The sequence below is a fragment of the Myodes glareolus genome, chromosome 2, assembly GCF_982192425.1.
Source record: "Myodes glareolus chromosome 2, mMyoGla1.1, whole genome shotgun sequence".
NCBI lineage: Eukaryota > Metazoa > Chordata > Mammalia > Rodentia > Cricetidae > Myodes > Myodes glareolus.
The window spans coordinates 34,079,345-34,146,109 of record NC_142027.1 but is presented as its reverse complement, the minus strand read 5'-3'; the positions used below and the strand labels follow the sequence as shown (position 1 = coordinate 34,146,109).

Genomic DNA, 66,765 nt, shown 5'->3' with positions numbered 1-66,765 from the left:
GAATGTGGCTGGCCTGCAGTCTTTCCGAGAAGCCATTGACAATGACACTGGGACTTGTTTCCTCTGCATATACTGGATTTTTGGGATCCAGTCTGTTTGGATACTCACCTTCCTGGACCTGGAGGGAGGGGGGACGAACTTGAACTTCCCACAGGGCTGGAAACCCTGACTGCCCTTAGGGACAAAGAGGGAGGAGGAGAGGGAGGGGAGGTAGTGGGAGGGTGTTGGGAAGAGGGGCGTAAATGGAAACTTTTATAATTTAATAAAATTACTTTCAAAAAAAAGATTTATTTATCACATATATAGAGTTCAGGCTGCATGTATGCCTGCACGCCAGAAGAGGGCACCAGATCTCATTATAGATGGTTGTGAGCCACTATGTGTTCACTGGGAATTGAGCTTTGGACCTCTAAAACAGCAGGCAGAGATATTAACCCACCCCTCTATTCCTTTTTTTTCTTAATTTTAACATTTTATTTATTCTTTGTGACTTTCACAACACACATCTCAATTCCATTCATCTCCCTTTCCTTTGTATCATTTGTCCATTCATCTCTCTGTCCTTGCTATCCCACCCACCAAAAAGTAAAATAAAATAAAACGAAAGTGAAAAGAAAAAATAAAGAAAAATAAAAATCTCTGTTTGCGGAAGCTGTAGTGTGACACAGTGAGTCACACAGTTTAGCCTTTAGTCTATACATCTTTTCTTTCAAGTGTTCATTCTAAAGAGTCATTGATCTGGTTTGTGGCCTCTGATTCCTGTTACATTATGGATACTGGGCGCTCATTGGGCTCTTGCTGGATACCCTGATGTTGACCTAAGTCACGGAGATCCTGTAGCTTTGGATCTGCAAAACCAGTTCCTTTAAATGTCCCAGCAGATCAGAGATGGGACAGACATTAGGATGGGTGAATTCATAGCCCTGGGTCTGGGCATGGGTGAGCCCAGCTCTGCCACTCTCAGGCACTGAGAACTGGCTCACCTGTGTCCCTTTTGCTCTCTATCAACAGCGTCCGCTCTACTGTGTTCCACAGGTGGGGTTCAGGGACTGCAGCTGGTGAAGGGCATAAACTCTCTCACTCTCATGATCTCTGGGCCAGGCCTCCCACCTGCCACAGGTGGCAAGGACTTGAAGGGGGGCCAGCTCACTGATTGCCCTGCCAACAAGGTCCGCTCTACTGTGTTGCCCATACTAGGTGCATGGCCGGTGAGTACTGTAGCTGGTAAGGGTCTGGGTGAACTTCTTCATTTGTTGCAGGCGACAGAGAAGAGGGGACGAGGAGAAGAGGGCTTCTTTCCTTTACCATGCCATCACATGGCAGACAAGGTGGGGGGGGGGGACCAGTTCTTCCCCCGTTCATGCCCTCAGCGCGAATCTGCACATTTCCCCATCTTCCCACCCCACAAACAGGATCAACTCTATTGTGTTCGCCAGGCTGAAAGTGTAGGACCTCCTACCCAGAATACTGCAGTGAGAGGGCAGGGCCAGTTCTCCTGAGTGGTGTAGCCAGTGAGGCACAGAGCCTACTCAAAACAGCCCTATTCTTTGCCTTTGGTGAGAAGTCAGGGCTGCAGCATGGCCATAAACACAAACATGTGCGTTGACAGAAGCCCAGACCCAAATATCATCATGACCCTAGGTGGCAAGCAGGTCACCACCTCGGCCAGCTTCTTACCAACCTTCACCTCTTCAAATCTGTCTCTCTTCACAGTACATGAACCATTCTGTCTCTGTCTCTCCCATACCCCACCAATATTTGCTCACCATAATAGTGCCTGACCAGCTAGCACCATAAAGTGCAGGACAAGACGCTTATTTTCTCCTGTCTGCCAAGGGCAAGCAATCCTGGGCAGGCAAATAAATCTCCTTCTCCCACTCCATCATAATCCCTCATCTCTATTCTTAAAGTATCTCCTGGCCATAACAAAATGCTGGAAGAATGGAAGAGGTGCTTGTTTTGCCTTGAGGTTGGAGAGAAGTTACCATCCATCAAGGTGGGGAAGTCATGGCAGAAAGGAGTGGAAGCTAGTTGTTCACATTACATCAAAAATGCAGAAAATCAGCAGGAAGTAGATAGATAGATAGATAGATAGATAGATAGACAGACAGACAGACAGACAGAGAGTGAGTGAAAGAGAGATGTAACATATGTGTTTGTATAATGTCTTTCCTCTAGAACACTTTAATAAGCTTCATATTTTCTTCCTTCTTTTAATATTCAGAATACCTTTCTTCCATTTTATGAAACATTTGGTTTTCTAGATCTTACTTTCAAATTCAGCCCCAGATATATCTTAAAGTCAGACAAGTTTTGTCCTTATCAATGCAAAGATCTTAGAATACTTAATATCATTGCATGTCTATTATTGAATCTAAAACCATTACAGCATATTTGTTCATCATTAGAACAATAGCCTAGAATAAATACTGTAAATTTTAATTTTTTTAGATTTCCAAATTTATTTATCTTCACAGTCATGTTTTGTAGGATAAAAGGTGGCTATCATAGATTATATTTTGTACTATTCCACCTAATATTTTAAGCTTTATCAACTGTCAAATTGTTACTTAATAGCGACTTCTAGTATGTTAATCAGGAACACAGTAAACTAGCAACTGTTTTCAAAATGTAATTAGCATCAAGACAACAACATATAAACAAGTCTTCAGGTTTAACATAAAATAATCAAGAGTTTAAAAACACAAATAAATATTTTGATTAAATTCATTCAGCACAAGCTATATATTTAGAATAGATAAATATAGCATATTTCTTCAAAGAAGATTAAGCACTTGTTGTTTGTTAACAGCAAATAGACTATAAAAGTGCAGAAATTTAAATAATAGTTTGATCTTTTATTCCAACCACTTTGGAAAGCATCCTGAGTATCTTAGTTTTGTTTTATAGTCTATAGGTCACTAATATTATACAAGAGTGAAACTGTATGGGGCTGAAGTTGTTTGGGAGATATGATGAAACAAAGCACCATGATGGATTTAGATGAGGAAGATGAAGAAGACTTATGGGTTTCTCTTTTCTAGATGTATACATATTTAAGACATCATTGTAGTAATGAGACACAGGATGCTCAGAACTTCTCCAGATGATTTTTTTTTCTAGAACAGGAGACTGTGCTATAATAGGAGTCATGTTGGGTTACTGTAGCATGAAACACAGTTTCCCTTCACAGATTCTCAAGGCTAAAATCTACTACCAAGTGTTAAATGGCCTGCTTTCTAATAAGAAAGCTTTTTTTTTCCTTGATCACTGATGCCTTTCACTTAGTGAATTCAGAAGGAAATGGGAGTATGAGGTTTTTTCTATTTAAAAACAGTTAAACCCATTTTTTTTTCTCACAATGTGACCTAAGTCTAAGCACTTTCCAAAGATACCACCTCTGATACATTCACACTGAGTTTGCAACTTCAACACATGACCAGAGGTGGATTAATAAGAATGAGCAGTTGATAAGGAAGGTGAAGATCTAAAATAGCAATTGTAGGAAGTAAGAAGAAAAATTAGTTTATGAAAAATTAGATGGATCACAGAACCTTAAAAAGGGAGGCATTGGGACTGGAGAGATGGCTCAGTGATTAAAAGCACTGATTTCTTTTCTAGAGGTCCTGTGTTAATTCTTAGCAACCACATGGTGGCTCACAACGATCTATAATGAGATTTGGTGCCTTCCTCTGATATGCAGGCAGAACACTGTATGCATAATAAATCAATCTCTCTTTTAAAGGGTGGGGGACTAAAGATAGAATTGAAAACAATAGCTCATGTTGCAAGAGGGCCAGATTTCAGCTCCCACCACCCACATGGAAGTTTACTTCAGTTCTGGGGATCCAACTCCCTCTTAAAAAAAGTGAACCATTGGAATAAGAGAGAGATTTCTCAATAGCAATAGTTAAAATTATTAAGGTTTTCTCCATCGTTGCACATAACATAAAGATATGTAAGCCTGTATGAGAGGTTTTGAGGATTAATATGATGAACAAGTAAAAAAGAATAGTGAGGAGAAGTCAAAGTAATAAGATTTGAGGAGGAAAATATAAACTTAGTATGGGTTTGCAAGACTCCAAGAGCAACAAAAGCTAAGAGAAAATGGGAAATGTTTCCTTCTAAACTGTGAAGCCAAGAATTGTACGATCTAGCTACAATCTCATCTATCTGGAAGACAAAAGAGAATATTTATATGCAACTTTTCATATGAGAATATAGATTATTTACTTAAACAGAAGTCTTAGCATTGATCTTATTGAAGGGCTGAATGATAAACACCTGGTCCCTGCTACAGTGGAACACTGAAATTATAAATCTTAGAAGTTACACCGACTAGCTGGCACATTTGTCCCTCTTCTCAGAAAAAAGAGATAAAGAGAAATGACATGAATGACAATGACCTTTTTTATAGGATGAAATGTAAAAATCACCCTTCACTTTTCAAGGGCAATGAGATAAAAGCCCAATGTGTACTTTCTTTAGAAGTCTAACTAAATTAATGGAAAAATGAGAGGAGCCCTTAAGTTTTTGTTTTATTATTAGGAGATAAATTCTCACTTATGTACCCCAAGATATGCTTCAATCTTTCTACTTCAGTCTCAAAAATACTAGGATTAGAGGCATAATGCTGTCTCTTAAATTTATGGAAAGTATTTCCCTTTAATTGCTATATCGTTCTCTAATCAAAGATCATTTAGCCAAGACGCCAGTAACCATTGCTCCAATCTTTAAAGGAGAAATCAACAGAAACAGATTCTCAAGACTTTGTTTCCTGGTATTTCAAAAGTAATGTGGTTTTTACACCAGAAGTCACACAGTTTATGAATTAGATTCTCTAAGTAGTAGGTAAATGCCAACTGAATCCAGCAAAATGAGAATGGAAGAAGAAACCAAGTGGATCCACACGTTTGGTTGCAATACAGTAGACATTTAGTTTGACAACATCTCAGGCAGCGCCTATGTGTCTGCTGCACCTGCAGAGCTCTGTGAGAAGGTTTGATTCAGAAGGCAGAGCCCAGAGAATTGGGAGAGAGGGGGTCATTGAGAGTCTTAAAACTTTAGCAGGATAAAAGCAGCTAGGAGAGACAGCTCCCCTTTTACTTTTCCTCCCTTATCTTTAGCTTCTTGTGATTCCTCCTTCCCTTCACCATACTGTTTTCATCACCATTCCCATTCCCTTTTCTCTTGTCTTTTTCTGTCCTTTCAACTTCCTTTTTATTCATTTCTGTAGCTTTCTTTTTCTATAACCTTCCTCCTTTCTTATTTTATCCTTGATTAATCTATTTCCTATTCTCTTCTCTTCAGTCTCTTCTAGATACCATTGTTCCCCTTACACAAGTGCAGAGAATGGTGTTCTATGTTTTCAGTCTGCTTTGTTCCAATGAAATTAAAACAAAGGTAAAGCAAATAACACTGAGACAGTACAGGAGCCTTACTTGAATATGAATGTAAAGATGTTTGAGGAGTTAGGAGGTCTCAGGATTATACAACTATGAAAAACCTACTTTTGACTATCCACTCTCTGTCGATAATGTGAAACCTTAAACTATTCCCCATTTCATTAGTATTCATGTCTTTGGCCCAGTTACAGAATGGGAAACTACATATTCACTCAGGTTATTCAACATTCCCTCCTAAACAGTACTGTCATGATGTGGGACGTCTCTCTGTATGTTGTGAATATGTTTTATTATCATTCATTAATAAGGAAGTTGATTTGACTAATAGCCAGGCAGAATAGATCTGTGTGCGAGATCCAAACAGAGATACAAAAAGAAAAGGGACAGAGTAGTTGGGGACACACTAGCAGCCACCAGAGAAGCAATATGTGAGGTAACAAGTCACAAGCCTCATGGCAAAATATAAAGAAATGGGTTAAATTAATTTGTAAGGACTAGTTAACAATAAGTTTGAACTAAAAGGCCAAACAGTTTGTAATTAATATTAAACCTCAGAGTGGTTATTTGGGAACTGGCATGAAGGAAAGAAGCCTCTAGCTACACTATCATGATCACAGAAATAGGAAGTAACCCACCTGTATAGTGGCATGCTATAAAATAACTAGTGCTATCAAGATTCTTTCTCAAAAACAATGCTGAAATCACATATAATTTTTTATTCTGTTGTTTAATTAAAGACTTTGTATATTTAGTCAAAACAAAAATACAAGAATGTCAAGGTAAGTTTACTTAGGATAGAACCTATTTTTAATCAATTTTGGACTAGAAATGTGGGTTCTCAGTATTTGGTGTGTGTGTCCTTTAATAGTTGTGTACTCAGTGATTAATTTTTTAGACTCTTTCTACTTATATTAATCAAATTATAAAATGTTTCACAGTTTTTCTTTTTTAAAACAGAGCATGTGAAATTAGCTGGAAGTAAAAGAAGTTAAACAAACTGCATAAATTTCTTTTAAGGTTTGGAGCCAATGGAAATGGGTCGTTTCAGTTCAAGCTTTGGGCAAAGATCCAAGACGATTACTATTTTGTCCAAACTGCTGCAGCCCTACTCACAATGCCAGTGGCCAGCTGTGTTGATACACTTGTATTTAATACATGTTTTATTGTGCTGCAGAGGGAGTGAGCTTGATTTCATTTTGTGCTCAAAGATTTTTTTTATCACAAACAGCATAAAACCATTCTGAGTTTTGTCACTAAATGTGATAGTTATGAATGATGACACTATATATAATACATATATGTATAATTAGTCTACAACTGATTGAAATACATATTTTACCTTACTTAGTTATAAAAATAGATATATTTCATCTAGGATTTATTATGCAATCATTTATCATATTAATCACTTTTATATTAAGTCATCAATTACTTGAATATGCTGAAGGATTCCAAATTACATTACATACTGATATGATGTCATTTGTTATTTTATATTTATGTAAAAGTAAAGGTAATAAAAATGTGACAGAGAGTGCCTATCCATATATATTAGCATTTATAAACATGCATTCATTACTTTATTGAGCACATAAAATTCAGAATCATTTTACTTCCATTTTATGGCCACATTATTATATGAATATGCTGCTTTCAATTATTTTGAAAACCAAATTCAACTGACTTTGATTTGCTCATCAAGAATAAAATATTTTGAGCCTAATAATTTATAATATCTTAGAATGTGTTGCCTTATCACATTAAGAATCAATTGTTAAATGGGTGCTGCCACTTATAAATTGCTTGCTCAATTAGGTCCTCCAGAGAAAGTCATTCTGGATTCAACTGCGGTTAAATGCAACAAAATTATATTATATTCCAAGACTGAAATTAAGTATACTATTTATTAAAATTAATGAAAATGTGTTTGTTGGTAGTCCAATCCATGGCAGACTCTAAGTGATCTGGAAAATCCATACAGTTACTACATTTAATTTGAAGTGTTCCCAAATTCTTCTGTAATATTGTTTTAATCATCACGGTATGTAGTGCTATGAATCAAAATTTGACAGTGTCAGTCTTCAATTCTTTTACATGAACATAATTCTGCAACCTCAGAGAACCTAGATCATATCTCCATTTCATTTTTATGACAACAAACCCATTCAGGGCTTCTCAGTACATAAATGATACATGATTTAAGTAAGGTACACATAGAGTATAGCATCATACTGTCCGTTTAGCACTGCACATGATGTGATTGTACCTCAGAAACTGAGAATATAACATAGAGTACTGGGCTCACTAGAGAATAATATCTATATAAACTCCCAAAATTTACTTGTTTCATCTCAAATTTTAAGCCTATTAAATAAGCCAATATGGTATTAATTCTAATTCCTTTTCATCTGTCATTTTTAACATCTCTCTGTCCTCAAACTCTGGTCAGAGAAGGGCAATTCCAGTAGGTGGAGTAATCGTAAAGCAAATACTCTCTGTGGTTCTAACTTTCTGCTTCTGTTGTTATGTTGGGTAAAAAAAAAAAAAAAGCATTAATCAGATGTGGTTACTATAGAATAGAAGTTAAAAATAAGTATAGAGGAAGTACTTCTTACTTAATAAATGCGTTGCTTGATAACAACAGCAAAAGACTTGCATTCTGTAGTCTTCAGTTTTCTTTATTTTGCACTATACTTTGAAATGTTTTATTAAGAACTTATATTTAGAACAAAAACACAAGCAAGCAGCTCATTATCAACAGACCAAATTTGACAGACAATTCCCAGAAAAGTGCAAAGGAAAATCAAAGAAGACAGACCCCTAACAAATTCAACTTTGGTTTCTGCTGGTTAAAACTTCAAGGAAGAACCTTATCTAATAAGGTCATGTGGCCTTGCTAACCAACACTTCTTGCAGGACTGTCACTGTCCTATGCAGAAACTCAGAGAGCTCTTTGGAAGTCGTGAAAGAGCATATGAAAATGTGGAAGGAGTGGTTGCACTTTATCCTTCTTACTGTTTCTCCTGGAAGTCAATTCACCATTTGCCAGTATTTTATTTACTGCATGTATACACACAGATAGATGATATTTAAACATATAGATAAATGATAGAGAGAAAGGTGGCAGCTATAGGAGACAGATATATGGATAAATAATTCAGTTGGCATTCTTAAAACTGAAGAAAGTGAATGTGAGCTCTATATTAGAACATTCTAATTAGAGCTCTACAGTTTCTACGGTCAGTCTCCACCACGAAACTTTATCAACGTGTACCTGGTACCCAAAGAAAATACCAGAGATTACTGGGTGGCAATTTATAGATGTGCCTGCTGCGGGCTTTCTATCTATTGTGCATTAAAGCAAGCAGCAAATGAGTACACCCAGATGTTCCATCTGGGACTCAGAAGAAGACTCTGAGGCTGTTTGCATGATTCTACTCTAGGCTACTGTGTGAAATATGTGAATTATATGACCAAAAACTCAAATTTGTACTCTCTCTCTCTCTCTGTTTCTCTCTCTCTATATATATATATATATGCGTGTGTGTGTGTGTGTGTGTGTGTATACACACACATTTGCAGTGAGGTAGAGAAATATATATTACCTCAAATTCTGGTCCAAGTTTAAAAGTATTCCAAAGAATTTTGTGTCTTAATGTTATGTATATTTCTTTCCCATAACTTCCTGAATATAGGCACTGTATTTTTGTTTACATAAGTAAAAAAGTATTGTTTTCAACTATTATCTTTATGCTTTATATTCATTGTCTCCTGCCAAATATTACCCGTAAAATAGTTTAACATTATAATTATGTCCCATCAGATGAATAAAAAATTAAAATATTCTACTAGTAATATCAAAATAACTTAATGTAAAGCAAAAATATTTATATTAATTCTCTCATATTTTTTCTTTTTAATTTTTGTATATGGTCTCAGTCATTTTGGTGGGAAGGTATACAGGATGTGAATTGTACACGTCTATATTCCATCTGACTTTACTTTAGGGACAATCAGTGGATAATCGAGCTACAGATTCCTTAATCCAAAAACACCTCTGAATGGGCATTTTCATTAGCATAATTGAATAGCTCAGAAGTTAGCAAAAATGCTTGAAGATGTAAACAAAAGTGAGTATTTAATCAAGACTACTCTTGATTCTCATTATAAATGTTTAAACAGAGAGAAAAATCAGTGCTTTCTTGTAAATATTTTACACCTCATAATCATCTTAATTTTTTTACTAATTTCTCATCTCTGTAACTCTACATTCCTCATAGAGACATACTGTCTTTTCTATTTTCTTTTTTAAAATGACAGCAAATTACAGAATTCCTAGAGAACCCATAGATATTTATTTCTTCATTTGGAAACACAAATAAATAGATATGCGTTAGTATTCAGGCATCTGTACTGGGCTGCCCTGGGAGTTCTGACAGGATACATCCTCAAAGAGTCACAGGGTTTCTCTGTAGCCTTGAAGCCTGTCCTGGAACTAGCTCTTGAGACCAGGCTAGCCTTGAACTCACAGAGCTCCACCTGCCCCTGCCTCTCTTTTAAAAGGGCCCTGCTCATATCCCCTCCCCCTTCTTCTCTTCTGCCACCCCTGTCATCATCAGAGATTGGTCTTCCCCTTCCTCCCCCCTTTTTTCCATTCCCTTCCCCCCAGTAAATACCCTCCATGTGAGCCCTATTGCAACAGTTTAAAAACATGCCGGATTTTGAAACTGCAACCTTGGTTCCCTTACTGAGAAAGGCTCTCCTACAAGCAGTTTGAGGCACATCAGGATCCTGGAACCCAACATACATGCAGTAGCCTTGCTTCCCCAACTAAGGGATCATTGGGCCCCTCCATCTAACACTGGCATGATTGATAGTCCCCTCCCCTTTCCCCACCTTTGGCACCTTTCTCACGAGTGGGGGTTCATTTCTTAAACATAGTTTCTCTCCTTTGACCTCACTAATTCCTGCTAGTAGACAACCATAACTCTCTCAGGCCCCAGCCCTTTGCATGAGGACTAGGGTGGCCTGCGCCTTTCTCGTTTCTTGAACCCTTCTGGCTTTGTTCTTCAGTTCTTCTTGATTGAGGAATCACCGAATGGCTTGTGCCTTTCTTGTGATTCTTGATTGAAAACAAAAAATGTATCTTGTTCTGCCTTACTAAAGGGAAATGAGCCTACCAAAAATCTGCTTCCCGGCACTTTATATCTTGATATTTTCTGGACTTTTGCAACATTCTGCCAGCGATCCTGATAGAAGGAGGCATCACCTTTACACTCTTCTGTTTTCCCCTTTTCCCAAATAAGCATCTCACATTAACTCTGTTGCATGTGACATGTTTGCTTAGTGGCAGAGCCCAGTGCTTGGACCCTACCTTGACATGGATAGTGAGTGTCGCTGTGAGCTATAGACAGGTGTATGTCTTCTAGAGCACAGAACAGCCCCTATGTAAGTATAGCAACAAGACCAGAATTTTAGTTCTCTAAAACTGCATCTTCATACTCCAGGTGGAAACAAAGAGTGCTTCTACTTAATTTTACTTAAAACTTTGAATCAAATTCATATGACTCTCTTGGAAAGTACAGAGATTTCTGCTGAGGCAGTATCTACAGTTATGCTTCTCATCCCAAGATCTCGGCCTTGATGGGCATGTGCCTTTATGTTCTCTGAGGGAAGAAGAGGAAATCAAATTCTGCTTTTAACTTTAGGACTTTTAGATATTCAAAATCTTTTATTCTGCCAGCATAAACAAATGCCACCCTTATCATTTCTGGTTCTGAAGCAGTAAGTACATTGGTCTCTAATGAAAATCTTCACCAACCAAGATGTCTTTGTATTTTACAAGACTCCCTGTGTGGAGTCCCTGACTTTGGTATTATTACTCATTCGCATATTTGAGGCTCATTTCCTGAAGTTAGTATTCTAAGAATAAGCATAGCTAACGTTCTTGTGTCTCTGTGGCCTGTGGGATTCTACTGACGCAAAATGACGCTTTGCAGTAAATCCAGAGAAAACTATGAAGTCTACAAACAATACACAGCTCCCTCAGAGCCTGCAGGTACTTCAAACATGTCCAGCTTTCAAAGGGTTAAATGCACTGAGTGACTGAAAAGAGTTTGGGGACCTCACCAAAAGTCAGGAATGTCTTTTCTTTTGGTGAGTGCTAGTCTTGCATTAGTTAGGAGAATCTTTAACGTGTATGAAATAGGTCTAATTTCAAAAAGAACACTTCTCATCATAAAATACACAACCGGTGTTGAAAACCATTGTAAATTATAGTTATATGAAAGAAGCAACTCAAGGTGAATGCATTTTCTTTAACAATAACCATTTCTCCATCATCACTCTCTAATCCACTTTAAAGCTTTCCAAATGATTGCAATCACTATCAAATGTATACAGGTTTCCAAAACCTTTTGTCATCTTCATCTTTTATGAAAATCTAATCAAAACAAAAACATCAATTTCCATAAATCTGAATTATGCCTCTAAAATGTGAATTCAAATGTTTTCCTGTGGTGTGAACTTTTATTCGTCTGATTGGTAACATGATCTGTTGAAATCAAAATTGTCAGTGTACTTTAAGTATGATTTCTATTTGTATTTCTCAACATGCATTAAGGTTACAATTTATGTACATTTCAAAATTATCTTCATAATGGTGTGACATTAATATGTTTAAAACGTTTCAACTTGGAATGACATAAAAATAATTTTAGAACCCCATGAGATGGCTCAGCAGATAAAGAACACTGCAGCCAATCTTGATGTTCAGCTTTTCATTAATTTCAAGGACTGAAATGATGGCATAAGAGATCTGACATCGCAAATTGTCCTCTGGCTTCCGTGTTCTTCTTTACCTGCCCACAGGTGCACAAGATAAATAATCACACCATTTTAAAAAAATGAGGAAAGCCTTGTTTGTTTGGAAGATTTGAGGTATACAAAGAAAAAAAAATCAGATAGCCAGAACAATAATTTCTCCAGATAAGTAGTAGGAAATTCAGCATTAAATGCTGAAGGTATCCAACATATAGAAAATAATTTGTCTTTATCTGTCATGCATAGTAAATTACAAAGTGTATATTTTTAAACCTCAATTGTCAGACTGGCTTTTTTTATCCCTCCTTTTGTCTTTTAGTTCTGTGCCTTAAACAGTTTATTTAAGAACCTGCATTTACATTTCTCTGACTTCCTTTATTCTCTCTTCCTATAAACAGAGGCAAATTGTCTACATTAAGTTATACTGCAGACAGAAAGCATTAAAACAGGTAAGTGTAGTGAGTGTTCTGTAGCTTCAATCTTTATTATCCTGTAGGTCCCACTTGCTACAAATTATAAGTTGTCTTCAAACATAGATAATGAAACAATGAATGATGTATAGAATAAGAATGTATCTTATTATTAGCCATCAAAAATAGCTGTTTTCATCTCTGTAATATATATTGATATTTTATTTTACAAAAAAACTACACTAAAAATGAAAACAAACTATTCAAAATTGGTTCTGATTTTATGTTTCTAAGAAATATGAATATAAGTATATCAAAGAGATCTACTTATCAATTAAAAGTAAAAAATATGCTAATATAAAATATGTACATTATTTCTTTAATTGAAGTAATCAAGTACAGACAATAAATATTTCAATGAAAGAAGAATTAACTTTGTTCCAGAGTTTTTCTCATTTTATTCAATATCAGGTATGATAGTGCTATTTATGAGGAGGGTAAGTGTTCCTGGATCAGTTAAATCTCACAAAGAAACATCTCCTAGATTATTGTACAACCTGGCTCTTGACAGTCTCACCACATGTCAAGTGGACAACCAAACAGATCACTTTGAAACCCTAATGTACCTCACCAATTCCCCAAAGGTACCAAGCCATGACCTAAAGCAACATGTATTTAATATACCTCTTAAAGTTTCCTAGATCTAAAATTTCTAACATTAATAAAAATAAATATATGTCCAAAGTCTGGTCTAGCCTCAAAGTAACCTATTAAAGTGTGATTGTGTTAGGTCCAAAGTTATACTCCAAAATGGCAGTGCTGATGACATTGTCCTAAGACTGAAGGACTTTGGACAGCTAAACAAAAGAATTACTCTGGCTAAACAGAGACTTAAGAAAGATTTCTTTTACCAGGAACTTCCCTTAAACCATAAGGAATCTCCCTTAATCCTGTCCTGGAAGGTCAACTATCTTGGGCAAGAGCATCTAGTTTCCAGTCAACACAAACACCCTGTGTCAGTTCAAACACTCCAACATGTTGACTCATATAAAGCACATTTACTTTTCATCCATTTTGTTTGTCTGTCTGCAACCCTTCTTGTGCCTTCAGGAGACAGCCTTGTTAGTTTGTTACCCAGTACACCTTTCTTCCTGTCCATGCAGCATTCTAATGTGGTAGTTTCTGTGCAATCTCACTTACTTACAGCTGCTGTAACATCAAAACACCAAGTGGGATGCTTCAAATGTACACTGTCACAGAGTAAATATTCTTTTTTAAAGAAAGAAAGAACCAGGACGAAAACTAGGAAAGATCAGTGACAAATGAGACATTAATTAATTAAAATAAGTACTAGGCATTTAAGACTTTCTGTCCATCATTTCAGTTTTTGGAACAGCCTCATGGTACGAAGAGGCTTAGTACTGCCAGCTGTGGCAAATGTTACCCCTTTCTTGGACTTATATCTTTATTCAGGGAATCAACATTTCTGGAATTTCTAATAGCCTGAAAAATCTACTGCATCTTGGGCTTTACTTTCACAGTTCTGTGCAATGCTTTCCCTGGGCTTCTTTTAGGAAGGAAACCATGCTTCATAATATTGAACCTTGGTGATTTTCTAGAACATAAATCAGTGTATTACTTCTTCACGTTTGACAATCCCATGCCTATGAATTCAGTACTACATGGAAGAAGCCAAGGTCAGCTGATGATCCAAGATGTTAGATCATATCTACAGCAACTCCTATGTATTTTCATGGTGACCCATGTGTGTGTATGTGTGTGTGTGTGTGTGTGTGCACCTGCATGTATATGTATAGAGGAGGGATTGAAAAGAAGTACCTAGACAGCTATTTTGTGTCAATGTACCTTGAAGTTTCTAGCTTTTCAGCTTTTTCCTTTCAAATATGTTAGTAGTATGCAAGAGTTCCACAATAGCCCAGAATGGAATAAAACAAACTTTCATTTATTTGGGGATAAACTCACAGTAAGATGTTGTAAGAAGAGACCACTTGTTTGTTTACCAGCCGCCCAGCAGTTCAGAACCAAAATGATCACAACAAAACCATATTATTTTCAATACTGTTTGGACAACAGCTTAAGCATACTTCTGACTAACTCGTATCCTAAACTAACCCATCTCTATTAATCTGTGTATCACCCCATGGCAGTAGCTTACTGGTAAAATTCCAGCATCTGTTTCCAGCGGGCCTACATGGCTTCCTTCTCACTCCACCTTCTTTCTCCCAGCATTCAGTTTGGTTTTCCCCACCTACCTCTATTATTTTGCCCTATCACAGCCCCAAAACAGCTTCTGTATTAGCCAATGGTATTCACAGCACACAGAGGGTAAACCCATTTCAGTAAAGGTAGTGATTTGTAGTCTTCTCGGAGTGCTGGGAACTGAAACTGAATCGAGCAGAAAAGAGTGCTGTGCCAGCTTTTTGTCTGCACTTGTAGTACATCAAATCATGTCCAAAGTCGGTCAGTATCTTCAAGGTTATGGAAGTTCCCACAACACCTCCCCATTTTGTCTAAATGAGAGAGTGGTAAGCCTAATACAGAACTATATATAATAATATCAAAAATCAAGTATTGTTCAGGAAAAAAGAAGAGGCAAAAACATTCATAAAAATAGAATTATAGCCATCATGAACAGCATCAAACAAGAAACATATGCTAAATGTTTCAATAGCTATTCTATCCTAAGGAGTCTAAGTCTTTTATATTTAAAATGGCTAGGCTAAGTCATGAGAGAAAAGTAACTATGACTATCTAGTCTTCAACCCTATCAAAAACTTGAGAAGAGAAAAAGTATTACCTGAGTTAACAGGAAGTACAATCAGGCAACTTCCAAAAGATGCAATAAATTACATAGAAATTACATAGCTACCTGGGCAATCACCCAAATTCTCATTTGCAATGTTGGGGCAACCAACTTTGACTAAGGTCTAGTTTTTCAGAAGCAGGCGATTTTTAAGAACTGTTTTACCCTATCTTGATGAAGTTTGGCAGTCTTTTTGCTTGTATTCTGCTAGTCCAGTCTGGACAGTATTATTTTGTGAGTAGTTGAGGCATGAGCAGTTTCCTGTTCACAGGCCAGTATTTCCAAGAAGAAACAAGCTCCAAATGGAGTGTCTTACGTACCCAATATTCTCTTGGGAATAGATTGGTACTGCCAGGAGCAATTGTATCTCACATCAACAGAATCCTAAGTTATTTAAATGCTTATTTAAATCTTTCAAGTCTTTGAAGGTTACCTATCTATGTGGAATGCAATCTCTATGCATCTAAAGCATCTGACTAGTCTAACTATCAGTATGACAAATGTGGATCACTATTTACCTATAATTCTTAATACCTATATAGCTTAAAGACTGAGGCTTTATATTAAAAAAATTAAACAATCTGTAAACAAATGTGCAGCAAATGAGAGCAATGACGTCAAAATTTAATATATATATTTACATGTGTGTGGGTGTATCTTAATCAGAGGTAGAAATGTATAATGCAATATGATAAATACATCCTAAAATTGCATCAATATATAAAATATCTTAAGCGAAGGTAGAAACATGCATCCAATATGACAAAACAACTTTCCATAGGTGCATAAATGTAAACAGAAATAGGAGAATATTCAATATCACAAATAAAATTTGAATTTGTATCAATATACATGGATCCTTACCAAATTGTCTATAAATAATAGCTCACAAGTAGATACACAACTTTACCTCTTATCCTATCTCATCCATTACTTTTTTTTTCAAAAAAAATTCCTTGAGTCTACTTCATTTCCACTCATGATTCTTTACTACTTATAACAAACCCATAATAGATGTTTCCTAACCCTGAGCACAAACTTTGTTGAGAGAGGGGACATCATTTTTTAGAATTACTTTTAGATACCATGAAAGCACTATCATTTTTATGGGAATCTGTAAAAACTAAAATGACGATTAAGTTTCAAGATTACTGTCTGGTACAATTGCAGATAGTCTTTGAGTTGTTGGTAGGGTTTTTTTTTTGAAGTTTTTATTTGAAATTCTAGTAAGAATGTGTACCATGTCAGTTGGTCAAGTTGGAATCATCTTGAGCAGTTTGTAACCTAAAACCATCCCAGAGATGCAGGGATGGCTCAACATATGAAAGACTGTCAATGTAATCTACCATAAAAAAAAACTGAAAAATAAAAAAAAAAACATGAATGTCCCTGAAAAGTGGAAATAGTTAAGTCTCCTGAGCATATTTGGAGCCTGGGGGAGGGTGGAAAAGGAAAGGTGGAAGGGGAGAGGGAAGGGAACATAAGGGAACAGGATGGTGCAAATGAGAGGGCAGAGATGGAAAGCAAAGAAAGACATACCTTGATAGAGGAAGCCAATATAGGATTAGGGAGATAAATGGTGCTAGGAAAACTCCCAGGAATCTACAAGGATGACCCCAGTTAAGACTTCTAGCAATAGTGGAGATGGTACCTGAACTGACCTTCCCCAGTAATCAGATTGATAACCACCCTAATTGTCATCATAGAACCTTCATCCAATAACTGATGGAAACATGCAGAGATCCACAGCTAAGCAGTGGGCTGAACACCTGGAGTCCAATCAAAGAAAGAGAGGAGCAATTATTTGAGCAAAGGGGTCAAGATAATGATGAGGAAACTCACATAGATAGCTGATCTGAGCTAGTGGGAGCTCAGTGAGTCCAGACTGAGAGCTGGGGTACCCATATAGGACTGACCTAGCCCCTCTGAATGTGAACGACAGTCCTGTGGCTTGGGCAGTTGATGGAGGAAGGTCATCTGTCTATGTATTACTTTCATTGGTTAATAAAAATATTGCCTTGGCCCTTTGATAGGACAGAAAATTAGGTAGGCAGAGTAGACCAAACAGAATGTTGGGAAGAAGGCAATGAGGCAGTCACCATGACTCTCCTCTCCAAGATGGTTGCAGGTTAAGATCCTTCCCGGTAAGCCACCACCTTGTGGTGCTACACAGATTATGAGAAATGGGTTAACCAAGATGTGAGAGTTAGCCAATAAGAGGCTGAAAGTAATGGGCCAAGCAGTGTTTAAAAGAATACAGTTTCCGTGTAATTATTTTGGGTAAAGCTAGCCGGGAGGCGGGGTGGCAGGAAGCGGCCTACTGTTCCTACAACAGAGTGGCTCCCAACATCATAAACTGGATCTATGTAGAACCTGAGAAAGCTTGAAAAAGAGAGAGAGAGAGTTTAACACAGCTTTTTGCTATTTGCTAGGACATGCTGTAGAGAGATTTCCTGATTCAGCAACAGCAGCAGAAAAAAGCCGTGCCAGCCATTTTAAAACATGGCTTCCTAGGCCCTGCCGCCAGTGCAAATGCTGTCTATGGAATATTTCTGGGCCCGGACGTTTGTGTGCCCACTCAGGGTTGGGAATAAAGTAGCTGAGACCATACCCATGGCTCAGCTCTTCCTGCCTGAGTAGGTAGCGGGATCAGGTCTACTAGAAAGTGGCGGTTTTGTAATACCAGTTTCTGAGCTATGCCGCCATCACAATCTCTGTCTGGCTTCTGTGGGAGACAGAGCTTTTGAACGGAGCATTTGGAGTAAAGTGCTATGATTTGTTTAATGGCCACTAGACTCACTGTATGCCTAAAGGGGGATCATTGTGTGCTGCGGCTCAGAGGCACAAGTACCTCCACCATGCTAGCAGTGCAATGTGCAAAGCTCAGGGGCACTATTGGCTCCACCATGTTGGACTTGGCGGGGCAAACCCAGAGTATCTGTTTTTGACCTAGGAATGTCACAGATTAGATTTTTAAATGTTTAGTGATTTAAAACTGCAAAACAAAAATGTTCCAGAATAGTAAAAAATTACAGAATCACAATAGGACAGATTCAGACATAAAAGACCTCTAAAAGGGTCACAGTGTTGGAAGAGTGAACGTAGGCTTGGGAGAGAGAAGAAGAAGAATATAGAGAATAAAATTAATGCCTTTAAAAAAAGGGTACACATAGTTATAGAATAAAAGAAATAAATAAAAATAAGCCACATAAAAATGGAAAATTCACAGAGAGTCTGAATTATGCACATTGTGTTTTCTTTAAAATTTTTGACTGTGAAGGAACTAAGTACAGAGAGACATTTCATTATATGGGCTGCCAAGCTAAACCAGAATGGATATTGTAAGGGTATTATGACTTTAGAATTTGGGTCTAAGGACATGATGCTTAGGAAAGGAGGTTCTTCTTTTGTTTTCACAGAGGATGGACCCTGTGGATTGCTTCTATTCCAATATGGTATGATAGACCACACCCTCCTGAAAGGTCGCTGTGAACACCCTCAAAAAATTACTTCACTCAACTGCCAACTGAGATGGACCTCGCACACAGGTTACACCATGAAAGACCTGATTAACAACGCCCCTATACAGCAAGAAGAAGTTTGGAGAGAAATAACTATGTCCATATTCCCAAATACTGTTCTTTTATATTTAAAGGGGGATATTATATAGATACGAATAATTTACATTGGTATAGATTTTGCCTTTTTGATAGAAATCAAGGGTCAATTTTGTTATATGTATATGTATTTCTGCTCTTGATTAAGGTATTATGATTGTGTAGTTTATTTAAAAATGTAATGTATAATTAAGAAATATAGGTTGTTAATGGATATCATCAATAATAGTCAAGCTTGTAGTCATGTTACTTAGATATTCTAGATGTGCAGAGATATATTTCAGATAGGCATTCTTCATGTCTTTCAAAGACTACAGAATATGACATTTTAAATATTTTAATAATGTAGGGCTTTTCATGACAATGAGACACGTCTGCTCCTGTCATCACCAATTTACTTCAAGTGAAAGATGGGCATCAAAGAGGCTCCTTATGGAGTTTGATAACCATTTGGGCAAGAAACTGCTCTTGCCTGGACTGATGTATAAACTGGACAAAAAGAACCTGCAGAGAAAGGACTGCTGAACTTGCCTAAAAGTGAGATGGTCTTTCGGGGTTCCTAACTCATGAAAGAGTCTGCAAGACATTCTGCAGGACACAGCAGAAAGTGACTGAACTGCCTTTAAAATTTCCTGCTTCATGGAAATGTTTCTGGATACTATGGGCCTGAAGGCCGAAGATGGATGCCCCAACAGTACAAAAGAACTTTAGCTGACTGTACAGGCAGCTGTCATTCTAGAGTTTGGAAGTTGCTTATTTCTTGTTTGCTTAGGTAACATATCCTTCTGGAGTCTTTTATTGAGTTGAAGAATGGATAGTCATAGTTATAGTTTTCCATTTTTATGATAAAGGTAAAATAAATATAAATATTGTAACTGTAATTCTTACTTGATAACTTTTGTTATGTGTAATTTTGCTAGGTTAAAGTTAAAGCCTTTCTTTTATGTTTAAACAGAAAAAGGGGAAATGATGGAGGAAGGTCATCTGTCTATGTGTTACTTTCATTGGTTAATAAAGAAACTGCCTTGGTCCTTTGATAAGACAGAAAATTAGATAGGCAGAGTAGACCGAACAGAATGCTGGGAAGAAAGGAAGTGAGGCAGATGCCATAGCTCTGCCATAGCTCTCCTCTCTGAGATGAACGCCAGTTAGACTCGTCTCGGTAAGTCACAGTCAAGTGGCAATACGCATTAATAGAAATAGGTTGAATCAATATGTAAGAGCTAGTCAATAAGAGCTAATAACTAATAAGGCCAATAACTAATGGGCCAGGCAGTGTTTAAATGAATACAATTTGTGTTTTGATATTTCGACTGTAAAGCTAACCCTGCAGGAGCCAGGCAGGATGCAAAGCAGGCCTGCCCACTGCTCCTTGGTTCGGGAAAAGCTAGGTGGGAGTTGGGTGTCGGGACGCAGCCCGCCGCTCCTTCTACAACAGGCAGTGGGACCAGGATTTGTCCCCAGTGCATGAACTGACTTTTTGGAGCCCATTCCCTATGGAGGGACACCTTGCTCAGCCTTGATATAAGGCGGAGGGTCTTGGTACTTCATTAACTTGATATACCAGACTTTGTAGACTCCTTGTGTAAGGCTTTACCCTTTCTGAGAAGTGGAGAGGGGAGGGGTTGGTGGGGGTAAGATAGAAAGGATCAGGAGGAAGAGAGGGAGAGGGAACTGTCCCTGGTGTGTAAACTGAAAAGAAAAAGCTTTTAGATTAAAAAAAAAAAAAGAAAAAAATAATGATAATACATCAAAGTTTCTCACCCTAAGGAACCAAAGTGAAATTAATTTGTGACAACAAGTTATTCTTTGCTTTTGATTATTTTTGTTATCATATTTGTCCCAATCTCTAAAATATATATGTCCCAAATAAAGATACATAGGGAATGAAATTGCTTAGATGAACTCTGTGCCACAGAAATGCTAAAGATGATATTAGCCAAATGCTATATGTAGATAGCCTTCATGGGGATAGGAAGACTAAAGTCTTGAAAGTTAAGTTGAAGACTAAACCCCATATATTTAAAGCCTATATTTTGGAAGTAAGAATTCATTAGAAAATAACCTTTCATTATAATAGTTTAAATATTTTATTAAACAACTATTTTTAGACTAGACCAATTTTGATATAATAATTTATCTGTTCATATACATTGATTTTAGATTAATTTTTCTTCAGTGTTAATTTTGAAGTAACATAGGTTATTTTTAATTTACTTTTCAAGTTCTGTGCATATAAATCATCATTTTAGAACAAAATGATCAATAAAAATAATTGGTTATTCTCTGTAATTCACAGCTACATCCCTACATTAATGAGCAGATAAATTGATTTCTTAGTTACACTCATATCCTGCATAAAATTAGTAGATACTAAATATGTAAACAATGTTTATATAATTCATGTAATTATATTTAAATTACCAATACATGAAAATATCAAATCACTTTGCACATTATAGTTTATAATTTTCCTCTTATTTCTTTTTCCTTCTTCTTCTTTCTTTCAGTTTTCTGAATCAGAGTTTATCTGTGTAGATCTAGCTGTCCTGGAACTCATTTCTGTAGACCAGGTTGGTTTTGAACTCAGAGATTCATCTGTGTCTGCCTCCAGAGTGTGGGAATAAAGGTATGTACCACCACCACCTGGCATAATTTTATAATTTTTAATCCACAGTTTGGATTATGAATCATTGCTTTTCATAGTAGAATGCTTCAAATATCAAAAATTCTTTGTGATGGCTAATGCTTTAAGTTTAAATTATTGTACATAATATAATAGATCTGAAAAGACAAAAAGTGCCTCTAAACAAAATGCCTCTAAACTGTAAACCCCTCTTACCCAAGGACAGATAAAGTACCGGAATGATGTTTCTTGTGAAAGATAGCAAGTCATGTAAGATAATAAACCACTCATTTTCAATTTCTGTAAAGAAGTTTGGTTGTCCCAACTGTACAGGATATGTACTTGATTGCACACAGGCATGAGGTACATAGACAGGAAGTGTTTCAATATGTATGCTTGCTTCTGATTGAATAAAGACAGAAAGTACACACCCTTTGAGTTTTGTCTGTATCAGTTCCTAACAGATGTAATTTGGAGATATACTCTGAGCATCAGTCTTAGGTATTTACCTGGCCAGTAGTTAAGAAACCCTCTTTTTGGTTAAAATTACTCATGGTCAGACTGGTGAATCGTTGAGTGACTCAAGACCTATATCAGTTTCTTATGAAGAAGGTAAGTTAAATTTCTTTTCTGTAAGAACAGTTTATAGTACAAAACTGAAGATTTTAATTGTTCTCAGTACAAAGGATTTCCAGTATAAGTTAGAGCTTCCAACTTAGTAAGTTTCCAGTCAGAGCTCAGTTCATGAGATGTAACCTGACAAGAGCCTATAAGCAAAAGCAAAAAAAAAAGAGAAAAGACTTTAGATATAGGTTAACTTTACTACATTTAATATACCCAAGCTTCTAAAGAAGGCCTACATATATGAATTTAAAAATATAAAATGTCACTATATGTAACCTAATAATAATTTCCTCTTTCACATTATTTCAAATAAATAACATATAATTCAGTTATATGATGAAATATCTTGTTTTTCTCGATTTACGATGATTTTCCATTCAATTTCTTTTTCAGTACATGCCAGAAAGAGCAGTGATTACATAAAACTGTATACTAAATAACATTATAGGAATCCTTTGTTGTTACTTTGGGGCTGTTGGTAGAAATGGTGAGAGAATGTCTGTAAAAAAAAGCCACTCTAAAAACCTAGAATGTCAGAAAAGAAACTTAATGGAGAATTCTGGCAAGATGTCAGATCACCACCATGCTTATTGAAATAGGAATTGTAGCAGTCATGTTACGGGATGAGGTTTCACATGGATTACGAACTTGATTAGGAACTAAATTACTAGTAGTCTTTGATTTACAGGGTCAACGAATAAGGAAGAATCTTGTCTACCCTTTGACACTGTGTGGGGCTATAATTTATAGAAAATGGACTTGCTTCCTGGTGAGTTGTTGTATGAGGCAGCTTGTTTGTTTCCCGATTGCCCAGACTCCCGAAATACTCACACAGAAGCTGTATTAATTAAATCAATTTTTGGCCTATTAGCTCTAACTTCTTATTGACTTTTAAATCTCAATTTAACTGATTTCCATAATTTTTTATTTTGTCATGAGGCTCATGACCTACCAGCAAGGTTCTGGCATATCTGTGTCCAGAGGCTGTTTCATAGTTTTTCTAACTCTGCCTCCTTTCTCTCTGCATTCAGTTTAGTTTTCCCTGCCTAGCTCTACTCTACCCTGTCACAGGACTAAGACAAGACAGTTTTGTTTTTGTTTTTGTTTTTTAACCAATCGTATTTACAGCATACAGAAAGGAATCCTGCATCTATGAGTAAGTGTTTAATAAAAACATTCACACAGGAACTGGCTACTGGGAGCCTCAGAAGCAAAGGAATAATAAAACAAGGAGTTGGGTTTTTTTGGGGTTTTGTTTTGTTTTGTTTTCAATTAGGGATTGGCCAGAGAAGGTGTATAAAGGTGTACCCAAGGACAGTGAAGTTATTAGCAGCAGCAGCAACAAAAACAAAGCCAAAAGCTTTACACAAGACAAAAGAAAGCCTGTCTAGAGCCACAGCAAAAGCACTGGGAGCTGCTGAAATGCAGAATTTTTTCAAACACTGAAGGAAAGAATCTGTTCAGAGGAAAGAGCAACAAAATTCCCTGCTTACCTATTAATGACCACCCCAATCATTTTTCCTGGAAATAATTTTCTCTGTGTTCAACTTTTATCTTGGTTCTCTTGGTGCTGTGGTGATATGCCCTGGCAAAAGAAACTTAATGTAAAAGAGTTTGCTTTGGCTCACAGTTTTAGGGTACAATCACTATGGCAGAAAGTTAGGGAGGCAGGAGGCTGAGGCAACTGGTCACACTTCTTCACACTCAAGATGCCCAGAGAGGTGAGTTCTTGCACTCTGGAATCTTTCTCTATGAAAAGAGACAAAGAATGTCACAAAATTGTCATAAAGGCTGTCATTCAACATTGAGCAATTTTTGTGATAATTATGCATGCACTGTATCCTACTATGCGATCTTATATAAAAGAGATATTATTAGGCATAAAAAGAGAGATGGAGGTCAGTGCAATCCTAGCTAAAAATCAACAGTAAGAAGATTACTTAAAACTAATCAAAACAAGAAAATAAGTCATGAATGTACTTGCCTTTGGTACCAGCACTCAGGCAATAGAGCCAGGATATAGAGGATCCTTGAAAATTCCAGGTGACCAAGGGAAACCAAGGTGAGGCAGCCAGTTGGTCACAGCACATCAGAAATCACAAAGCCTAGGGTGATGAATAGTCCCACTTAGCTGTCTCCGTTTATCCTATTGGAGAATGGAAATGCCCACAGATACTGTGAGTCTTCTACCTTGACTAATCTATTCAAGAAAATCCCTCACAGACATGCTGAGAAGCTTGTTGACTTGGCATTCTATCTCCTGTGAAATTAACAATATTAGTCAGATAGAAGAAGTACTATCCTTGCCTACCTGTCTGATATCATGTGTTCTCCCATGACGGTCATCGACTCACCCTCTGATCATCCTCTGAAACTGAAAGGAAGCCTGTAACACAATGTTTTTTTTTTAAACCCCTCCCCTGTTTTTTTTTTTTTTTTTTTATGAATTACCTTGGTCACGGTGTCTCTTCACAACAATGGAAAAGAAATGAAGATACTTGTCACAATATTTGTACACATTTTTAGTTAAAATGAAGATTGTAGATAACATTACAGAAATAAACTTTCAAATAAAGCTACAGAGGAATTAGCAGTGCAAACATATCTTACAATTAAATGTCAACTTTAAATCTTTAACTTAATATCCTATTTCTCTAAATCAAACATGCTGACTGGTTCTAGCTATCAAGTCAGAAGCAAGAAGAAAGCTTTCCAAATAAATATCTTCTGGGTATCAACAAATAGTTCAAATTATTTATTTCATAATCACCTACTTATTAAACTTTCCTCCTCTTATCAAGTACATACCTTTTTTTTCCAGATTTAGACTGAATAGGTAAGTTATATTTCAATAAATTTATGTAAGCAATCTCCAGTGTCTGGGAAAACCTGAAGAAACATCTATACATCCTGATCAGATGTATCTGCAGAGGTAAATATATTCCTTTTAGTTAAAAGAAAACAAATTTACCTGCCTAGAGCTCCTCTCACTCTCTAGTTCATAATATCAGGTACATTAGAATGTCTCAATTCATTAAGACTGTATCTCTTATGTCCTGTGATAAACATTATTACTCACACAATCCAGGGAAATGTCATAAGGTATGTGCTTAAACCAGAGAATAATGCAATGCCAAACACCGGGGACTACCCAGTCACTCTTAGACCAGATTTCTCTCTGGTTAATGTTATGCCGTATCAATGAACAGGTGCCATTTTGAGGCTTAAGCAAGCAGCGTCAGTGTAAGTGCTAGTTCAAGATCACTTTGTAGTCCTTGAGGATTGCAGGATGTGGATGATTGCCCCTTAGAGGAATAACTGTTGACAAGGCTTGTGAAACAACTCATGAATGATGAACTGAGAAAGCATCCAGCTGTTCATGCAGACCTGTAAATGTGCCACATCACAACCTCAGGAATGATTACAGCAATTTCTCCATGTCCTATCGTTTACTTCTGACCAAGGATGACAAGAGATGCACAAACATCACTAAGTGCCACCCGGATGTGCATTTAACACCTTCTGAGTGCTTACCGTGTGGGACTAGGAAAAAAACACCATCCCATGCGATGCAACTCTAAACTATAACATCTTGAACACATTGGTTTCCTTTGTTACAAAATGTTTGACTAATATTAATTCCAGAAATGTATAAAATGAAGGCAGAACTTAGAGGAACTCATACCGCACTTACGCTTATCCTTATAATCAAGACCCATAGTGTAAATAATAAAATATTAAAACAAAAAATAATATATTTGGTCAAGTAAACCCTTTATGAATTTCTGTACATATATGCAAGTTCAATAGTGAAAACTCACATGTATGGCAATCTGAAGACAATCTACAGTATAAAAATAGAGTTCATTCCTATGATGTTTGCAGTTTCACTGATAACAACAACTATTATATTTATAAAAAGAAAATTTATGACCCAATTGAAAGAAACAGTTAATACACACAAAAGACGTGCAAGCACATACTGTATCAAAGGGCACTTAGTTTCTGACATGCTTTTAATATCATTACCATTATATGCTATTCATCATATTTGCTTGTTCATTACAATATATACTGCAGCAGTCTATCGAGGCTACACAGCTGGAAATATAAGCTCAGTGGGAACGTGTTCTTTCTTTATTTTCCATCTACAAAATAAAATAAATAAAGGTAGCAGCTACATAGCAAAATAATTATGAAGAATTCCCTCTTACTTCTTTTCACCATACACGTTTTGGTACATAGCTCCTTTGTTTTTATTTTCCGGTGACCTCTCTGTTAGAAATTAATAAGGTACTCTATTTGCCACCTGGGTTCCTATTGCCTTCTTTGATTCTTCTATCACTTTGTATTCTGCTTTATGACCTTTTGTCATATCCATTCACTTTTTTCCTATATTTTATTCTCAAACAACAAATAAAAATCCTAGTTAACATGGGTACAATATTTCAGTAGTCAAAATAATGCCCTAAGTTTAAAATGAAGGAGACTATTAGGATTGCTGATGTAGCTTAGGGTGGAGCACTTGCCAGGCATGTTCAAGAAGCAGGTTCCCTGACAGCATACAACAAAGACCACAACTCACCAATCTGTTAAAGACACAAAAATTATTTTATTAGTTTGTATAAAAACTTCAAAGTATTAATATTTCTTTAAGAGGAACTCTTCATCTAAAAGAATGGAACCTACTATAATGTTTAACATATTTTGTCATCTTTCCGGTTAGAGTTTTGCTTCTAAATCAAAATGTTGTTATTCACTTAACTCACTTATTTCTTATATAATTCTAAGTCTTCTGTTAATTCAGTCTCTAAAGAAATGTGACAGCAGTGTCTTCTAAACTATAAGCTCTTAAGAAACTTTACCATTTGAGTGAGGAAATCTTAGTCCATGTCCTAGTTAGGGTTACTATTGCTAACATGAAACACCATGACTGAAAAGACAAATTGGGGGAGAAAAGGGTTTATTTGGCTTATACTTCTACATTGCTGTACATGATGGTAGGAAACAGTACAGCAACTCAATAAAGGCAGGATCCTGAAGGCAGAAACTAATATAGAGACCATGGTGGGTTGTTGCTCATGGTCTTGCTCTGTCTGCTTTCTTAAAGAATACAGGAATACCAGTCCAGCAATGGTAGAACCCACCATGAGCTGGTTCCTCCCACATTGATAACTAATTGAGAAAATGTCTTATAGCTGGATCTTGTGGAGATATTTCCTAAACTGGGACTCCTTCCTCTCTGATAACTCTGGCTTGTATAAAGTTGATAGCAAAACCAGTCAGTACAGTCCCTGCCAAAATGAGATAATTAGGAATTGCAGTAGCATTTTCTCTTGAAAGGAGAAATAAAATTTGGTTCTGGTGAATAAAATTGATTAAAATTCAAACTAAGCTTATTCTTAAAATTACTTTCCCCGAGTGTTATGTCAAATACACATTCAATTATTTTTATGTATCCTTCCTTGTAAAGAAAATAAAAGCTTCATAAAAGAATACAGCACTTAGAAAGTTTTCATATTTTTTTGTCTTTTTTCAACAGAAACTCTGGTTCTTTTATACTACTTCCCAATATGAAAGAGATGCTGTGTGATAAACACATTTGAGAATCAAAGTGTCTAAAGAGTTAGAAAATACCCTTTCCTAAAACAGCAAAATTTTTAGAATGTCATGCTAAAGAATATTACTCTTTTATATTGCACCTTGTCATGACTTGCTGTTATCATTCATGAGGCAGGTGACCCCAGCAGGTTCCCTGGTGGATGGGATACCATGATGGGGAGAAACAGATACACCATGCAGAGAGAGCCTGGGTATAAAGTTTCTTTGCTGAGGGGAGGAGGGGAGAGAAAGAAAGAGAGACAAAGAAAAGAAAAAAGTGGGAAGGGGAGAAGGAAGGGAGGCAGAACCTGCCTCTTCAGAAGAAATACATGGGAGTGGGGAGAGGAGGCTGGAAAGAAGAGATTGGGAGTGGGCAGGTCTTGTCTCTTAAAATAACAGGGTACCCAGGTGACCAAGCAGGCCAGCAGATTACAACTCTTGCTTAAAAATCAGGGTACTAATCCTAAATTTTTGCTAAATATGATTTACAGTGGGTCCTAGTTTCATTCTGTTGCTAGCATAAAGCACTGACCAAAACCAACTTGATAAGGAAAGCGTTTATTTTGCTTAAATTCTAAGTCACTTTCCATCATTAAATATACATGAGAAATATATAATCATAAATATATGTATACTTATATATCATAAATATATAATAACAAATGTGTGTGTGTGTGTGTGTGTGTGTGTGTGTGTGTGTGTGTGTGTGTGTGTGTGATCAAGGGCAGTGGTGACTTTAATTCCAGCACTGGGGGCAAAGTCAAGTGAATCTTTGAGGCTGGCCTGGTCCACAGAGTTTTAGGACAGCCAAGTCTATACAGAGAAATCTTGTCTCAAACAAAACAAAACAACCCTCCCGCCTGCAATAAAACAAAACAAACAAGCAAATGAATGAACAAAAGTCACATTCAATCATTGAGGGAAGTCAACACTAGTACTCAGGAAGCGAGGAAGCTGGAAGTGGACATCATGAACCAACACAGCTTGCTGTCTCATCTCTGGCTCATCCACTCACAGACTCATATTTCTTTTTCCTTTTTATTTATTCTTTTTGTCTTTCATCTTCATTCCATTTATTCCCCTATCTCTTTATATCTACCCTCTGCCTTTGCAACCACCCTTTCAAAATATGAAATTTAAGAGAAAAGAGGAAAAGATGGGAGAATGAGGAAGGTGGGGGGAATCAATCTTACCATAAAAAACTTTAGTGTGCCACACAACAAACCCTTTTATCCATATATCTTTTCTTGCAAGTGTTTATTGCAAAGAGTCATGAGTTTTGTTCGAATCCTCTGGTTTATGCTATTATTATATTATAATAGCAGAATATTATATTATATTATTATATATATAATATAATATATAATATTATAATATTAATAATATTATATTATTATGTTTGGCCCTCACTGGAACTCATCTACTCATCTTGGCTATCCTGCTGTTGCTCTGTGTTGCGGAAATCCTGTAGCTTTGGGTTTGCAGAACTGGTCCCTTCATGTGTTCAAGCAGATCACAGATGGTGTGGATGTTGGTAGGAACAAAACATAAACCTGTTTCTGGGCCTGAGAAGTTGCAGGCTTGGTCAGCCCACCAATTCCCCTTGTCTTTACCACCAGGGCAAGCTCTTCTGCATTGGCCTGGCTAGTTCATTTAGCAGTTATAGGAAGGGGTGGGGCCAGGTCTCGTGCTCTCATGATCTCAGGGTAAGGTTGGATCTCCCACGCCTGCACCTTCAGGGGAAGTTCTGCTGTCTTGTCCAGGTGTAGACCACTCTCCAGACTGTTGAAGCTGATGAGGGGCAGGGTCAGCTCTCCCACCTCCCTCAGGGAGGATGAGGAAGAGATGTCCTACCCTGCCAATGCCATCACATGACAGATTGGTAATTTGGGACAGCTCTTCCATGCTCACAACTATGGAACTGTCTTACCAAGATCTTGGTCAATGTATTGTGATGCCCACATTAGGTGCAAGCAGAGTCTGATCTCCTGAGTGCTGCAGCCCATGGTAGGCAGAAGCAGCTCCCAGTAACAGACTCATACTTGGCTTGTTTTCTTACACTATCTAAGATTATCTGCTTCTTAACATTTGTTAGTATTTGTCAGTAAACCATAACTTTATTATATAGTTTTAAAGTAATAATAATTGTTTATTTTCCTTATTCATTGGTATACTATTATTTGAAAGCTAGGTGTGGTGGTACGCACCTTTAATCCCAGCCCTCTAAAAACAAGGGTAGGCAAAATTCCATGAATTCAAGTCCAGTTTGGGCTATGTATGGAGTTCCAGGTCAGTGTAGCCTATATAGTGTGGCCTTATATTTAAAGAGAAATTTGAGTATAATACACATTTATACAAGGAACATATTTAATAAACTATTTTACACCTTTATAAGCATGCTATTATTATATATGTTTGAAAATAATAAAATGCTAAATTAAAGAAATAATTAATTAAAATATTCGTTTATTTGTTCTGTAAACTCATTCTAAATGCAAAATTTGCAGTGATAAGTATTTTTCAGATTTTATTGCTCAATATATTTCTTGTTACTATCAGGACACATGAATTTTTAAGGTTTTGGGTTTCTAGAGCAACTAAGCATGTAAATTAACACAATTTAAATTGCTTCTTCATGAGAGAAAACTGACAAATACACTTATTTGTTTTCATTATGTTTTACATAGAAAATTTCAGTCATGTGAGTGGTACTGACATTCTTTTTCATCATCTCACTTGTAACTTTTATTCCCAGAATAAATTCAGAATATGAGAGAATAGTTTAATTTCAGTATCATGACTATTTAATTCATGCTGCTGTTGGATATCAACTGAAATATTTGAAGATAGGAATGATGAACAGGATATTTTTTTCTTCAGGGCAATGTATTTAAATGACATATATAATGTAATCATAGTATGAAACTCTGCTGGAGAGTAAATAATAAACTATACAATTATATAAAAAAGAATGTGTATAATATAATGATAACTATGTTAAGTTGAAAAGTGGTGAAAACAGAGGTTACCTTAGGGGGCATAAATTCAATTAGTAGATGAACTTAATATTTGAAATGCTGGTTGTAAATATAAAAGTCATGAGTGATGTTGAAAATTTTATTCTGTCAATAAATATAATTCCCTGGCTCAAAACATGCCACAATGATGTAGGACAATGTCTTAATCATCTCCCTCAACTGGAACTTTATTTTCCTCCTATGTTATTATACAGACTCCTGTTCACTATAGCATTATAACCAGAACTACAATAAGAACTTCAGGAAAACCTTATTGACCGCTCAGAAACTATTTGAAATTATACCAGAAAGTAATCTTAAAATTTAACCATCATTTTCGTTTTACTGGATCCCATAGGAAAAAAAAATATCATACCCACGACAACTGGAAGTAATTTTAAAAGATGATAGCCCTTCTCCCAACAAAATGTGTCCTCAGGGCTAGGAACATCAATTAGGAGTTGATTATAACTGGTATATGGTTGGGGTTGGGGTGGAAAATTTGTAGGTTCGGGGATCTCACAAAAAAAAAAAGAAATTGAATAGGATAATAGGTAGATTACTCTATTATTAGTTATAATAAATGAGTAAAGAGTAAATACTTGTGAGCTATTATTTATAAACAATTTACTTTTATATAGATTCTTATATTTTGATACAAATTCAAATTATATTTGTTATGTTGAATATGCTTCTATTTCTGTTTGCAATATGTGTACACCTATGCAAAGTTATTTTGTCAGGTTTTATTCATGCATGATTCTACTTCTGTTTAAGACATTTTGTATACTGATACAATTTTAGGATATATTTATCATATTGCATTATACTTTTCTACCTCTGGCCAATATACTTACACATTGTTTACACATTGAGATTATTGTTCTCATTTGTTGCACAGTTGTTTAAAGATTGTTTAATATTCTAATGAGAAGTCTAGTCGTTGAGTTATATAGGTATTAAGAAGTATAGGTCAATAGTTACCCATGTTTGTCACACTTAACAGTTAGACTAGTCAGGTTCTTTAGATACATAGAGATTGTATTCCATATAGATAGGTAATCTTCAACCACTTCAAAGAGCTGTAGAATATGACATTTAAATAACTTAGGGTTCTGTTGAAGAGTGATATGATTGCTCCTGGCAGCATAAATCTATTCCCAAGAGAATGTTGATCACTTAAGAAAGGAGGCTTATGTACATAAAAGTGTGATGGAGGAACTGAAGAGAATCATTGACGACAGTGAGATCACCAAGGAAGACAATGCTCTGTGGCCCCATCCTGACCAAGTAGGCCTGCAGGAGCTTGAAATCATCATTGGCGATGAACACATTTCTTTTACAACATCAAAAATTGGTTCCCTTATTGATGTCAACTAGTCTGAGGATCCAGAAGGCTTACGAGTGTTTTATTATCTTGTCCAGGACCTGAAGTGTTTAGTCTTCAGCCTTATTGGATTACATTTCAAGATTAAACCAATCTAGATTGGATATTGTGGACATGAGGGGGTGGGAATTTTTAGTTACCGTAATTAGGAATTTTTTTCCTGTATATTGGGGCAATTTTTATAAACAATAAATGATGGTCTTTAATAAAAAAAAGACACTAAAGTTGGAACTTGTTTACTTCTTGACAAAACTGTTCTTTGGGCAAGAAACTATCCATTCCTCAACCAATGACAAAAATCACAATATTCAGACTGGACAAGCAGGATACAAGCAAAAGACTGCCAAACTTTGGCAAGACAAGGTAAGACAGTTTTGAAAATTGAACTGCTCCTGAAAATGGTCTGCCAGTTACTCTAGGCCTTAGCCAAAGTTGGTTGCTCCAACAATGCAAATGAGACTTTGGATGATTTCCCAGGTAGCCAATTTTCTCTGTCATCTACTGAACATTTTGGAAACAGCTTGATTGCACTTCCTGCCTACTTAAATAATATTATCTGCATTCTCAGGCCTTTTGTGGGTTGAAGACTAGCTAGTCATAGTTGCTTTCCTCTTATGACTTAGCCAAGCCATTTCTAATACACGACTTAGACTCCTTAGGATAGAATAATTATTGAAACATTTAGTATATGTTTCTTGCTTAATATTGTTTATGCTGTTTATAATTCTAATTTCTATACTTGGTATCTGTTCATACTCTATATAATTTAGTATTGGGTTTGGAACTCTCTTATTTGACAAAAAGGGGAGGTAATATGGAAGCTCCCTCAGTCAAGAGCCTTTGAGTGGTTGGCCCAGGTTGGGTGTGGCTTTGGGTACCAAAAACACAGAGGTTCATTTGCTCACGCTCTCTTTCTCTCTCTCTCTCTCTTGCTCCCTGCTCACCACATGTGGATGCTGATTTCTGTTCCTGTTCCCCATTTGATCTGTGAGTTCCCATTTAATAAAAAAAAGTACCTTATTATACTCTATTCATTGCTAGTGTGGGATCTCTTTATTTGCGATTCCTCCATCTGACAAGCATCCCTTCATAATGTCAAAGGAAAAAAGATTAAAAAAATCAATCTAATCATTAGCAATTCAGTTAATATTTAGAAAGAAATGCTATCTTAGTAGTGGAAATTTGCCTCAGCCCCCACTAAAGGAGACATTAGTAAAGTTTTTATTTTGACTAAAAATTGCAAAATGTAAGCTGCTTTGACTAAAACTGTACAAGCTGCTGCTGATGTTTAACTTATCCTTACTTATGTTTAGCGCAGGCTTAATTTGCATGATATCACATGTTCCCTTATCATCCATAAATTATATGTTGGATCATTGCAATAATGAACTTAAAATGACCAAATACAAAGTCACCATGTCTAGCTTTAGACATAAAGCTCATAAGACTTACGTTATGTTGCAAGTTATTCAACTCTCTCCTACAAACATTCATACATGGTAGGAACACAATTCCCTCCCTCTAATTACTGGATGGAAGTTGTAAAAATACTTCCACAGGAGAGATAAGAAACACAATGATTTGTTTTATTTTTCAAAATATTCTGCTTTTCATGAACTTCTTGGCAGGGTAAAGTCTTTACTGAAAGGTATAAACAGAATTTCTATTTTAATAATAAAGACTTAAGTCACTGAAAACTTTCTTTCAAACTAATAACAATATTGTCAGAGACAGGAATTTTGATTAAATACAAATAGTTATTCTTAATTTTAACAATTTGTACAGCATAGATTTTTTTATAATTTATTTTGATAAAATTTATTTTTATTTTTGTTATGTATATGTGTGTGCAATTGTGTTGAGTTCTGTGTACTTATGTACAGTTGGATGGAGACACCAAAAGAGGATGTTACATCCCATGGAACTAGAGTTACAGGCAGTTATGAGTCATTCAACTTGAATTCTGAGTAATGAAATATTCTATTTTGCAAAAGCAGTGCCAACACTTGACCCCACAAGCCATCTCTTCATTCTCCACATTCTTCACATATTCTAAGAAAATCTATCTCTAGCCAGCATACCATTTCACTGGTGTTTCTACAAAGCCTGGAAACAATCAAATCATAATATGATTCTCATTTCTTGACTATATCCCAGTAAAGGTGTATTTCTCTGTTTTTATCTCTGAATTATTATTAGATATATTGTTTCATTTTGTAGAACTATAAACAGAATTGGGTATCATATCTCCTTTCCCTGAGAATCACTGTCTCACTTAGAAGCAAAACTTTCATTAAGAAGTTTCAGAAGGCATGATATATAAAATGAGTCTATTTCCTGTCTAAGTATATTAAAGACAATGAATTATAAGCAACTGAGATGGTTGTTCTGAAGTTGTACTATGACATACTCTAGTTTTATTACCTTCAAGATTAATTTTTAAATCTTATAGAATCTCAGGAACACAAGGAAACTAACTCATACTCTGAAACATAAAATTTCTGAATTATAGGCTTCCAATCACCTAAAATTCTAGGAATTGGATTTATCTAGAAAACTAACTAAACAAAGGCATGTATATACAAATGAAGTTTGTATCATTCCACCTGTAGAAGAACTGAAACAGCACTACAGTCTTGATCTACAGATCACTGCTTCTATTGCCACAAATAATAAGGTGGGGACTCCAGAAATAAAAAAAGGACTATTGCAGAAAAATCCCATACACTGTGAATATGTATTACACTCATGAGTTAAGAAAAAGCTGAGAGGCCGGAAGCTGGGCAGAAAGTTAGATGGGAAAGTAAAAACGGAGAATGATGGGAAGAAGGAGGGCAGAATCATGAGATGCCAGCCAGCCTTTAGGGAAGCAAGATATGAAGAAAATAAGTTAACAAGCCATGAGCCACTTGTCAAAGTATAAATAGAAATATGGGTTAATTTAAATGTAAGAGTTAGCTAGTAACAAGCCTAAGGTCTTGGCTAATCATTTACTATTCGTATTCAACCTATGAGTCAGTTATTTGGAACCGGGCAGTCAGGACAGGAAATGTCTGCTTATAGAAACCTACTCTTGGGACCCTCGGTCTTGTGTGTGTAGTGGGGGGAGGGTGACTGGAGAGTTCAAGTACTTGATCATACACACACAAATATCAATGATACAGAAAGAAAACAATGAAAATACGTAAAATTCTACCTAAAGATGTATTTGTATACTGGTATTTTGTTTATGATCTAATAAATAAAGTTTGCCTGAAGGTCAAAGAGCAAAGTCAGCAACTAGTCAGCCATTCAAGTGAGGTACCACACATCTTTAATCCCAGCAGCCACACTAGTTGGCCATAGAGGCCTGGCAGTGCTGGTGCATGCCTTTACTACCAGCACTAGAGAGGAATATAATGCAGGATGATAAAGGAACTTCTTCTCTTTTCAGACTGAAGGTTTCATAGAGGTAAGAGCTCCAAGGGGTAAACACTTTCTCTTAAGTGATTATGCAATAGTAGTTCCAGGGTTTGCAGTCCAGGAATTGGTTACTAAGGACAGTTTATACCACTGAGTAAGTGAAGTTGGTTGCTTTGCTACTCTGATCTTTCAGTCTGAACCCCAATATTAGTTTCTAGGTTTTTATTAACCATGCTACATATTTGCATATGAGAATGTGTTTAAGTTGCTGGAAACTAGGTGCTAATACAGAAGATCTTATTAATAACCATTCTCTCATTCCCCTTTATAGAAATATAATAAATTGTTTCCTTTTAGAAAACAGTCCTCACTGTGTTGTGTGCTCCATGAAATATTAATCTACTCTCTGCTCCTCTGCATATTCCTCCTCTATCCCCTTGCAGGACTTACATCTTGGAGGTGAATCAAATGCTGTTCCTTTCAGAAAGTCTTCTTCTTCCCATCAATATCTGGAAGATGACCATGTGAAATACCCCAAAACAAATGCTGTCATTAAGCTCTTGGAAAATATAAGGAAGTTTTCATGATCCCGTGGATCAAGCTGTTCTTGCTAAATCTTTTATTCTGTAATGTAATATCTTTCTAATAAAATGATTCTCCTCAGTTATTGCTTTGATTCAGGCCAAAATGAAATGTCATTTACCAATTAATAATGGTTATAAAGAGACATGCCCTAAGAATGATATCAACACTTTTACATCTTTTTCTCATCTAATGCTTACAGACTGTAAAATATCATTGTACTTTCATACATTAAATAATGAAGATGTACATAATACAAGAAACTTGAAGAAAGTATCCAATAAGAACCAAAATAGGAATTGAATCTACACCTCTGATGGAAGAAAGCTATACATAATAATTATGTATATTTATAGTTATATTTATTTTTATATATCCTTATGCAAATTTTTGTGCTATGACAAAGTAGCACAGACAAGGTAAATTATAAACCACAGATATTATTTAGCATATACTGAGAAGTTGAACCTCAGAGTGCCACACTTGGTATTTGATTTAATCCCATTTCCTGATTTATAGGTGATACTATTTGGCTATATGTTTACTTATTGGGAGAGCTTTTTAAGAAAGATTTCAGCTCCTTAATAAAAACATATACTCATGAAATATCAACTTTCAGTTTTAAGTTTTCTAAATTCTGTTTTTATTGATTTGGTGAATGCTGTTAATCATATAACTTCTGGTAAAATATATATGTATATATGATTTCTAATATGTATATATTAAGGTGAACCACATAACACATACTATATTGTACCTTTATGTCTAATATTTTCTTTCTCAATATCAATTATGTAGAGAATATTAAATATTTTATCAAAGCTTGGATTGGTTGATTTAATGCAGAAAATACATTCTCTGCTTTCTGTGGAAAGAGGCTCAAATATCTGAAGTTTGGATTTTTAGAAAAGATGATTCTGACACATTAAAGCTTTTCTTAACTGGAAAAACTGATACTGAGAAAAATAAAATATACTTTAATATGTAAATTACATCTCATAATATGCTAAGATTTTCCATCAAAGTGTTCACTCTTTAGTAGCAGTAATTATACTGAGTAAAATTTGTAAGAACAAAAATGTATCAGCTCTCAAAGATAACATGGGATCCCATGACATGCACAAAATGACTTTAGAATGCCATGTACACTGATCTGGACAGAACTAAACAAAACCCTCTTCAAGTAAGACCAACATCTGTTGACAAACAGTGACCAGTTTTCAGTTATCCTCCATTAAATCCATGTCATTATCAGAGGTTTTAATATTGCCCAGGCCTACTGAATAGAACCCAAGGAACTCTGACTACATTTATTTTGTGAAGCAGGATATAAGACTTAGTTGATTTATCACTGTAAATACTTACTGGTATGCTATGACCAAGTGAAGAGTCAGATTAGGTACTAGGCCTACCTGAGATTTGTATAATTTGTGTATGTGTGTTTTATCTTTTTCAATGTAACTTCTTAAATTATAATAACCCTGATATATCATGGGCACACAAAGCTTTTAAGAAGATGTTTCCATATGACTCTGGCAGCAAAATTTTTTTGTGGATTTTGTTTGCATTATCTTTAACATATTTCATATGGGCAGAATTTTATGCATGTTTATTATTTAATAAGTATGCTTGCTTCTATAAAGTAGCATTTAAGCAATATCACTAAGTCCGTGGGACAAAATCTTTTAGTTAAGTAACATATTGTAGATGCAGATATCTCTGGCTTTATTTTTATCTCTTGAAAACTGCAGATGATATGATGGAACAGGACCTTCCTGAATGTGATTGCTATTTATTTGCTAAAGCAAGGCACAAGGTAAAAAAAAAATCACAAACCTATTATTTAGAGAACTCTGTTGATATCAGAAAGGTAATGTATTGTTCTCCTTATACAAATATATTTATTTTTGATATGTTAGAGGATGAAAATTGTAGCTTGTAAAACAGAATCAAACTGTGACCTCTGCAGAAGACTTTCTCTGTCTATATTCATCACAGAAGTGCCATTCTCACTATAAAACTCATAATTAAAGACAAAGTCTCAGTTGAATGTTAGTATATCTTAATGAGTTTTCTTAAATGAAAGTTACAGTGGTAGTTTATGTAGCACTGTTGAAACATAAAATGATAATTTTTAAGTAAGCAATATGTTTTAGATGGTTTGCTTGAGTCAATCCACTTTCATCTAACTATGATGCTTATCTAAGTAAAAAATCCACATATTTGAAAAATATTAAATCTAAATGAGAAATGTAGAGTCTGGTAGTCAGTCATTGATGTGGGATTCCCTTCTGAATGATGTGAATACCATTGGTTAATAAAGGAGCTGCTATGGGACTATTGCAGTTTAGCAAGACGCCACTTCTCTTTTTCCTGACCACATAGACTCCTAAATAATCACACAGGAATCAAATTATTTGAAATACTGCTTGGCCAGTATAGTATAAGCATAGTTCTGGCTAACTCACATCTTAAATTAATTCATCTCCATTAATCTGTGTATTCCCATGAGGCTGTGTTTTACCAGGTAAAGTTCTGGCATATGTCTCCAGTGAGATTACATGGCTTTTCCTGACTCTGCCTTCATTCTCCCAGCATTTGGTTCAGTTTTCTCCACCTATCTCTACTCTATCCTATCAGGTCAAGCCAGTTTCTTTATTAACCAATAATATTCCAAGCATAAAGAGAAGAATCTAACATCATTGAAGTGCAGAACAAGGCAAGATGGGAAACCCAAGCAGATGGAGGAGGAGAGAGTAGGCCAAGTGAAAGAGAAGCCATTTAGCTGCTGTAGAAGACAGACACTAGATGCTGGAGGGAAATTTACCAACAGGCCACAGCCATGTGGCAATACATCAATTAATAAAAATGGGTTAATTTAAGGTATAAGAGCTAGCCAATATGAAACATGAGCTAATAGGCTAAGCAGTATTGTAATAATACAGTCTCTGTGTGATTATTTCAGGTCTGGGAGGCTGGGAAATGAATAAGCAATCTCCAGCTATAGATTGGCTCCAAACTACAAGTCATTTTCTATGAAGATCAATTCTAAATAAATAGATTTCTAATAGTTAAATCATGATACTCACTAGGACTGATGTCAGAGTCCCTTCTGTGTGCTGTGATTACCATTAATGAATAAAGGGACGACTTTGGGCATATAGCAGAGCTATAGGGGAACAGAGCTAGGTGGAGAAAACTTAAACTGAATGCTGGGAGAAAGAAGGACAAAGTCGGAGAAAAGCCATGTAGTCCCACTGGAGACAGGTGGGTGGAACTTTATCTGGTAAGCCACAGCCACATGGTGATAAACGGATTAATAGAAATGGGTTAAATTAAAATATAAGAGTTTACCAATAAGAAGCTACAACTAAAGGGCCAAGTAGTGATTTAATTAATACAATGTCTGTATGATAATTTTGGTTCTGAGCATCTGGGATGAATAAGAGACCTGCTGCTACAAATTGGTGCCTATGTTGCTAACTAATCCACTTAAAACCTGAAAAATCTTAAAAAGATTTAGACACAAAAGAACAGAGTAAAGCATGGCTTCTTGGTAACTAGCGTTTTGTGTGTCACAGCTCTTTTAAGAGAGGTTTTCCTGGTTCAGCACTAGCAGGTAAAAGCTGCACTGTTTTAAAATGCTGGCTTTCTGAACCTTGTTGTCTCTGTGACCTCTGACTCTTTTGAGAAATGGAATATTTAGATGGAGTTTGTGAATAGACTGCTGCATATTGCTTAATGATGACATGGACTAGCAATGTGTCTGACAATGGGGCTGTGTGCACAGCTCTCAAAGGCATGAGCAGATCTAACATTCTGAACTGGGTGGGCAAGCAGGAAGCACTATATATATCATAGTAATGGCACAATTTAAGTTTTAGACTGAGTGGGCAAACAGGAAGTGCTGTATATACCATAGTAATGGTGTAGCTTAAGTTTTAAGAAACACTTGTCATTTTAAAATGTGCTCCTGGACAGTAAAGAATAACAGATGTGCAATAAAGACAAATCCAGATGAGTCATAGTGTTAGATAAAAGTACATAGACTTGGAAGAGAGAAGAAAAAGAGTATAGAGAGTCATAAAATAAAGCTAATGCTTTAAAAAGGGGTAAAATCTTTGAAGAGACAGAGTACAGATAGTAGATAGTCATATATTAAAAGGAGTAAAGAAAAATAAGTCACATAAAAATGGAAAATTCATAGAGTATAGACTGTAAATATTATTATGCTATCTTTAATTTTTTAACTGTAAATGAGCTATGTACAGAGAGACATTTTGTTTTATGGGCTATTAAGATAAACCAGCATGTATATTATAAAGGTATTATGCTTCCAAATTTGAGTCTAAGGATACCTTGCTTTGGAAAAGATGTTCTTCTCTTGTCTCCACAGAAAATGAGAACCTAAAGATTGCTTCCAGAATGGTGTGGTTTAATGAAACAAAACCTGTCAATGTTCTCCATGAACACCCCCAAAAATTACCTTGCCCAACAATCAGCAGAAAGCAATACAAAGAAAACTACACCAATATTTCCAAATATTGTCTATAAATGTTTGTTTACATTAAAAGGACATATGATATAGATATGAATAATTTGTATTGGTATGGATCTTCGTTTATTGATACAAATTTAAGATCAATTTTCTTATATGTATCTCTGATCTTGATTAAGGTATTATGTTTGTGTAGCTCCTTTACAAATGTAATGTATAATTTAAAAATGTAAGTTAATAGATACTCATCTATAATAGTCAAGCTTATAGTCATGTTAGTTAGATTTTCTAGATGTACAGAGATATATTTCAGTTATATTCTTTAAATCATCCAGAGAGTCTCAGAATATAGCATTTAAAACATTTTTAATAACTTAGATTTTTCATGACAATGAGACACATCTGCTCCCAGCAGCACCAATTACTTTGAGTCGACAATGGGCATTGAAGAGGCTCCTTAGCCATTTGGGCAAAAACTTACTCTTGCCTGGACTGCTAAACTGGACATACAGGACCCCCAGAGAAATGACTCATGAACTTGCCTAAAGGTGAGACAATCCTTTGAGGTTCCTGCTTTATGAAAGAGTTTGCTAGACATTCTTCTGGACATAGTGACTGACAAAGTGACTGACAAACTGCCAATACAGGTGAAACTGTCTTTGAAATTTTCTGTTTTATGAAAAAGTCTGCTATATACTATGAACCTGTATGGTGAAGACAGTACAGAAGAACTTTGGGTGACTGTCCAGGCAGCAAGGTGTCTCTGTCAATTCTAGAGTTTTGGAAATTACTTACAATGTACTTTCTGTTTACTTTGATAATATATCCTTCTGGAGTCTTTAATGGAGTTGAAGAATTCATAGTTATAGTTTTTTTTAGTTATGATAAAGATAAAATAAATAAAATATTGTATCTGTAATTCTTGTTTGATACCTGTTTTGTTATATGTAATTTTACTGTGCTAAAGTTAAAACCTTCCTTTTTATTTAAACAGAAAAGGGGAGATGATGTGGGAGTCCCCTCTGTGTTCCATGATTACCTTTAATGAATAAAAGAACTGCTTTGGGATATAGCAGAGCTATAGTGGAACAGAGCTACATGAAGAAAACTAAACTTAATGCTGGGAGAAAGAAGTGTAGAGTCAGAGAGAAGCCATGTATTCCCTCTGGAGACAGATGGACAGAACTTTATCCAGAAAGTCACAGTCACATGGTGATAAACAGATTAATAGAGATGGGTTAAATTAAGATATAAGAGTTTGCCAATAAAAAGCTAGAGCTAATAGACCAAGCAGTGATTTAATTAATACAGTTTCCGTATGATTATTTTGGTTCTGGGCAGCCAGGACAAACAAGAGGCATGCTGATGCACTAGGACAATGGTTAATTGTGTATTTATGCTGTATTTTAGAATTTGAAGTGTGCAGATGATTCAAAGTGACTGTGTGTAAGAGGAAGACTTAAAATCTTCACAAGGAATTTCTTCACATTGAAGTATGCTTAGAGCATTTATAATATCTGCTTAATTTATATGTAAGCAACTTCTTTAGGAGGACAGAGCTAACTCAACATAAGGTGAGTTTGGAATCTCTTTCTAGATTCTAAATTCAATTTAGTGTCTGTTCCTAGATGATAACTATTGATCTCAATGTGTCACAAAGAATTGAGAAGAGAAAACAGATGTTATGGGAAAAAAAGAATATTAAATGGAAAGAAAGAAAAGCAATTGGTGAAAATATATATCAAAGACCGAATTTGCTTCAAACATAGAGAAAATTAACAAAATGTTCAAACCTTCTTTCTTGGTAAAAGGCTTCCATAAATCGTACCAAAAAAAAAAAAAAAAAAAAGAAAAGAAAAGAACTTGTTGCCAACAAGTTGATCCACAGTTACTTCGGATGTTTCCTGCATGCATGAGTTGGTTGGTTCTTTATTTTCCATTTTCTCCTCAAATCAATTGGGTCTTTGGCTTTCCTTCCTTCTTATTTCACAGAAATATTTTTATTAGAATATCACGGTCAGACAGACGACTTAGTGGCTAAAGATATTTTCTGCTAAGTCCTGACAGTGAGTGTGTGAAGTGCGGAGCTCATGGGAGAAATCTAAATCCCACAAATTGTCTTCTGAACTCCAAATGTACAGGCACATATATCACACACACACACACACACACACACACACACACACACACACACACAGACAGACACACACACACACACACACACAATAAATAAATAGATAGATAGATAGATAGATAAATAAATAAATAAATAAATGGAAAGATTTCAATAGTATAAATGATTTTGACATGAATGGTTATTTTTTTGTTTGCCTTTATCAATAAATGTTTCTTGGATTTTTTTTCTACTTCAAAATACTGCTTCTACTCACTTATGTTTATGGCTTTCTTCTAATACCTCTGGACAATTTTATGTCTCATTTGTTGATTATTTTTCCTTGTTAAGGCATTTAAAAGTGACTCCTAGAAACTTTTTCCTTATTCTTTTTTACATTTCCTCATCCTCTATCTAGAAGATCTCAATCATTCCATAGTTTCAATCTATTTTCTATACAAGATCATTTAAGTAATTATCCTAAATCATACTTCAGTGTATAAGAAACCTAATGTGTATTCATCCTTTCCTTATTATGCTTATATGCCTCTAAGTTCTTTTGAAGCTCACTACCTGTTGACCGAGGTTTCTTTCCTTCCCAGTCCCACAGTCATTCAGAACCAAGGAAACACACAAGGTCTACATTAATAATAAATTGGTTGACCTATTACCTCAGACTTCTTATTAACTTATAACTTATATTAGCCCATAATTCTTTTGTGTTTTAGACACATGGCATGGTACCTTTTATCAGCGTCGGATTCTCATCTTGCTTCCTCTGCAACTGGGTGGTAACTGCAGACTGAGCCTTTCCTCTTCCCTGAAATCTTCTGTTCTGGTCACCCCATCTTTACACCTTTCCTGGCTACTAGCCAATCAGCATTTTATTAAAATACAAGTAACAAATCTTTACAGGATATAAAACCATTGCCCCACAACAACTACCTGTGGCAGTTTTAATGAGAGTAACACTTATAAGCTAATATATTTTAATACTTGATCTACAATCAGTGGAATCATCTGGGAAAGATTAAAAGGTGTAGCATTGTTGGAAAGGGTATGTTACTGGGTACAGACTCTGAAGTTTCAAAAGGCTTGTGCCATTTCCACTTTACTCTCTCTGCATTATGCTTCTGGGTCAAGATATAAGCTCTCTATAACTGTTTCAGTACCATACCTGCCTATATACCTGTTGTTGAGCTACCCAGGACAATTTTCATGAACTGTAATCTGAAACTTTAAACATTAATTAAATTATTTCTTCATTAAGTACTGCAGTCACAGTTTCTTATTAGGCAATAGAAAAGTTATTAAGACACTACCTAACACTGAATCCATCATCTTTGTCCTTGTAAATGAATTGAAAATGGTATTCCGATGCTTTTGCTTTATCTTTATGTTATTAAAAATGAGCTGTATTGTTAAAAGGACTATTTACATGGGTTTCATGGAAAATTTACTTCAGAAATATTTTTCTCTTTATCGTATTTCTATCACATACTAATGATAGCTGATGCAGATATCTCAAAGAGCCTCGACAGGAAAAAAAAAATATGACATCCAGTATTCCTTAACATTAATCAATAGTATCTGTATGTATTAGTAAACTTTATATTGCATTTATAAAATGCAATATAAGAGACTAGGCTCTTGGTCTGATGTAGCTGAATATAATGGGAAGGTAACACAGAATAGGTATGCACACAAAAAAACTAATTTCAGGATATCTTCAAATATTATGTGAAATTTTTTGGAGGTAGTAAAGGAATTAAATATAGATTGTGTGTGAGAACAATTCTTTAATGACTCAGTTTTTATTATGAGAAAAAAATAGTGGAATGATATATCAATGATTAGTTAGAGTAACTAAGGCAAGGTAAAGAGATCCAAACAGGTTAGCAGAACAAAGCAAGGCTTATGGTGTGAGATAATGGTCTATATTCTGTCAATTATATTTTAAATAAACACTGATTAGCCAGTAGCCAGGCAAGAAGTACAGATGGAACAACCAGACAGGAAGTAAAGGTGGGTTAATGAGAACAGGAGAATTCTGGGAAAAGGAAAGCCCATTCCTCTGCAGTCCTGACTCACTCATAGAAGAAACAAGATGGGACTGCCTCACTGTATAAGGTAGTGAGCCACATGTCTAACATAGACAAGAATAATGGCCTAATATAAGTTAAAAGAGTAAAGAAGAAGCCTGAGCTAATGGGCCAATCAGTTTATAACTAATGTAGACCTCTGTGTAATTTCTTTGAGACCTATCAGCTGCAGAAACCAGACAGGACAGAAATCCCCAGTCAACAGGCTAAGAGAGCATATCTGAGGAAAAGTGAATCAGGGGAACAGGAAACTGTTGTTGAACAGTTTATAAAACAAAACTAAGGAGGACCGTTGTGCTGTGTGTGTGTGTGTGTGTGTGTGTGTGCATGTGTGTGTGTAAGAAACAACTTCACATCCTCATGAAAGACCCTTGTGTATATGAAGTTCATAGTCTATATGTAGCTTAATAGAAGACAACTGGAAATAGTCAGATTAAGGTCAGTCCTTTGGAATTCTTAGTCAAAGGTAGAATGTCAGTAATTTTCTGGTGGCAAAATCTGCGAGGTATGATGAGAAGCAGTTAGAAACTATAGCACCAAGGTGTGTAGATGTGAAACCACAATACAAAATAATCCCAGCAGTAAGAGAGAAAGAACAACAAAACACAGTATGGGTTCTGCACTCACTATGCATTAATTCATAAGGAGTCCCTTCAAATGCTCATGTGTGACAGCAATTTAGCACAACTTTTCTTGGACCTCTCTTCCAGGTTTCCTCATACATGGCAAGAAGATGCTGGCTGAGCATCAACCATCATACTTTTCTATTTCAGTGAAGGAAGGATTGTGTTCCCAGGCCACAGTTATTTGCAGCATTCTATATCTTAATCCACAGGTTAAAAAACTAAGTATCCCTATGATTTGCTAGTTTCTGACCACCTACTACCCAAACTTCCCCACCACATTGGTTCTAGCAAGGGAGTTTTCTTCATCAAAATATTCCCACCGGGAAAACAATAAAGATACTACTAGTGAGGCAAAATTAATAATCTTTAGAAACCCAGACTTTGAAGTGACATTTCATACATTTGATATATCTAGTTTGTTAATAGTGAGTCAATATTTCCATCTGATGCTCAAGAGAATATTTATGAGACTAGAGTGCCTAGTTGTTTGGATCCTTACCACAATCTACCATAGGATGTATAGATCACTTATACATTTATCAAGTCCCCAAAAACTTATTCTATTGTAACCTCAGCTCAAAGAATAAGATTCAGTTCTCAATCCTGGTTGAGTACTTATCAACCTGTGACTTGTGATTATTCAGTTTAGTTCTATGACACTCCCTCATAATGAGCAAAAAAGCATCACCTGGAAAAGCAAGCTTACTACTTTTTTTTGTTCTCATGGAATTAAAGGTTGATAGTTGGTGGTTCCTTGGTGGCAACAGCAGTGTAATTCTGTAACTCCTCGTATCCTTTACCTTGGGAAACCAGGAAGCAGGAGGTTAACAGTAAGAGGGCCCAGAATATAAAATCTCAAAGCCTGTTCTGAGGGGTGCACTTCTTTTATCAAGGTTCTGACTCCCAAACTACCTTGCAAAGCAACACTATCAACTGTAGATCAATGTTCAAGTATGATTCTGGACGTAACATTTCAGATCCAAATAACAGAAAGAAGATTTCCAAACTTCAAAAGCCCTGAATTCTCTGGATACTTAGAAACAATAAAAAGTTATTACTTAGAAGATTCTGTGGCATCAACTAAACAACAGTAGAGAACCAGGGAAATGTTTACCATGAGTTCCATTTGCTAGAATATAGAAGTTCAATACCACAAAATATACACCATGATAGAGAAGACAATCCAGATGTTAACCCTTTTCATAAGTCATTGTAAAATATTCAGAGAAATTTCTCTTGACATGGTAAATATGGAAGCCAAATTGTTATGTGACATCTCAGTGGGAAAATGAAAAATCTGATCTTGCTCAAAATATATTTCTTAATGAGAAGCCTGAAAAAGCACAAAGTCTAGTGATTACTTATGATAAAACTACTTGGTCTGCATTCATTAGAAAGTAGTTGTTGACACTGTGATTTGTACTTCTTAGCTTCTTGTCCCTCCATAACTAGTAACATGGAGAACTAGCAACTATTGTCTAGTTACCTATTGTCTGTAAAATCAATGATAAAGACCTGAAACTAAATCTTGTTTAAGAAAAATACCAGATGCGGCAATATAAAATGTGTGTGAATTTGTTCAACCTGTTTGTGTATCAGAAAGACCACATGTCTATATCTCAAAGCTTGTAAACCAATAAATATCTGACTTCTGCAAGGGGAACATTTCCCAAGCAAGAATTAGATGCTTTTCTGTTTTAAGTATTTGGTTTTGTGTTATTTCATTTAATTAAGAGAACCAAAAACATGTTATGAAAATTCAACGACAGAAGAAGCAGGAATAGCTAGCAACAAGGTCAGTGGGATGGCTCAGCTGGAATAGCATTTTGCTGAGAAGATTGATGACCAAAGAATTAGTTCTAGAACCCATGCTAAGAAAAACAATTGGGTGCTGCCTCCCACTGCCACACGAGTGCCATGGTATGCCTAAGATCACCCCCCCACACACACCCATGACATCCTTGAGATACTCCCACATATACACCTATGACAAGCCTGAGATAGTACCCTTCCACATGCTAAATAATGTCAAAAAGAACCAATGTAGCAATATTCAAGATCGTAATGAAAAATCTCATGTCAGTGTTTCCTCATAACCAAAGTCCTACCATCAGTTTGCTCTGGTTGACAGTTTTGCTTCAGAAACAAGAAAAATAAAATAAAATAAAAACAATAAAGAAGAAAACTCTCATTAACTTTTTATGTTTCTTCTACCCTATTTGTTATAATTTAGAACCATAGTTTCAAATATCTTCTTATGTGTGAGTTTCATATATATATCCTGGGCAATCTAATTGGTTTCTTGTAATATGTATGTCTAAATCTAAATATTTAGGTTTTTTCCAATACTCACTCTTACTGAATGGCCTTCAACTCCAATTGGGGTGTCTCCGTTCAACCTCACTGTTCCCCTATGCAATCAAAATATGTATATACTCAAATTAATGCTAAATATAATCACTGACTCTGTCTCCTTTACACTGTTTGGAGCCATGTTGCTAATTCTTGTAAATGGAGATTGTAGTGAATTTTAACTCATTTCTCTTCTTTTTCTGGACTCTTAAAGTCTAAGGCAATATAATTCTTTAAGTATAAATATGATTATGTTAAGTTTGAGCATTCCAAAAGAGTATTTTATATTTTTAATAAGCCCTGTAGAAAACCTATCCCCAGTGGCATTAGTTTTGCTCTCCTTTGTTGCCTGGATTGTACCATTATCATTTATATCCAAGCTAAATAAAGTCTGCCACCAAAGATACTTTCTAAACATTTCTAACATTACCACAAAGTAATATTCAATAATGAACTCTTTCTAAGTGTTATAAAAATATTTTGTCTTACCCAACAGAAAAGTAAATGTTTATTCTCTCTCTGATTATTCTTTATGTATAAAGACAAATGAAGAACATACTTAAATACCAATCAGCAATATGTCAAAAGACAAGAATATTCTATCAACTTTGTCTGATCAGTTAGCTCAGTTTTCAATTGCTAATGTGTTCATCTGGGCAATATTCACTTGTGAATGACATTTTTATGTCCTTGGTCAGTACTTGTATATAGTTCTTTCATATATGACCGTATTGCTGTCTCTGTCCTATTTATTTCCTTCCCACTGACTTCCAAGAGCATGTGACATCTTGGCTTAGATGTCCTTGAAGTCTTTTGGAAATAACAGAAGGTAGACTACAGTTCAATAAATTGCCAGGGGATTTAGAGCTATAATTTATTAACTGTATACTCAGAGTTGGAAGGTTTTCTTGCTTTGAAGAGAAATTTGAAAGGTAATGTGATGGACTACCTTCCCACTGTAGGTTGTAAAAGCTCCTTTTGTTTGTAACTTATTGTTACTTTCAGTCTTTATGTTTCAAAGGTTTTAGATTGCTCCTTAGAGTTTAGAATTTATCTGTCCAGAACATTACCATGTCATAAAAAGGGAAAAATATCCCCAAGTTCAAACTTCTCTTTTCTTTAATAAAGGAATAAAAATCCCACAGAACTCATTCTTCATGGTAGAATTGTGTGCCCCACAAGCTGAGACTAAGGACAAAGAACTGCACGCATCTCCTCTCCTTCAGTTCCCAGCAGTTTTCATTTTCAAGCAACCACTACAAAGTTCCTTTTTCAGTTCCTAAGATGAATACAGTAAAGATTTAATGCTCCAGGGCTTTCGGTGTAAAAAAAATCATATCACCTGAATAACTAATGCAGACCTTAATGTGATATTCAACTTTATGATTCTGGTATAGACAGAAAGAAAACAGATAGATTGCACTTGAATACCTACCAAAATATATTTGACATCTCAACCTATAAAGTCATTTTTCAAATGAAAAAAAAAAGAGAGGAAGAATGCAGATGCCTTTTCTAAGTCCAGGGTGCCTGATTTATGACAATGTCTATGTTTATCCATACCAAATAACACTAACAACAACAACAACAAAAAAGAACAAAACGGCGAGTCAGCCAACGTTCTCGAATGACAGGTGTAGCTCCTGAATGTTGATGTAAATTTTTATGAGTACAAAATTATACCTGTATCTGCTGATAAAACAATTATAACAAATGTCTGGAGGCATGAAGAACTTCAAAGCCTATGAATGCATGTGCTCTGCTGAGCATTTGCCTAATGCGAGGATGCTATACAGACCAATGCCAACCAGGAAAGTCCCTTGGGATAAGAAGGCCTTCTTTACAAAACGTTTTCTATGATAATTATTTCAAAGCAACAACAAAGTATTACCCTCTTAAGTCAACATCACCAGGAAAAAACAGAAATTACTCTTGTCTTTATACACTCCCAAGTTGTTTGTTTATACACAAACAAGTTGTTTGTTTGTTCCAGCAAAACAAAAAGGAAAACTCTGAAATGGCACATGTAAAGGTGACACTTACAGCGAATTTGTTTAAGCTTTTCTCACTATGAAGCTAGGTCATATATTCTCCCTTAGATTTTAGATTTTGGAATCTCTCTTCCATGTCAGGGACATCGATAATGCACTACACGGAGTCTGACTTAAGATAAAAGTTATCTGAACTCTTCTCTTTTCTACCCTGCTAGGTAATACTAAACAATCTAGTTATATAATTTGGATTTCTATTCCTAAACAACAAGATTTCTTAAAAACAAACCAAACAAAGAGGTGGAAGATTATGCTTCCTTTTCTAAATTTTAGTGTTTATAAGATCACCAAGATATACATGACTTATGATAAATATTGTGTATGGGTGCTCTGTACACATGTATGTATTTTTATGGTCTTATGAATACATGCATATGTATGCATGTACTCATGCACACAGAGTGCAGAAGTTGACAAGGACTGTGAAGGGGGGAGATCGATCGGTAATTAAAGATCCTCCAGACTAGCTTAATACAAAAGATACAGCTTTAATATACAGTAGGACAACTTACACCAGAGTCTCAACAGTCCATCGGGAAGGCAAGAGCCAAGTGAGAGAGAGCACAGGGAAGTGCACCTGCCAGATTTATAGGTAAATTTTTGCCTTAGGGCAACACGCCCCACGGACAGAATGTGATTGGCTAAACTCCCCTGTCAGGACTGTCCTCCTCAGTCCTTATAAAGCTTATTTTTTGAGGCAGTCTCTCACAGAATGTGGAACTCACGGATCCAGCTAGACAGGATGGCCAATGATCTAAAGGGATTCATCTGTCTCCATTTGCCAGTGTTGGAACTACACAGCATATGCCATGGCACCCAGATTTAGGACTGAGGATTCAACTCAGGCCCTTCATATTGCAAATCACAGACTGTACTGACTGAACCTACTCCCCAGGCTCTAAAACATATTTATATTTCATTTTGCAAGTAAGAATATCTCCTTGTAGGATGAAACGCAGGCAGTACATTTGAGATTAAGAGTTTATTTCACATTTTGTAACAGGAGGTGAACACTGCAGCCTACATTAGGCACAGAACTAAAATTTCCAATAATCTGGGAATGTTTATAGCTTTCTCCTTTCCAAAATTTTTAGAGATTAATTTATTTACTATTATGAGTGGTTTACATACATGTATGTATTTGCATATTTGAAGTGCCACCATAGAACTAGAGTTAGGGTTGATCATGATTCACCATGTGAATGCTAAAAACCGCAGCTGAGTCTTCTGCAGGAGCAGTTCTCAACCTCTGAGCCATCTCTCCAATCTCAGAGTTACCAAATTTTTAATCTTCAAATATGCTTCCCTTTGAAGATTTTCTCAAGTCTCATTGCTTGCAATGTAATTCTTGGAATGATTCTTGTATCACAAGGCAACTATTTAATTGAATTTGCTCCTGAAAAGTACCTTTTAACATTTATAGAGTGAGTTTAGTATTTGTCCCATAAATGCACCATTCCATGACTACCTTCACTCTTGACTTGTGTTTTCACATAAAATACCTTGTTCATGTTGATGCTGACAACTTCCAGATTTGAAAGAAATGTTGTTTTTCAAATCTCTTAATCAGCCTATTTATGAGCTTTTCCTGCCATGATAGATAATATTGGAAATGAATGGGCATGAAATTGCCAGCTCTAGAAAAATAATTTCTAAGTCAAATATACTCTACTTAGGAGAAGCTTAAAATGTGCCTTGTAAGACTCCCAACTTGGAAATGCTTTTCAGTCTCCTACTCAAGCATACTAGACAGTTTGTTTGCCAGATTTGGGGGATGGGGGAGGCTTGCTTTTCTAGATTATGGTGGTTATGCTACTACGAACATGCATTGTTGTCCTCAGGAAGAGAGGAAAGAGGCTATAGATGGCAGACTTCATTGTATCTTTAAAATGAAGAACTTCATGTTTCTCATAGAAGATGTGACTGGCTCCTTCAGTAATTCTATGAGCTGCCAGAGAAGTAAAGTTTGATATTCAACAATGAGCAAGAAATGTTTAATAGCCCTGATAAGCCAAATTGTTTAAATCAAGTTTACGTAAGTATAGAATGGGGAAGGAACATAGCAGGTATGTCTTCAAGGCCCTGTAGATGACTCATAATAGTTGTTCTAAAGTTTAGACATTATAATAAAACTATGTTTTGACTGTCCTATGAAACCTTTTGGTCAAATTATACAAATAGCAAAAACTAAAGATTTTCTTTTCTAGTTTTCATCTTTCTTCTGTTGCCCTGTTTGTTATACCTTTCAGATTTCATCTCTTGGCCAACTCTGTTGAGCAGTGAGAATATAAACACCATTACCTAAATATAGTTTAACTAGTAATTTGTTATTGTGTCCATTCCCTTAAAAATACTGAATTTATAAGTGTACTACTTTTTTTCTATAGCAAAGAGCATTGAGAAGATGATAATCATTTTGTTGATATTATTATTCTGTGAAAGAAAAGAAACTAACAGACACTTTATAAAATATCGATTTTCTCTACTAAATATGACGTTACCCATTTTATTTTGATAAATTTATTTATCCATCCTCACTTAGCATATTGGATGCATTTGTGGCAATCAAATTATAATATGTATTCCTTCTCCTACGTGACTTGTTGTTGGGAGTCATACTGTCTAGCCTCAGATCAGCTTACAAATTCTGGAAACTAGCTAAGCCCTTAAGCACGTGTGAGCCCGTCATCTGCGTATGACATAGCCACATCAACTCCCTGTGCGAATGCACTAGACAGCTTTAAAAAGCTTTATGCACCCTCTGTCTGTCTCTCTGTCTCTCTGTCTCTCTCTCTCTCTCTCTCTCTGTCTCTGTCTCTCTCTTTCTATCTGCACACTGCCCTCCCAGGCCTGTGCACGCCCCATCAAATAAACTCCTAACCGGGTTTGTTGCATGTTCTGTGTTTCCTTCTCACTCATGCCAGGTAATTTCACAGACTGTCATCAATTATAATAAAATAGCCCCACAATAGATCAGAATGTAGTACAATGAAGGTTTCTTTATTTAGAGGTAGACTCACAGATAAGCAGTCTTCTGCATGAGTGGGGAACAGAAACCGAATCCAGCAACCAAAGGATCACAAATGTTTTTACATCTGTATATTTAGTACATTTGACCACACCCAAAGTGGGCCATATCCTAGAGACTATTTTGACTGAAGAAGTTCCACACAAGAGTAAGGCATGCATACACAGAATATGGAAAAGGCCTCAAAAGTACAATTAGTGTCAACTGTTGAGGATAAGTTTCCTGAACACCAAGCGTAGAACAATTGGTAGAATCTAATATGCTTCAAGAGGAAAAAAAATACAATGCAAAATGTGGGATGAATAAATCTATCTTTACTGTGAATAGGACATTATCTTGGTGGGAAAAGTATGGGATAGTGGGATAGGGAAAGAGTGCTTTATCAAAGTCTGCCTTTTACAAAGAGATTGATTTATGGGATCCTCTTGTTAAAAAAAAAAAAAGGACTGTATAAAAGCTTTTCTTGCCCGCTTGAAAGAATTGTCTGCATTTGAATATTGCCCATACCTATTACTTTTTAAAACGTTGTGCCCATACCGATTACTTTTTAACTTGACAGTCAGAAATTCTTTCAGCTGACGTAAGTGTTATGAGAGCAATCTGGGTTGATATTTAGTCAAACCTGCAAAAATGCTGAACTCTAAGTCTAGACTAAGGCTATGCTTGGCGTTGGAAGGTGTATGTAGGGAAGCATAAAAGGGAACAATAAGGGCTTTCATAGTGATCATGATGTATTCCTTAAGTTATGATATATTCATTAAAGTCAAAAATAAAGCTGTTTATTTAACACTGGTAAGAAAAAGTATAAGTAAATAAAGATGGTCCTAGCTAATCGGGATCACTTGAGTGCAATCCATTTGATGGTAATAAGTTTTCCTTGTACTGACACCCCTTTCCTACATCAGGACCTAAACCTGGGTCCCGGCAACTTCCATTATATAATTGGAGATCTGTTTCCATGCAAAACAGGTGCTTTAGACTCTGCTGAATACCTCCAATGCATAATTTTTAAAATAATACTCACATTGAACATCAGGATATGTTTTCAAGCAACATTTTATGGACTCTTATAAAACAGCAACAACAAAATAATGGAAAAGCAGGAAAACAAATATCAAAAATATTTCCAATGGAAATTGCCTTTATTCCCAGTTGTTTGTTGATGTTATCCATGTAGAAATACTGTTTAGGATATCATCACTTTGGTGAAATATTTCAAAGTGACATAATTTCTTTATATATTTGAGCATCATGACTGAATTTATAACTGTTGAAGAAGCTGTAATTTTTTTTATTAATGGCTACCAGACTAGTGGTTTTTTTTGTAGTTTGATGACTTTTTTTAATGTCCCCCCAAATTCTCTTTCTCTATTTTTTTCAGTCTCTCTTTCTTTTCAAATTTCTTGTTCCTTGCCCCCTTCTGATTGTATTTGGAACTGAATCAAGGACTGAATTAATGCTAGGCAACCACACTACTATTGAGTGACAGCTCTAGTATTTTGATGAAAGTGTCTACTGTTGCTTCTATTCTATGCCAAAGTAGAGTAATTGATTTAACATTGAAATTGATTTGATTTAACATTTTGAATATTATGTTGGAACATAAAGTGATCAATGAAGAATCAAATGTAAATTTCAGCTAAACTTATTTTTAATTAAAATTAGAATGGTTAGTACAAAGGAACAGGCTTAAAATTAACAGAAGTGTCACAACCTCTAAAATTTTATCAAAAAGAATCAGAATGAAAGTACAAGAGAAGTGCATGTAGAGTAACAGCTGCAAATATAACAGAAAACTTAGTGTTAATGTATTCAAAACTCAGTAAAGCACAGAATCCAGACAGACAGGACAAATGAGTTAGACAACTTTTGCACATTGCTTCTCTGTACAAAACTGGTCATCTGTGTACAATTTAAGGGTAGTCTTTGTTCTGAATGGCAAGAAGAAAATATGCTAGATAAACATGACCATATAAATCGTATTATGTAGTTTAGAGGAAAGAGATTAAAAATAAGGACAAAAACAGTGCAATTTAAAAAAATGGTATTGAATTAGAAATAAATGTGCTTTGCTCAAAGCTAAATTATCAAAATGTAGAAGCATAAGTTAGCAGTTATAATAAATTGCTTTGTTTTACAATAATAAACCACCACTGGAATAAAGAGGTCTATTAATGCACATGTTATCATTATTGATTTAAAGATCTAGCCATACCTCATCCCTAATTATAGGCTACAAAATCAAAAGTGTAGTCTCGAAGCCAAAAACTACCTGAAGGTTACCCATAAACACACTTTTCCCTAAACTGTATTAAAAAGACAATAGAAAGTAGCTGCAGCAAAAGAGAGATAAGAGATTAAGATAATAATAAAGTGCTTCAATCTGTGAACTTCATAGAAAGAAAGGTTGAAGGGGAGAAAGGAAAGAGCAGGGTCAATATTGATGGGAGGGGTCCACACAATAGAAACTCTATGCTCATTGCGTCCTTTTTCTCTTGAAAACCATGATATCATCTTAAAAGCAAACATCCCTATCTTACATATTTCCTTAAGACATTCCGAAGTGTCAAGCCAATTTGATATTTATTTATATTTAACAAACAAATTATTTTTGCAGAAAAACAGAATGTTCCAGAGAGCTTAGAATTATTTTGCAAGTGTTTAAGAGTTTGATAATGTCTCAGAATCTCTTGAGCTACTGGGAAAGTAAAAATTGACAGAAAAAGATAATTTTGTTATGCCAAGGAGCCTGGCAGGTGGGCAGAATATTTGAGTGGGATTGCAGTGACTTTCAATTATCTATCCTTAGACACTTGTCTGTTCCTCTTGGTGGCCTATCTAATGAATAGCTCTTCTGCAGATGGTGAGAAACTAGCATTCTTAATTGCTACTAGGCTAAAATTAACAACAATCATGAGCATTGCTAGGGGAAGAATCTGTTGTAATAGAGTTCATCTGTCAAGAAAGGGAAATTGGATATTTACTTTGATGGCATATACAATCTGAGAAATAGAAAGGATCATTTCAGTATTAGAAAACCTCCCAATTGCTATGAGATATAATGTCAATAAAACCAGATCTAGTCAGAGCTAAATTGTTTTCACCTCTGTAAAAAATTAAGCAAATATAATATTGTTTACCTGTACTTCAGCGTTAACATTTTTCATGAGTTTAAATATCAAATTGACATAAGTAATTGATACTGTACAACTTTCCCACTCAAGATTATAATCTATAATTTGACAACTATTTCTCAATTGTTTCTCATCACAACATGGAATACATATTTATTGTGCAAATACATATGCAAAGGTCCAAGTAGTAATGACAGTATACAATGTGATGCTTATTCACAATTAATGTTATTATTGAAATTATTGTATCATTCTTTACAGTTAGCTTAAAAATTAAATGGTAATATAAAATTTAAGGGGAAGAATAAAAATATTAGAAATTAGAGACTAAGAAAACTGAAAAAATTACTAAATCTGATTTTTAGGTAATAGTCTAGAATGCAAATTTTTTTAGCATTTCCACAGGTAGACTTCTGCAAGAAGATTTTGAGATTTTTTTTTTTACTAAACTCATTTTTTTATCACAGTTTCAAGGAAAGAAAATAGAAGATAAGACAGCGAGAACTAGGACAGTTGGGCTTAATTTTTATTTTAGTGTGTAACTTCTAGGAAGCATGCATAAGATGGAAAGCAAAGATTCTCTATTGCAAATCTTTCTTTTTCCTGGTGACTTAAGCAAGGTCTGTGAGAGTACAAACTTAAGGCTACTGGTGTTGAAACAGGAAGCTGAGTGGCTAGCAAAGCATGTTAGAAGAATACAGTGCATCCTAGAATTATTGAGGTCATTAACATTCACTTAAATGTGTCACTGATGACCACAAATGATCAAAATACAAAGTTGTGAAGCCGAGCCCCAACTGACACAACTCCAACACAACTCCTACAACTATAGATCAGGGATCCCTGTAGAAGGGTGAACAGGAAGATTATACAATCTGAAGGAACAGAAAGCCTGCTGCGAGATTATGTCTCCAAGCAATGTCAGAGAAATTATACCCATAATGTCCTAAAAACATGGCTTCACAAGCAAGATTTGATTAAGAGTGGCAACAGTGATACCATGTGATACTATCAATTTGATACCATGGATAGTGAAAAGCTCAAGAAACCTCAACCATATACAAAGAACTAAGGGCAAATAAGGAATGTTGAGAGCAAGAGAAATAGTCCTGCTTTGGGAAGTATACACCAATTGGTTATTCTGAAAACATACATACAAATAACATCTCAATTGAGTGGATTACACATATATATTTAGGAATTAACACACACACACACACAAACACACACACACACACACACTCACGAATAACACTGTAAAGGAAAACCCCAGAAAGATGCTGTCAACACTCATTGATTGATCAAAACATAGATGATGATTTTAGAATGTTGTTAATTAGGTACACTAGTTGCAGTTTCTTTGGAACTTGATGGAGGAAGGTCATCTGTCTATTGTGTTACTTTCATTGGTTAATAAAGAAACTGCCTTGGCTTGATAGGTCAGAATTTAGATACGCTGAGTAAACAGAACAGAATGCTGGGAAGAAGGGAAGTGAGGCAGTTGTCATGACTCTCGTCTCCAAGACAGCCGCAGGTTAGAAATCCTCCTGGTAAGCCACCACCTCGTGGTGCTACACAGATTACTAGAAATGAGTTAGATCAATATGTAAGAGTTAGCCAATAAGAGGCTACAGATAATGGGCCAGGCAGTGTTTAAAAGAATACAGAGAGATATTTCCAGGCTGTGCAGTGCTCTGCGTGTCAGATTTGCCTGTAACTTGGATGAAAAGAGTTTCTGTGCTGCACACTCAGTCTCAGAATTAAACTGCCGAGTGCAGCTCCAAAGTGGACTTGCTGTGTGACTGGAACTGTGCTTGGCTTAGGGGCACCAAATGGCTAAGGCAGGAGCAGCTCCAGCTCCACTCTGCCTTGCTGAACTATGCTGAACTCAGTCAGGAACTATCGTAATTACCATAATAACAGCGCAGTTATTGTTTAGACTGGGCAGGACATAGGTGGTACCGTATTACCTCTACATGGTGCAACTTAAGTTTTTTCTACCATGAAAGACCTGAATAACAGTGCCCCCCCATTCAGCAAGAAGCAGTTTGGAGAGAAATAACTGCGCCCATATTCCCAAACATTGTTTATAAATGTTCTTTTACATTTAAAGAGGGATATGATATAGATATGAATAATTTGCATTGGTATGGAATTTAAGGTCAATTTTGTTATATGTATGTGTATTTCTGATCTTGATTAAGGTATTGTGATTGTATAGTTTCTTTAAAAATGTAATGTATAATTAGGAAATATAGGTTGTTAATGGATAATCATCAATAATAGTCAAGCTTGTAGTCACGCTAATTGGATTTTCTGGATATATAGAGATATATTTCAGTTAGTTAGGCATTCTTCATATCTTTCAAAGACTACAGAATATGCCATTTTAATGTTTTAATAACTTAGGGCTTTTCATGACAATGAGACACATCTGCTCCTGACAGTACCAATCTACTTCAAGAGGAAGATGGGTGTCGAAAAGGCTCCTATGGAGTTGGTTAGCCATTTGGGCAACAAACTACTCTTGCCTGGACTGTTGCATGAACTGGACACAGAGAACCTGCAGAGAGAGCACTACTGAACTCTCCTAAAGGTGAGATGGCCTTTTGGGGTTCCTGATTCATGAAAGAGTCTGCGAGACATTCTGCAGGACACAGCAGATAGTGACTGAACTGGCTTTGAAATTTCCTGCTTCATGGAAATGTCTGCTGGATACTATGGGCCTGAACGCCAAAGAGGGATGTCCCAACGGTACAAAAGAGCTATGGGTGACTGTACAGACAGCGAAATGTCTCTCTCATTTCTAGAGTTTGGAAGTTGCTTATTTCTTGTTTGCTTAGGTAACATTATATTCTTCTGGAGTCTTTAATGGAGTTGAAGAATGGATAGTCATAGTTATAGTTTTCCATTATTATGATAAAAATATAGATATAAATATTGTAACTGTAATTCTTACTTGATAACTATTTTGTTATATGTAATTTTGCTAGGTTAAAGTTAAAGCCTTTCTTTTTTGTTTAAACAGAAAAAGGAGAAATGATGGAGGAAGGTCATCTGTCTATTGTGTTACTTTCATTGGTTAATAAAGAAACTGCCTTGGCTTGATAGGTCAGAGTTTAGATAGGCAAAGTAAACAGAACAGAATGCTGGGAAGAAGGGAAGTGAGGCAGTTGCCATGACTCTCCTCTCCAAGACAGCCGCAGGTTAGAATCCTCCTGGTAAGCCACCACCTCGAGGTGCTACACAGATTACTAGAAATGAGTTAGATCAATATGTAAGAGTTAGCCAATAAGAGGCTACAGATAATGGGCCAGGCAGTGTTTAAAAGAATACAGTTTCCGTGTAATTATTTTAGGTAAAGCTAACAGGGAGCCAGGTGGCGGGACACAGCCCGCCGCTCCTTTTACAGGAACTACATTTAGTCACTTAAAAAGTCATTTTGTGCCCACATCTCTCTCATATCTAATATCTTAATAAACAGATATAACCTTTGGAATGTAGTAACTTAGCAAATTCCTTTTCTCCACCCAATAGAAATGCTACGGATGCTGTCATACATCTGAGACTACAGCTAAGATTTCTCGACTGCTGTGACTGCCCGTTTAATATTTCCAACAATGCATTTTTAAACTGCCTTGACTCAAAACTTTCATTGTTTGGTTACTATAAAAACTCAATGATAACAATTCCATTGTTGGAATATGGAATGTAGAATAATCTAGCTCTGTGTTTTCCAGGTCATGTTCACTCAAAATCAGCTCCTGAACATATTTATTCCCTTTGAAGCAATCAATGTTGTTGCTTGTCTGTGTGCTTTTGCATACAAAGCAGAAAAAAACCAGTATATGTCTTACTGGATCCTGTCCCTCCTATATCTGCCTAGGTTTAATTCTTCTTTTGAGTTGTTTTCTTTAATTAAGCACAGAGCATATCACAGTATAGATCCAAATGTGACTGAAATCTGAAAAAAAAATATTTTGAAACATTTGTAACTAACATTAGCAAATTCTCTCTAATTTTGAAATTATCAAATGTTAAAAATCCCTTCTGTCAAAAATTTCAAGAAGGAAAAATCAATCATCTAAATCCATTCCTATTATGACAACCAGCTTAAGAGTAAGTTTATTCATTAACCCAGGCAACCTTGGTGTTTAAATCCAATGACTTGGAATCTTTTACATGACTTTCACCTTTCCTATTCTGTAAGTTAAAGTTGTATCTGGAAAGACTTATAATACTGAAAACTTTCATAGTACAAACATAAACTATGTACAACATAAGTCATTGTTATAGACGGATCCTATCTCTTAAGTATCTGGGTATCAGTTAATATCATGATTCTCTGGATAGATACACAGCGGTTCTAGTGTCTCGTGGCATAGGAGAAAAGACTTCAGCAGAGTTTCACAGTTTGAGCCAAAGAGTACACTTGGTTAGGAAAATATATCCTCTTCAGGGTGAAAGTAGGCCAGGACAAAGAGAATTTAGAAAATCAAACATCCGTGTAAAGGTCATCAAATACCAAATGTTCTCAGGGTTGCGTGCATAGCAAGCTTTGCTGTGCATGCTCTCTCTGTTGCATTTAGTGCTACCTGCAACATTACATATAGTATTTTCATTTGCTTCATAAGTCTCCACTCAAGAGTCATTAGATGCAAGAGTATAAGTTTACTATTATAATGAAACAAAAGTCACCTTCAGACATTCTAGGGCCCAGTATCTGCTCCTGCACTAGAGTCCTGGATTTAGCCGATCTTGACTGGGGTATTTTCCAATACTCCTCTTTGCAAACTAAATTTTGTAATGAGTTTTTTTAGATTTGGTGTAAGGCCTTCTGAACTGCTCCCTGATCTAATCTTCTGCCTCCACCTCTCTTCATGAATATACAACTACTGGACATTTCTTGGAATGTCAGTAGGATAAAAGCACAAAATATGAAACTGAATGGTTCTTCTCTAAGCATCCTTGGGCATTTATGAGATAAACAAAAAGCTAGGGGTCAGAGGTCTTGAAAGTTACAGCAGGTGACAACTAGTGTTCAGATGTCAACAGATCAGAGGAGTGATTATCTGATGGAGGTTAATTCTGCCCAGGCAAGGCCTGCAGGACCATTGACTCAGAAAACTTTCTCACATTTGATAAAGCAACTTGGTGTCTCCCCAATATTTATACTGTAGTGTATAATCTCATGCAATGTGTATATGTAATCTCACAATTACATCTTAATCTTATGAGCACATACATCTGTGGGTGGTCAGGAAGATGACTTTTTATTTAGTTATATAATTTTGATACATAGAAAAATGCTTCATAACTAGATCTATTTGTCCCACAATTGTTGACACTTAAAAGCCTACTTTGTTTCTTTTGCTCAGACTAACAGAACAAAATTAGTTCATTTTCACCTCAGAACAAGTTCAAACTAGACTAAAGCATTTTTGTAAATAGATTATAAGTTAAAAACTTTATAAGTAACACAAGATCAGAGTCTCAGATGTCCATCCTCGGTTGCTACAAAAAGCACTCATTGAAATACACGTCAATTCTCTTGTCAGTCTGCTGGCCATAGACCTATGTCTTAGTGTTTGTCACTGGGCAATGTGCCCCCAACTATCTGGTCAGGTCTTACTCCTGTAACCTTGGTACCTTGTGTTGCCATGGCAATGGCACAGCTCCTTAGCACCTAACTCAGGAATGTGCTTTTGACCAATGAGAAGTAACTTTTGTGAGAATTTTTTTTTTTTGTCACTTCAAGGCTCCTATAAGAGTTTTTAGGCTAAAGCAGAAGCTAGTAAAAAAAGTTTGGAGAACTTACATGTAGGACAGAAGAAATAGAATAGAAGCTGAACAATAAAGAGACTAATTCAGAAAAGCACAGAGTGAGAGAGTTCGTTTGTTTGTCCTCAGATGCCCTAAAAATGTTCCTTTTGTTTGCTATAGTGTCCAGTCTGAATTCAGAAGAGGGCCTTGGGGCTGGACCCCAAAGGACCTCATTAACTAGGAAGTGTTTTGACAGTCTTCTACATAAGTCTTGTTTCTTAGGGTTTCTTTTGCTGTGAAGAGACAACATGATCATGGCAAATCTGTCTTTAAAATTACTTTTTAAACTTTTCGGTGATTCTGTATGGATTTCACACGATCCATTCTGATCTCATTCATCTCCTCACATCTTCACATCCACCCTCTGCTCTGGCAACCTTCCCCCATCCAAAACAAAATATTTTTTAAAGGAAAAGCAAAAGCAAGCAAGCAAACAAAAGTCTATACTTGGAAATTTTAGTGTGACACAATGAGTCACAAGTCTACCCATTATTCCATACATCTTTATTTTTAAGTGTATGTTACAAGGCTTTATTGATCTGGTGTGAGACCTCTGACTTCTGCTACGCCTTCAAAACTAAGCCCTTTCTGGAACTCCTTTTGTATATTCTGCTTTTGCCCTGTGCCATGGTGGATCCTGAAGTTTTGGATCTGTGAATCCAGCCCCTTTACATGACCCAACAGTTTAAATAAGAGGTGGATGTTGGGGGTGGACCAACTTATAACCCTGATTCTGAGTCTGAGTGGTAGCTGGGTTGGTCAGCCTGCCAGATTTCCCTCATTGTCACCATCAAGGCCTGCTCTCCAGCAGTACCCCAGCTAGCTTATTCACTACAACAGGCAGAAAGGAGCAGGACCAGTTCTCCTGCTTTCATACCCTCAGTGCTGGCTCACGGGCACTCACATCACCAAGGCCAGCTCTACTGTTTTGACCAGGCAAGGTGCAGTGCTGCTTCTGTGCCAGTGAGGCCAACTCTCCCACCCGCTGCATGTGGGCAAGGGGTGAGAAAATTGGGCTTGGCTTACACTTTCAGGGGTTTAGTCCATTATCTTCATGGCTGGATGCAGACAGACGTGATTCTGGAAAGAGAGCTGAGAGTCCTACATCTTGATGCACAGGCAGAAGCAACTGTGTACTAGGTACCTGAGACCTCAAATCCTGCCCCTGAAGTGACACACTTCCTTCAACAAGGTCACACCTCCTAATGTGCCACTTCCTATGGGACAAACATTCAGACACATGAGTCTATTGGGGTCATAACTATTCAAACAACCAAACCCTATTGAAGTGTTGCACAGTTGCAGAATAAAGAACATGAATAGGATAAGAAATTAGAAATTCTACAAATTTTCAAGATGTAGCTGTGACTTTTTTTTAATATTATGCAATATCTATGTCTCGGTGCCAATGCTGAGTGGTTGTTAACAGCAAACACCTGTTTCCTTACAGTAGTAGTAAACATAGTTTTCCTCGTTGTTTATTTATTGGGTTTGTTTGTTTTATTCTCCGGCAAAATCAATAAAAATCCTTTGAAAATTATTTACAAAGAAATGGCAGTATGACAAGAATGGTTTAGCAAAAATTTATGTGCAGATTTTGAAAATTTAATTGCAACTTCAAGCATCTGAGTATAATTTAGTGGCTGCCCTTGGTGCCATCTGAGTCTATACTTCCTGGGAGTTGGAAATGACAGCTCTTGTGATGCTTTGCTATAATTTGATGCTGTCTATTGTACTCATTATTCATTCTTGCCAATATGAGTATGCCCCAATCTCAAACTACCTCAAAACCCAAATAACATTCTCATCTGTGCATTTTCCATTATCTTAGCTAACTTGTCTATTCCATCACAAAGGAGAAATGTTTTCTTTCCAACCTGACATTAGGTATGCACGTTTTACTTTGTAATACATTTATCATCAATCAATTCCCAAGAATAGAATATCTTACCTACATAAAACAGCAGCCTGCTGTCTGGATGGAAAGCAGAGAATGTCAGAGAAGCAAGGACAGTAATTTGGGCAGACAGAAAGGCTAACACTTAAATGCAATTTCTGATTTTTGGGAAAGGCATTATTGGACCTTCTTCATCACTCTTCACATATTCTGTTGGCCCTCAGGCCTTTCCTTTTCCGCTTTTAATATTAGATTTGGGGAGATTCAATTGAGTGCTATGCTCTACTGCCTAATCAGTCAGTAAAGAGGCAGCAAAGTCAAGAAAAATATTTTAAGAGATGTCAGTTCTATAAAAGTCAACAGAGATAAAGAGATTTATTGCTTCTGTCCTCACTGCTGACCTGATTCTATTGGAGTCAGAAATCAAGAAAATCCAATTGTTTGTGTGTGAGTATGAAAGCAAGCAAGCAAGCAAGCCTGAGAAATAGATTTACTTTACCAGGGAAAGAATAATATTTGTAAGTTGTCAGAAGTTCCTCAAAGTTGATTCAGTGTGCTACATGAATTTCTAGGTTTTTCCCCTTGTGGTCTGAGCACAACATAAAATAAAATAAAATGTGTGTTCCTTTGTGGTTATGCTCATTTGCCCATAATTCATGAATTTTGTTAATCTGTTAAATATGCATCTACTGCATGTTTTTAGTTTCTAGCATTCTCGTGGTGAGCAAAACAGATCTGGATCTATTTTTATATAATGTAGTTAATAGAGAAGACACAATAATTCATACTTTCAAATAAAGAGGAAGGAGACTACATTAAAGCCAGAATGAGGGAGGAAGCTGCTCAAATTATAGATCAATCAAGTAGTGGTCTCAGGAATTATTGAGTAGCACTTAACTCAGGTCTAAGTTAGACAGGACAATAGGTTCATTTGAATTCTCGTGGATCCCGGGGACATCTAAGATACCGAGATGGAGATGTCTGGTACTGATTTGTTCTAATAGCTCTTCAGTGATAATGGAATCCCGAAAATTCAGTTTCCTATGCTCTCTTTGTTTCATAGTAAATTCAGACAATTTTTTATTTGTATGATTCCCTTATATAAACAATTTTTGTAAAATGCTGAAAACAAGCAATTCTACCACTCTAGACTCTAGAGACCTAATCATTTATTTTCTAAGTTCACAGCAATGTTTTAATGTAAATATATTTTAATTTGGATATTCTCTCTCTGCCTTTTGGTTAGTGTGGGTTAAAGGTTTGTCTATTTTGTTGATTTTCTAAAATAACCAACTCTTTGTCTCATTGATTCTTTCTATAGCTTTCTTTGTTTCTATTTTGTTGATTTCAGCTCTCAATTTGATTATTTCCTGCCATCTAGTTCTCTTGGGTGAGTTTGTTCTAAAGTTTTCAAATGTTCTGTTAATTTATTAGTGTGGGATTTTTCCAGCTTCTTTATGTGGGCATTTAGTGCTATGAACTTTCCTCTTAACACTGCTTTCATTGCGTCCTATAAATTTGGGTATGTTGTGTGGTCATTTTCATTGAATTTTAGGAAGTCTTTAATTTCTCTCTTTGTTTCTTCTTTGACCCGATGATTTAGGTGAGCATTGTTTAATTTCTATGTGTTTGTGGGTTTTCTGGAATTAGTATTGCTGTTGACTTCTAGTTTTAAACCATGGTGATCTGATAAGATACATTGGGTTATTCCATTTTTTTTTTTTTTTTGTAATTTGTTGAGGTTTGTTTTGTTACCGAGTATGTGGTCAATTTTGAGAAGTTTCCATGAGGTGCTGAGAAGAAGATATATTCTTTTTTGTTTGGATGGAATATTCTATAGATGTCTGTTAAGTCCGTTTGTGTCATAACATCTGTCAGTTCCCTTATTTATCTGTTCATTTTTTGTTGACTGACCTATCCAGTGGTGGGAGAGGAGTGTTGAAGTCTCCCACTATTAGTGTGTGGGGTTTAAACAACAGCCTACAGATTGGAAAAAGATCTTCACTAACTGTACATCAGACAGAGGTCTGATCTCCAAAATATACAAAGAATTCAAGAAATTGGTCATCTAAAGAACAAATAATCCAATAAAAAAAAAAAAACAGAATACAGATCTAAACAGAGAACTATCAGCAGAGGAATCTAAAATAGCTGAAAGACACTTAAGGAAATGTTCAGCATCCTTAATCCTCAGAGAAATGCAAATCAAAACTATTATGAGATTACATCTTACACCTGTAGGAATGACCAAGATCAAAACCACTGATGACAACTTATGCTGGAGAGGTTGTGGGGTAAAGGAAACACTCCTGAATTGTTGGTGGGAATGCAAGCTGGTACAGCCCCTCTGGATGTCAGTATGGTCATTTTTCAGAAAATCAGAAAACAACCTTCCTCAAGACCCAGTAATATAACTTTTGGGTATAGATTCAAAGGATGCTAAAGGTTGAGCACAAGGACATGTGCTCAACCATGTTCTTAGCAGCATTGCTTGTCATAGCCAGAACCTGGAAATAACCTAAATACCCTTCAATCAAAGAATGAATAAGGGAAATGTGGTACATTTACACAATGGAGTACTACACAGCAGAATAAAAGTAATGACAACTTGAATTTTGTAGGAAAATAGATGAAGCTAGAAAACATCATTTTGATTGAGGTTCCAGATACAGAAAAACAGTTATTACATGTACTCATTCATAAGTGGTTTTTAAACATAAAGCAAAGAAAACAAGCCCACAAATCACAATTCCAGAGAACCTAGACAACAATGAGGATCTAATTTACAAGGGAAATAGAAAAAGACAAGATCTCCCAAGTAAAT

At 35.9% G+C, this 66,765-nt stretch overlaps 1 pseudogene; it reads left to right on the top strand.

Moving 5' to 3' along the window:
* Positions 1–11,390: 11,390 nt before the first annotated feature.
* LOC125392746 (protein mago nashi homolog pseudogene) lies at positions 11,391–32,542 on the top strand (annotated as a pseudogene).
* Positions 32,543–66,765: the final 34,223 nt, after the last annotated feature.